At 43.1% G+C, this 72089-nt stretch overlaps 1 protein-coding gene across 3 annotated transcripts; it reads left to right on the top strand.

Moving 5' to 3' along the window:
* The first annotated feature begins 32311 nt into the window (after positions 1-32311).
* Positions 32312-70872, top strand: SERPINE2 (serpin family E member 2). 3 transcript variants are annotated; one of them, XM_054040296.1, is made up of 9 exons: positions 32312-32415; positions 53899-54174; positions 58410-58637; positions 59481-59678; positions 65911-66109; positions 66246-66346; positions 68743-68829; positions 69592-69675; positions 70170-70872. In XM_054040296.1, exons 2-9 carry the CDS (start codon positions 53919-53921, stop codon positions 70205-70207), a joined length of 1191 nt encoding a protein of 396 aa, XP_053896271.1. In that variant the 5' UTR covers positions 32312-32415; positions 53899-53918; the 3' UTR covers positions 70208-70872. The 3 variants fall into 3 exon arrangements, with proteins under 3 accessions (XP_053896271.1, XP_053896270.1, XP_053896273.1); XM_054040295.1 differs by having other exon boundaries at positions 32324-32423; XM_054040298.1 differs by having other exon boundaries at positions 32343-32419.
* Positions 70873-72089: the final 1217 nt, after the last annotated feature.

The raw sequence follows: 72089 nt of genomic DNA, 5'->3' as shown, positions 1-72089 counted from the left end.
GAATGGAATGGATTAGTGTGCTGTTTTTATGGAGCTGAGAATATTTGGTAGTCAGGGCCGGCTCCAGCTTTTCTGCCGTCCCAAGCGGCAAAAAAAAAAAAAGAAGACAAGCAGCGGCACTTCGGCGGCAGCTAAATTGTGCCGCTTCTTTGGCGGCAATTCGGCGGCAGCTCAAAGAGGAAGAGAGGGAATGAGGGACCCGCTGCCGAATTGCAGCCAAAGACCCGGATGTGCCGCCCTGATACCGGACAGAGTGCTGCCCCTTTGAATTGGCCGCCCCAAGCACCTGCTTCCCAGGCTGGTACCTGGAGCCAGCCCTGTTGGTAGTTAGTGGGAAGAAGGGATTGAGTCCTCTAGGTTCTGTGTCTGGTGTTGAATATACTGAAAAGATCAGGGTGGATAAAAGCAGCTGGAGCAAGTACCAGGGAAAAGATTAGGGGTCTCCTTCCAGCTTCCATTTCTCTATCCTGCTCATATGTTTTGCATTCTAAAAGAGTGGTGTTGTTTTTATATTCAGACATACAGTATTTGCTATGGGTTACAGAGTAAACGCTTATTTTTCTGTGAAATGAGGCTTTTCAGACCCCTCCTGGCTCCTCAGTGCTCACTTATGGCTAGATTGTAGCATTACCTGGAGCCCTGAGTAAGGGGCAGCATGTAACTCCTCCACAGAAAGAGTCACAATCTGTTCCCTGGTTCTCCCTTGCTCCTCTCTTGCTTCTGTGAGAGAGTAATCTGATATTGATATAATCTAATCCATGCCAGCAGTAGATTATTTTCCTTTCCACACTGGCTCAGCTGTCGTGGCTGGTGCTAAGGTTCTGTCTGTTCCCTGACCTTACCTCCTATTCCCCACCCACACGTCTAAAGCTGCTTTTCTTTCCTTTATGCACAGGCTGGTGATACAGGAAAGCGGTTCAGGATAGGTCAGAATCTTGCCCTTCTTCATTATTTACATAATACAGTAAATTTATAGAATGCTGTCCAATAGCTGAGCTGCTCCATACAGAATTCCAGGCCCTGAAGAGTTTACATACAGTATACATAGAATTCCATATGATCAGATAGGGGGAATGCTGCATGGAATAATACTCATGCATTTACTCTCACTGCAGCGATGTAGTACTGCTCCTTCTACTATAAACACTGATATCTGTTTCTTTCAAATGCAGCACAGTTCTAGAAATGCAGCTTTATTTACCACGGTCATGGAAAGTACCTGAGGCTGTGAGCAAAGATCACATAACAGCCACATATTTTCTTTCTAATCTTTCTGCTCCTCTCTTTAGAGTTACTGTTAGCAGATTCTTGCTTGCATATCCTTTCTTGGTTTTGATCTCACCTTTTTTCCCCTTTTTTGTTCGGTTTCCATTGTAGTACATCTCTGCCCACAGTGCTGTTTCCTTCCTTCGCAAGCACTTAAGGCTGAAAAATGAGATTGCCCCACAGTCAGGCAGGTCACCGTCAAGTGCCCCTAAATCACAGCTGCTGATGGTGTTTACAGTAGCTAACAATGATAAGATTTTTTACATTAATGATAATGGTGTATCAAGCAGTGAAAGATAAACCTTAAAGCAAGAATATGTTTAACGTTTTCAAAGAGCCTTTTTTTAAATAGTGACATCAAAGATTGCCATTAAAGAGGGAACTTCAAAGTTTTGCAGAACAATCAGATCTGTGGTACATGCATTTTGCTGTCTGCATTTACAGTTACTAATAAAAGCAGAACAATCAGGATAGTCAAAAGCCCTGTTAAGCAGCTAAAACTGGAATAAAGCATTTTCTTAGAGGCTAAAAACCTAAGCAAACATCAAGGCTGCTGTGGAAAATCAAGGGGGTGGGATGGAATTTGACTTCTAACAGACTGAGAAGCTTAGATACCCTGCCTCTTTAAACTAATTCCTGACCTCAACAAGGATGAGAAAGGGAGTCAAGTGCTGATGTGAAAGCTCGCTGCTGGGTCTCCTACACTACTTGCCTTAATTAAATACGTATTTAAATTACTAGGAGCTCAGTAATGAAAGTATCCTATAGCACTATTGTGTATTGTACTCCAGTGCTATAGAAACACCACTGAGAGAAACCCCTGTCCCATAAAATCACATATTCTAGGTAGAGACAGCCCCAGCAAAGACATCCTTTGTGACTCTCCCGTTACAGATTTGTTTGAACTACTTTCTAAAGTCTCTGATGATTGACTGTGAAACAAGGCCCCAGTTGATTAAGGAATCAGACAAACTTGGCAGTAGAATGGAGAGCTTCAGTTTAAATTCAAGCTAGTTTCCGTTTTACTAGTCCTTTCCATGTTTTGCTGCAAAATCCTTCATGGTTTTAACCCATTGCTTTGCTTCGCTAAGTGATTGAGAAGATTTGGGTTTTTGTCAATGACTGTGTGTTTTATTTGTTTGAAACTTCTCATTATAATACTATAATATGCTATTGTGGTGGTGCTATTCCATGGTTCCCCATTCATGCCACTGAAATACACAGTTGTTCCTGTACTGCAGTTGCAATTGTGTCCATTAAAACATTTTGCCAACAGTTACTATAGTTCCCCCCATGCAAGAATACTATAAACATACCAGTAGAATATAATAACAGTTAAAACAGATATCACTATTAGAATATGAAAAAAGGTGAAATCTGAGGTTCTGCCCTGATAACTGTTGGCAAAGACTAACATTTTAACAGTAGCCACTGAGTACAAGAACACAGCTCAAGTAAAAGTCTAGCTAATGTGTAATTGAGTAAGGGCAACCAACACTTTCTATAAACATAATTAAAGAGACATGAGTTGACCTCTAGCATCCTTTCCTGCTGTTCTCAGGCAAAATTCCTATTGACAAAAATGTCCATTTTTCATAGCTCCTCTTGATGCTTCAGGCTGAGCTGTGCTGTGATGGAGGAAAAGGTGCACCCCTGAGGTACAGGTGCCTGGAGGCATTATGCCTGTAGAAAGCATAATTATTCAACTGACATTGGGAGAGCAAAGGGAGAGGTGTCCCTTACTATACCTGCTCAACAGCTATACCCAGAGCTCCCTCAGCCCAGGCATTCTGACATAAAAGCGGAGACAGGGCTGTATCAGGATCTGTGGAACTGGAGGCGGAGGACCCAAGTTCCCTGCAGGGACTGTGATTGAGGAGACACAAGGGAACAAAGGGAATTAGGCTGGAAGCAACAGAGCCACATGGACAGAGCAATGCAGAGGGTTTAATAAAGTACAGTAGCACTTGTTCAACTTAACCTGCATTCAGCTTCACTATTTGTGAGCGAAACATGGTGGCAGCATCTGAGCTGTGAGCTCTCTGAAGTGCAGCAGCTGGCAGCGTGAGCCATGGAACTCCGTCTGATGCCTCTTGGAGCTTGGATGGAGCCCGGTGGAAGGAAGAGTTAGAGTTGTACATAGGCGTGGCCATGCAGGAAGATGACAAGAGCAGGAAAGTAAAATTGTTACTTTACCTTCTTGGGGAGCAAGGCTGAGAGGTCTGCATCACTATGAAGGTCACCTCTGCCTCAAGCCTCAGTCCTAGGAGACCAATAGAATCCCAAAGCAGAAAGAAACTGTGGAGGAGGGACACAGGTTTTTCACTACAGATCAATCAGAAGGGGAGCGGAGGAGTATAGACCTCTAAGTTACTGCCTTACCCACACTGCCTGCTACCTGCAATTTTGGGGACTTGACAGACACCCTGATTCAGAACACGATAGTCTATGGCACCACCACCTGCAGGAGCAACTGTTCTAGGAAAGCGATTTCACATTGGAGAAGATGCGTAGCCATGGGGCATGCAGTGGAAACCTCAAGAAAAAGGATGAAAGCCCTAGGAGGCACCACATCTCCTGAAATACAGGCAGTGAGAGAAAAGAAGAGCATGTGGCCAGGGTTCCCTACCTGGGAGATGCAATTACTGTGGGAGACAGTGTGAGCAGGTAAAGGAGAAGTGCCGCAAGGAATGTAGCAAGTTGAATTATCTTAACAATGTGTACAGGGGACAGCATATCTGAGAGCAGTGATCACTCTCTCCTTGAGCTTGAGAGCATATCTGGCTCATGTTTTCAGGACAGGAGAGCCTGAACAAGGGACAATACCAACCTCCAGGCATGGAACAATGTTAATAGGGAAATGCCCTATGAGATTTCAGCTGAATAGCGGGGCCTCCTGCAATTTGATTCTTGGGGATGAATTGGACTCGAGCCATTACAAAGAGTAATGTAATAACTATAAAAGCATAATGCAGCCTGTAGGTTAATGTGACCTCATAGTGACTAACCCCCCAAAATAACACAGTATCAGCTGAAGTTTGTAGTAGTGGATGGTAAACACTGCAGATTCCTCTTGGGGAATACTGCCATATAAGCCATGGATCTGATCAGGATGCAGTGTCAAAATTTTGTCATTGCCATGCAAGAAGAAAAAGGGGGCATGGACAATGGACAATGGAGACAATTTCTAAAACATACGCCTGTTTACAAAGGCGACAAGTGCCTCAAAGGAAAGCTGCAGCTGGAAGTAGACCTCGCAGTGGAACCTGTGCTTGTGATTACCACGAAGGAAAATCCCTGGGGCACTGCATAATCCAGTACACAAGGAGCTTGAAAGTCTGCAGAGCAGAAATATCATAGCACCTGTAAGATCAGTACAACCTGGGTAAGCAGCATGGAGGTAATAAAGAAGCCATCAGGCAAATTACGCATCTGCCTAACTCCAAACCAACTGAACGGGGCATTGAAAAGATACCACTATCCCTGCCCATAATTGATGACCTCTTGCCAGACCTTTCCAAAGTCAAAATCTTTATGGTCTGTGATCTGAGGAATGGCTTGTGGAACATAAGCCTTGATTGAAGAGTCCAGTATGCTGATAACCTTTGCAACACCATTTGGTTGCTACAGATGGCTACACGTACCGATAGGCGTAAGCCCAACATGAAAGGTATTTCAGAGAAGACTCACCCAACTGCTGGAAGGACTGCCTGGGGTGAAAATAAGTGCAGACGATATCCTCATTGTAGGTTAAGGGAGCAGTGATACAGAAGCTGAATTAGACAATTACAGAAAACAGCAAGCTTTTCTCCAGTGATGAAGGGACAAGAACATAAAACTCAACCCATAAAAAATGTGACTCATCATGAGGTGACATACATTGGACGTCTGCTCACAGCAGACAGACTGAAAGCAGATCTCAACAAGATGAAGGCAGTCAGAGAGATGCCAGTTCCAGTGTATGGTGAAAGGGGTTCAGCACTTCATAGGCATGATACATTTTTTGTCCAAGTTCTGTCCACAGCTAGCTGCAGCAGCAGAACCCATATGTGAGCTCACAAGGTAGGGTGCTAAGTGTAAGTGGGTAGATCCCCAACAGCAAGCATTTGACATGCTGAAACAAATGATAATGGATGCCCCGTCCTGAAGTACTGCTAGCCAGGAGAGCCACTGACACTCCAGTGTGATGCATTAGAGAAAGGACTGGGTTTTGCAGGAACAGCCAGTTGCTTATGCCAGCAGAGCCCTGTCAGAGATTGAACACTAGTACTGTGATATTTGGAATGGAGCAATTCCATCAGAACACCTATGGCTACCCTGTACTAGTGGAAACAGACCACAAGCCCCTGGAGACAATCAGGGCAAAGCCCATTCTTAGTGCTCCAAAGAGATTGCAGTGCATGTTGATGCACCTCCCGCACTACAAGGTGAAGCTCATATATTGTCCAGGATAATTACATAGCCGCATGAGCAAGTTGAGGGAAGGGGGGAGATCAGGACATAGTGCAGCCTGTTAATGAATTCAGTTTCAACAGTGAAGCTGATGGAAATCCAAGAGGCTATGGAAAAGGACATCCAACTACAGGCAGACAAGACAGCGATACTAGCAGTGTGGCCAAGTGAAAAGCCAAGTATCAGTAGAAGCAGAACCATATTTTCAAATTAATGATGAGGTGAATGTGCAGGATGGAATCATATTTCAAGGAGAGAGCTGTTGTCATAGAAAAAATACATGCCTCAAACTGGGCATTGGCAGCTGGATGGACTTGAGTGCATGTGTTTACTGGCCAGGAATGAGTACACAATTCCACTCTTTGATAGAAGGCTGTAACACTTGCAGGTTGTGTGATAACCATTAGCAGAAAGAGACTCTGTTACCATGTGAGCTGCCCACCCAACTATGGGAAAAGGTAGATGTGGACTTATTTACCCTCAAGGAAAAGCAGTACTTGACTACAGTGGACTACTATTCAAATTTTTGGGATGTATGCCATGTCTGATACAAGAAGCAAGTCAGTGATTGGCAAACTGAGGGCCCACTTTACATGATATGGTGTTCCAGATACTGTATTCACCAACAATACACCCTAATTTGCCTAGGAAGAATTCAAGGAATTTGCACACAAATGGGAGTTACACCGCCACACCTTCTCTCCAGCATACCCACAGAGTAATAGTAAGGTAGAATCAGCTATGAAAACAGCTAAGAGACTTTTAAACAAGGATGTTTCTTCTGATTCAAACCCCCTCTGTTGCAGTTTTTCCACACAGGAATATCCCATTACAGGGGTGCCAAAATAGTCCAGCACAGAAACTGGTGGGACAAGGACCAAAAATCTGTTATGAATGAGGGAAGACCTGTTACAGCCAGAAGAATGGAGACACTGAGAGGAAATGGCCAACGATCAGAGAAAGCAGGCAGTAGAGTATGACAGGTCAGCCAAGGACCTATTGGCCCTGGAAACAGATACTCCTGTGAGGATCCAGCCATTAGAGAGACACCAGAGGAGTGCACTAAAGGAGTTGCAAGGGGTACAGTAGCACCCAGGTCATACGAGATGACTACACAAGAGAGACAAGTGATCGAAGGAACAGGAGGGACTTACAAGCCAGCAGACAAAACCCTGAGAAATAAGATTTATCTATGTATAAATTAAATCTACCATTAAACTGGTACAGAAATAAGTGGGAAAAGTGTATAGTCAAAAGCTGTTACACATATCACAAAATCATTCCATAAGAGTGTTCCACCTTTGGATAACACTGTTGGAATTGTGTAAGATACTGTTTCACTAAAATGTGCAGTGGCTCCAAGAAAAAGAATCTAAAAAGACTGTCTGTAAATAAAAAAACTACAGGGACTCAGAGAGCTAAGCTTTGACACTTCAAAGAATGTTGATCTACATATGTGACAATGATACAGTGAACTTACTATTAAATCAGTACAGGCAATTGTCATAATTCCTAATTGTATAAAGACTTGAAAGCAGAGCCACTTACGTACTCTGACATTAGAGCTAATAATTTATTCAAGAGAGTAAGTGCAAGTGGGTGGCAAATGCAGCTTTAATTGTATCTATAGATAAAAGAGAACATTCAGACTTTCAAGTTGTAGTGTCTGAGTCACCCATGATTCTACCTGGGTTTGCCAACAGTAACGAAACCTACACTTAATGCAGAGAGTCAATATTATGTATGAGAAAGAACTGAACACTGACACTGATAGTACACTTACTTGTCATTATAGTCATGGGCCTTCTTGCCCATCTCCAGATGACTGGGGTCAGGCAGGAAAATCCACCATTATAATGATATTAAATATAATACCATCATGCACCTAGTGGCATTGCAAGACTAAATGGAAAAAGAGCTGAAAATGGAAAAATTACTAGTGATAATGAAAGGGCAGAAACCTACAAAGCTCTTGATCAGCCTGTAAGAGATGAACCAAGACTTTATCTGGACCTCAGACAAAGCAAAGCAATAAGCAATTAGTATTTTCATTTGTCTACTGGCAGCTTGGAGTGGTAGAACTACTAGTCCAAATTCAACTGTGACCAGGGCTGCCGAGAGTGGGTTCGGGCCTCGGTGAAAAAATTTTTTCGGTCCCCCCAGTAAGGGCAGACCGGCTAAACAGGGCCGACGAGCTGGGGGGAAGCTGGGCCCGGGCCCCCTTCCGGACCGCCGGGCCCCGGTAATTTGTACCGGCTTTCTCCCCCACTCGTCGGCCCTGACTGTGACTTCAGTGGAGTTCACTAAAGGTTAATTAGGCCCACTGTATTTTCATTTCTCAGTGGAGAAAAGAAAGGTCAAAATATTTTAAATTAAGCTTTCAATCCACCTGGATTTGCCTGGCTATCTCAGGTTGAGAAAATCAAAGCAAAACTATACCACAATGTTGAAAGCTTAGAAAGCGTAGTATATAATACTACATTTGTGATATTTTTGTGTGGGGAGCTAACAAACAAATACATGATGCTAGGTTCAGGAGAATAATAATGAGGGGTTGGAACGGAAACCGGAAATTAAATAGAAATAAAATTTAGTCATACATGTTGGCAATTTTAATAGTCTGCAGGATTAGTTAACTTGGCCTTGTAGCATCTTTAAAGATTTTAAGCTCTCTGTACCTACTTAGGTGGCGATTTGTCTAAATTAGTCATTTATTTAATCAAAAATAAATTGTGCCTCAGTTCCCAATCTTCTGCTTTTATGTTGAATTCCCTCCTCCCACCCCTTGTCTGTATTGTCTCTAAAATGTAAGCTCTACAGGGCAGGGATTGTTTCTTACTGTGTTCGTACAGCACTTAGCATAGTGAAACCTCATTGTCTGGGGAAGTACAATAGTACCACTAATAAGGGTTGTCACTAATACATCCATGGAAACTGAACAGATTGCTAGGTGTCTGAGATTCAGAGAACCTCAGCTGAGTACTCTACAAAGAATAGGGAGGTAGCTGTAACACTCCAGGTATACCAAGGGAAACATCGACTGCCAAAGCCAAAAAAGGAGTTAAAAGCAAAGCAGATGCCTTATCAAGAGCATATTTGCATTTGGAGAAGGTGTGATTAGAGATGTTGTTGTCCTAGTGTATCTCATGAGGCCATACTTGTCAATATCAGAAAACATGCTTAATAGCTTTCAGTTAGACACTGCAAATGCTGTTACGTTGCAAGCATTGCCCACTCAGTTGTGGGTGCTAAAGCTGTTTGCACAAATACAATAATTTAAATGGAGGTGAGACGAAAAGTGGGAAGTATCTGATGACACAAAAATGTTATGGTTTCAGTAGCACTCTAACTGGAGTTACTATGAGGAAATAGCAAGGGGAAAATGGCATGCTGCCATTTGCCACTAGATGAGCTGTGCACATGTGAATTCAAACAACAAACTGTAGCACCAGCATCAACTACATGGTATGGAGTACTATGAGCCAATGCTCCAGGGCAAGCCCACCCCTCTCCTTCTCAAGAAACCAGAGGGTATAGTGACAGTGAATTGGGGAGTGTTGGGCATCACATTGCAGCGATGTAATTGTGGGTGTGGTGAGCAAGAACTGAAAGTAGAGTATCTCCATATATATGTTTTCCCCACTTCAACACCCCAGCAGCAACTAGTATACATAAGACAAAGCCCCAAATATCAGTATTGTCCCTAAAAAATCAGGACATCTGATTACCCTATGGTGATGTATAGCAGTTATTGAATCTAAAAAAAGTGGAGTTGTCCCCTCCTTAGCTGTTACCACAGACTGCAAATCAGTCTTCACAGGTTAAGATACTGTTGTATCTCAGAAAATAAGGACAATAAACCACAGTTTAGCTTGATATTACATCTCTACCCCGATATAACGCGACCCGATATAACATGAATTCGGATATAACGTGGTAAAGCAGCACTCCCGGGGGGCGGGGCTGCGCACTCTGGCAGATCAAAGCAAATTCGATATAACGCGGTTTCACTTATAACACAGTAAGATTTTTGGGCTCCAGAGGACAGCGTTATATCGGGGTAGAGGTGTATTAAATAATTTCCTTCAAGAATGGGATTTAGATCATAAACCATTTAGTACATTCCCTCAATCCAATGGATTTAAAAGCAGTTCAGCAATGATAAAAACAAAAAAAGACCCTTATTTGGTCTTTTACACTGAGAGCAATACATCTAATCACTTGCTTAACCCTTGAAGGGCAGAACACTAAGAACCAAATTATCCACATCATTTTAGCTGTTGCATCACAAAGTGGTGCAAGGAGATGTCAAGCTTAACTAGATGCAAGAGAGATCAAGCTAAAACCTTTTTATGAAACAAGAAAAGCACATCCCACGCCTGAGAGAAGCTGAGTAACAGAATGCAGGAGAGAATGGAAACCTGGAATGGTATTGTAGCTTCATAAAGCACTCAGATCACATCATGTGGAGACAGTAGAAGGCAAAATATATCAGAGCAATAGAAAAAGAACCCAAATACTCCTAAGCTCTAGAGAAGTCACACAGAACATGACTGAAGAGTTAGACACAGAAGAATGTAGCTTGGCATTTAGTCCCACAATAAAAGGGTTTTTTTTAAGTGAAGAGTCCTATTGAGTAGCAAAGAAAGAAAACAGGTTAGATAAGGGACCTACTGTGCGCTGTAACAATTATGAAGGACAGCATGATAAGCAAAATCTCTTAAAATACAGAAAGGAAAATAAAATGTAATTGACACAAAATATAACATAAAAGGCCTTTGAAGAAACAGCAAACAATAATGACAGGAGATGGAATAATAGGAATTTTACTGTAAGAACTAAGGTTAGCTAATTAGTTGGCATGGAGGAACTGAATGGATTTATAACTGTCATAGAGAAGATGGAGCACCAACAGAAATAGACAGTAGATAGCAATGCTAGTCTAGTTTTGAGTTAACTGATCAATTAAACTCTTATCAAGGAAAAGTGGTCAAGGCTATGTCAGGGTTAGCTAACCTATGTAGGGGTAACATCTGCTGGAGTAAAGCTGAAATAGCCACCTTCAGTGCCAGCTATCACTCCTATCCTGGCATAAGGAGTGTGTATGGGTGGGTAGGTGGGGGCAGGATTAGGGGCAGACTAGGGGTATGTAAGGACAAGAGGGGGCATGGTGTAACGGAGCTCCTTTACACCTGGTCCACCACTGGCATAACACCAGTTGTGGACATTAGAGTGTCAGGGGTTCAGGGGACAGCAGCTGGCTTCCTGCAGCCATCACTGGTCACCACATCAGACAGCAGCATGGACCTAATGGAGAATCAAGGCCATAGCATTTATCAAGATATTGGTATTAGTAAATTTGTACTTCAAGGATATTTGATACTGGCTGAGTAACCTGTGTGGTGCTTGGCAAGACATTAACAGCCTGTTTGACCCAAAGAAGAAACTGTTTTAGCAACATAAATGGTCTGGAATCAGAAACACCAACATTTGGTACTCTCTGCATGCCTCTGAAAGGTAGGGTGACCAGACAGCAAATGTGAAAAATCGGGACAGAGGTGGGGGGGTAATAGGAGCCTATATAAGAAAAAGACCCAAAAATCAGGACTGTCCCTATAAAATCGGGACATCTGGTCACCCTACTGAAAGGGCAAATTTATTTTAAAGGATTTAATTTTCTTGGACTGAATATTACTGTTTCTTTAGATCTGATCCTTACAGGGTACATAATTCTTGAGAGCTTCAAAAGTCACTCAGACACAAATAGAACACTTCTCATGGCATAACTATCTAGAGGCAGAGCAGCCCAAATCTGAGGGAAATATTAATTTTTGACTTTTTTCATACCAGAAAAATGCAGGAAATATACCAAACTGCTCCACCTCTGCAACTTCCCAATATTCATCATGAGAAAGGCCCATGTGAGGCTTTTTAGTTAACTCTAAACAAAAGAGATGGTTGGGATATGTAAAAAAGATGGGAGACATGCTAAGCAAGCATTGAATTGGTTACTTTAGGAAGAAAAGAAAGCGAGGAAAGCCAAGGAAGAACTGACAGAAGACAATGACAGAGGATATTGAATGCACTGGCATTACCTGGGAAATACCACAACTAGCAAGTGAACGTACTCAGTGAAGGAACTGGACTACCCAATGTCTGGCACTGGAGGAGCTAAGGTCTAAGGTAAGGTAAACAAGAGATAATCCAAATATATCACAACAATTAGAGAGATGAGTACAAAATATAGCAAACTCTGTCCATCCAAATTTAAGATGCCTTTACGTGTAAAGCTAATTCTGATGGTAATATAACTACCATGTGAAAAGACAGTGGGGTGCAACAGGTTAAATGTTGGTCATATGTGAACATGCAGGTGAACCTGGAAGGATGGCTAATAAGAACGTAGTAACTAGCGCTGGTCAAAAAGTATGTTTTGCAAAAAATTGATACAAAAATCAGATCTGAACATTTTCAGATTTTCCCTGCCCCAGTTTTTTCCTTTTTCCATTTGTCTCTAACTATGACTAAAAATAGAGCAGCTCAGGCAGAACAAAGAATCAAGCCTGAGTTTTTTAAAGGATGTGTTGTATAAGTAAGTGAACAACAATCAGTGGCAAAAAGAGTTTGAAATTTTTATCAATAGTTCATCTTGAATAAACTAGCTTATATGTTGTGCACTTTCCTCTTTAAGGACCTAATTCAAACTCCTTCGAAAGGTTTCCCTTGATCCCTTAAGTAGGATCAGGTCCCAAATGATTCACTGGCATTTTATTTCGCTACACTATCTGGTCCAAATCCAGAGTCCTTGCTCACTGTTTTACTCATTCCTTACTCAGATAAAAATCTCATTGAATTCAAAGGTTTTTTTCCATGGTGTTTCATTTTTCATGTGTTAGAGCACTGTAACATTCAGGAAGATGAATTCCCAGAACAGCACTGTTTTCATTTGTGTGGCTCAGATTTAATATTCAGTAACATTTTTCCTTTATTGCAGATGTCTTGTATGTCTTTAGGGCAGTGAGTCATTTTAGTAGTGGCACTGAACTAGATTTATTCATTTTAAATGGCAAAAAAATACTTTCCCAAATGTGAAAATATCACTGAGAAGAATTAAGACACAATTGGCTTCAACTGGATGGCTGCCCTAACTTAAATCACATGTGAAAAAGCTTTGTTAAACAGTTTTGTTCTGCTTCTCTTTGTCAGCTATTTTCTTTACTTTCTTTGGTTCTTTTCCTTTATTTGCTCCTTTTCTGTCTCTGTTATGGACAGAAGGATGGTCTTGCAGTTAAGGCACTACTCTGGGACTCAGAAGATCTGCAGTCTGTTTCCAGCTCTGCTACAGAGTTCCTGTGTAACCTTGGGCAAGTCATTTAACCTCTCTAGCTCAGTTCCTCATGGTAAAATGGGAATAATATTGCCTTGCCTCACGAGGGTACAGTAAAAATATATCCATTAATGTTTGTGATGTACACAACTATTAAGGTGATGGGGGTCATATAAATAGAGATACTTACTGTTAAGACATTTAAGGTATTTTACATTAATACTAATGTTGCATTTTTTTCAGCTTTCACGCTGTATGTGTAACTCAGAGCATGTGCCACAGGTGTTTCCTTAAGAGCGATGCAGTGATCATTCGAGCATGCTGTCTTCATGCTGTTCCATTGTTGCTTGCAGTGTAGTTGTAGCCATGTTTGTTCTACGATATTAGAGAGGCAAGGTGGGTGAGGGGACCAATTTCTGTTGGTGAAAAAGACAAGCTTTTTACCCAGAGCTCTTCTTCAGGTCTCTTCTTCATGCTGTTCAGGCAGCTCAGTGCCTAAATTTTCATCTCCTAAATCCTAGTGGAGTGTGTTGTCACTAGGCTACCTAGCTTGGGCAGCTTTTCTTCATTTCACCCTCTGGACTGCTTAGAATTACTCTTTCAGCAGTGAAGTTCATGCCTGGTAAGGCACAGCTCCCCAGTGGATATTGCCATCTCCGGGTTCACCAGAAAGTCTGACCCTTTCTCTTCAACATTATTTATCTTTTTGTCACCTCTAGGCTAAACTATTGCAATTCACTTCTGATTGGATTCCCTTGTAAATGATCACAAAGGGTGGAATAGGTGCAGCATGTGGCTGTTTATTTGCTCCTTAGCATGGAGCTGAGAAAATCATAAATGCTCACTTTCTATGGCCTCCACTGGCTGCCAGTAAGCCAAAGGATTCAACTCAAGAATTTACAGATCTATGTATAACCCTTAACATAATCTAGGCCTAACATACTATAATGAATATTTCGCCCTATATAATAACACTTAATAATAGTTTGGTGCTTTGATGATGAAATGGTCTAAGCACTAATTATTTTTTGTAATATTCCTATGATATAGTGTGACAGACCCAGACCAGTGGGGTATAGGAGTCTGGTAGAGGGCAAATATACTGGTCACTGGATGAGTAGTTTTCTGTTCCCTGAGTGACCAGAGCAGGGGCTGTACTAGAGTAATCAGGAACCTGCTAGAACCAGTTAAGGCAGGCAGGCTAATTAGGACACCTGGAGCCAATTAAGACGAAGCTGCTAGAATCAATTAAGGCAGGCTAATCAGGGCACCTGGGTTTTAAAAGGAGCTCAGTTCAGTTTGTGGTGTGAGTGTGAGGAGCTGGGAGCAAGAGGTACAAGAAGCTGAGAGCGAGAGGGTGTGCTGCTGCTGGAGGACAGAAGAGTACAAGCGTTATGAGAAACCAGGAGGAAGATCTTGTGGTGAGAATAAGGAAGGTGTTTGGAGGAGGCCATGGGGAAGTAGCTCAGGGAGTTGTAACTGTCATGCAGCAGTTACAGGAGGCACTATAGACAGTTGCAGTCCTCAGGGCCCTGGGTTGGAACCCGGAGTGGAGGGCGGGCCTGGGTTCCCCCCAAACCTCCCAATTGACCTGGACTGTGGGTTCTTCCAGAGGGGAAGGTCTCTGGGCTGTTCCCCAACCCACATGGTGAATCTCTGAGGCAGGAAAATCCGCCAATAAGCGCAGGACCCACCAAGATAGAGGAGGAACTTTGTCACAATAGGTAAGTAAAAATTAGCTCTGGTTGTACAGATGGGGAAGCTGAAACATAAAGAGACTAGGTGGATTGCATGTAGTCAGCCAAGAATTCTGTGGCAGAGCTGGTAGTATAATACAGGAGTTCTTGATTCCTAGTCCTGTACTCAACCTACTAGAAGAAGAACAGGAGTACTTGTGGCACCTTAGAGACTAACAAATTTATTAGAGCATAATAATAAATGTTATTTATAAACTAATAAATTTGTTAGTCTCTAAGGTGCCACAAGTACTCCTGTTCTTCTTTTTGCGGATACAGACTAACACGGCTGTTACTCTGAAACTTGTCAACCTACTAGGTCACTCTGTCTCTTCCCCTGTGTCTATACAAAGCAGTTGAGATTGGCCAGGCTCCTTTGCTCTCCATCATGTGGTCTGTCTGAAGTGAGCCAGGGACAAGACCTTCTTGCTGTCAGGACTCAAGGCCCAGCTTTTTAAAGCTTATTTAGGCATTGCTCCACCTAGCATTGCAAGGCCTAGGACCCAGATCCTCAAAGGTATTTAGCTGTGTAACTCCATTGATTTTATGAGTATTAGGCACCTAAATACTTTCGAGGATCTGGCCTCAATTACTTAGATGGCTAAGTCCCATTTTCAGGAGTAACTTAGGCATTTAGAAACCTAAATCTCATTGTATGGGATTTAGACCCCTACATTCCAGATCATCAAAGGTATTTAGGCACCTAACTCCCCCAGTTAGACATCTAAATACCATTGGAGGATCTGGGCCTAAGTGCCTGAGTTTCTTTTGATAATGAAACTTAGCCATCTAAGTGCAATGCTGAGCTGCAGCAGCAAATTCACATGGCTATGATGTAGCCATGGTGGTGCATAGAATGGACTTCATCTTGAACAGTCCTCGTAAGTCTCTTTTTCCTTCAGCAAGAGTCAGTGTGGGAGGATTTAGGCTTCTTAAATCCCTTAGAATTGCACCCTCCAACCTCATTTGTGGTCAGCCTTATTCTCTATTTCCTTCAAGCTCAGCTCTGTAAACCTTCTGTAAAAAGGTTACTTCTGTACGTTGGACATGAACATTGCAGTCATCTTGTTCTCAACTTCTGGAAGACTGCAACTTGCTGGGGTCATCTAATTATCTCCTCATTTTGTGACAAAATCTAACCAACAGATGTTAAGAATACACCATAAAACTTTTGACACTGAAAACTGTATCTCTCCTCGGCTGTTGTCATCACCATCACATTGAAAATTTGCACCTTAGTTGTCCTACAGATATCCTGCCATCCAAACAGATACCTCCGAAGATGCTGAAATGCCATTGATGCAAGACCAATCCAGCATGTGACTTCTTTTCTTATAGACGCTCCTGCTGTCAACTGACTCCCCAGATAAATAAAATTATTCATCCATTTAATGTTATTATCTTTATGCAGCACTGGCAGGTCATTTCCATTTTATAGAAAATAAATAGCTTTGGTTTTATCATTGCTGATCTTAAGTCCCACTGATTCTGCATCAGAGGGGTAGCCGTGTTAGTCTGAATCAGTAAAAAAGCAACAGCGGGCCCTGTGGCACCTTTGAGACTAACAGAAGTATTGGGAGCATAAGCTTTCGTGGGTAAGAACCTCACTTCTTCAGATGCAAGTTGCATCTGAAGAAGTGAGGTTCTTACCCATGAAAGCTTATGCTCCCAATACTTCTGTTAGTCTCAAAGGTGCCACAGGGCCCGCTGTTGCTTTTTACTGATTCTGCAGGTTTTTTGCAGCTCTTCCAGCACTAGCTGTAGTTGGTCAGTAAGGCTATATCATCCATGTACTCAGGATCCTCTAAAGATTAATCTTAACTTTCAGACCTACTTTGGCCTCAATCAGCTTTGTCCTAAGATAGTCTATTAGAACATTAAATAGCACAGGTGAGAAAATGCATCCCTAGTATATTCTTGAGTCTTCTGAAAACCAATCTAATGCAACAATGTTGGTTCTCACACAGCTAAATGTACCATGGTACAGTTCCTCTACTAGCTGCACACTAAGTCCTCCAGCACCTTATACTGGGTGGAAGTATCCACATTACTGAGTCAAAAGCATCTGCAGTCTATAAACGCAATGTTAACTTTCTTTTGTCGGTTTACAGTCACATTCTGCAGAGCCTACATAACATGGATTGTAGATCGACCTGTACAGAAACCACACTGGTTGTTTTTCATTTCTGGGTTGAGATAGTATTTCAGTTGGTTCAATAATAAGATCATAAACCCCTTCCCTGAGTCTGACAGCAGTATTATTCCCCTATAATTTGAGCAATCTGATTCTTCTCCTTTTTTTTTTTTTTTAGAAAAAAGGGATGATGCAGCCCCTTTTCCAGCCTTCTGGAATGTGGCTGCTTTCCCAAACTTTTAAGATAGGGTTACCATACATCTGGATTTTCCCGGACATGTCCGGCTTTTTGGGCCTCAAATCCCCGGCCGGGGGGAAATCCCAAAAAGCCAAACTTGTCCCGGAAAATTGGGACATGCCGGGCCGGCAGTGCGGGGCCGGGGGCCGGCGGTGCTGGGCGGGCCGGGGGTGCTCGGCTGGGGGCTGGCCCAGGGCCGGCACCCCAGGGCCCGAGCCAACCCAGGCTGGAGACGCTGGGGGGGCCAGACTGGGCCGCGCCTCCTCCCCTCACCCCCTGCCCCTTACCTGCTTCCTGCTTCAGGCTTCCCGCGAATCAAATGTTCGCGGGAAGCAGGGGAGGGGGCGGAGTTGGGGCATGGGCGGGGCTGGGGGCAGGGGCGGGGCCCTGTGGAGTGTCCTCTTTTTGGACACTCAAAATATGGTAACCCTATTTAAGACAACTCAATGAAGCCAGTGAACTAAATCTGGACCTCCATTCTTTAGCAGTTTTGATGAAATATTGTCAAGACCATTTATCATTTTGTAACTATTTGACCTCAAGCATCATTTCCTGTACTGTCACTGACCAGTTTTCTGCTGGGTTCATTTCTGGATTAAACTGTAGTTTACATCTTGATTGGGGTCTGTTCCATTAATTAATAAAAATGCTCATGCCAACGCTTAAGTTGTGTTTCAATATATTGGCAGTATTTACCATTTTTGTTCTTAACTGGTGGAAGCTGTGAGAATGTATCATAGAACTGAAGGGACCTCGAGAGGTCATCTAGCCCAGTCCCCTGCACTTGTGGTAGGACAAAGTATTTTCTAGACCATTACTGACAGGTGTTGTCTAACCCAGTGATTTTCAAACTGTGAGTTGCAACCTAGTACTGGGTTGAGGAATGTAAGGCACTGGGTCGTGGGCAATGGGAGCTGGGGAGAGGGCGATGCCAGTGGGTGAGAGACGCGCGAAGCCGCTTGTGCACCTCCACCTAGGAGCCGGATCTGCTGCTGGCTGCTTCCAGGGCGCAGCGCGGTCCACAGTGCCAAGACAGGCAGGAAGCCCGCCTTAGCACCTCCACTGTGCCGCTGACTGGAAGCCGCCTGTGGTAAGCCTGTGCCCCAACCCTGCACCTCAATCCCCTGTCCCAGCCCTGAGCCCCCCAAACCCGGAGCCCCTTCCTGCACTCCAAACCCCTCACCCCTGGCTCCAGCCCAGAGCCTGCACCCCCAGCCCAGAGCCCTGACCCCTCCTCCACCCCAACCCCCTGTCCCAGCCCAGAGCCCCCTCCCACACCCGGAACCCCTCATTCCCGCTCCTCACCCCCACAGCTCAATGCTCTGTCCCAGCCCTGAGCCTCTCCCACATCCCACACCCTTCATCTCCAGCTCCACTGGGTCGTGGTCATCAACAATTTTCTTCCGATGAGTCACCAAAAAAAAGTTTTTAAATCATTAGTCTAACCTGTTCTTAAAAATTTCTGATGCTGGAGATTCCACAACCTTCCTAGGCAATTTACTCCAGTGCTTAACCACTCTGACAGTTACGAAGTTTTTCCTAATGTCCAACCTAACCTCCCTTGCTGCAGTTTAAGCCCATTGCTTCTTATCTTATCCTCAGAGGTTAAGAAAAACTATTTTTCTTCGTCCTCCTTGTAACAACCTTTTATGTACTTGAAAACTGTTATCATGTCTCCTTTCAGTCTTCTCTTTTCCAGACTAAACAAACCCAATTTTTTCAATCTTCCCTCATAGGTCATGTTTTCTAGACCTCTAATCATTTTTGTGGCTCTTCTCTAGACTCTCTCCAATTTGTCATCTTCCTTCCTGAAATGTGGTGCCCAGAACTGGACATAATACTCCAGTTGAGGCCTAATCAGCAAAGAGTAGAGTAGAAGAATTACTTCTCATGTCTTGCTTACAATATTCCTGCTAATACATCCCAGAAGGATGTTCGCTTGTTTTGCAGCAGCATTACACTGTTGACTCATATTTAGCTTGTGGTCCACTATGACTCCCAGATCCTTTTCTGCAGCACTCCTTCCTAGGCAGTCATTTCCAGGGACGACGAGAGTGGGGGTGTTGCCAGCACAGGTGTGCTCGAGGACAGCAACAGTGGGTTCGTTGCCCGGTGTGCTTCGCGTCAATAAACACACCAGGTGGAGAAGCAAACAAAGTTTATTTGGGATCCCAAAGCGGTGCAAGGAGACTGGCAAGTCTCAAATCAAGCACATTAACAGGAACAGTTTTTCTTCTTTTATACATTTTGCAATTAAGCCTCACCCCCCACCTTTCCCCTCTAGCCCTCCCTTTCTCCCCCCCATTCCTCCCTCTACCCCTCCCGTCCCTGGTAATAGTTAAGTCATTCTTGGCAGCTATAAGCCTAGCTTGTTAGTAACTTCTTTAAACCGTTATCTTGTCCTTTTTCCCTTCAGCCAGAAACATGCAGGCCTCATTATTACTGCTTGAGCAGGGGGTTGCACACAGATAACTGGTTGCTTACATATTCCAATTGCACCTGGCTTTTGAGGTTGATTAGAGTTTAAACATGGAAGGATAGAGTTTGGTTCACTTAGGCCTAGTGCAGGAAGGCTTCATTGACACTTTGTGGCCTTCCACCCTCCCGAGTTACCTAGGGTTATGCCTAGTGACGTCAACAGGGGGGAAGCCGGTACAAATTACCAGGGCCCGGCGGTCCGGAAGGAGGCCTGGGGCCCAGCTTCCCCCCCCTCTCGTTGGCCCTGTTTATCTGGTCCGCCCTTGCTGGGGGGCCCAAAAAAAATTTTTCACCAGGGGCCGAACCTGCTCTCGGCGGCCCTGGTCATTTCCCATTTTGTATGTGTGCAACTGATTGTTCCTTTCTAAATGGAGTACTTTGCATTTCTCCTTATTGAATTTCATCCTATTTATTCACCAGCACACTCCAGTTTGTCCAGATCAATTTGAATTTTAATCCTATCCTCCAAAGCACTTGCAACCCCTCCCAGATTGGTATTGTCCGCAAACTTTATAAGTGTACTCTGTATGCAATTGTCTAAATTACTGATGAAGATATTTAACAGACCCGGACCCAGAACTGATCCCTGCGGGATCCCACTCGTTATGCCCTTCCAGCATGACTGTGAACCACTAATAACTACTCTCAGAATGGTTTTCCAACCAGTTTTGCACCCACCTTATAGTAGCTCCATCTATGTGGCATTTCCCTAGTTTGTTTATGAGAAGGTCATTTAAGACAGTATCAAAAGCTTTACTAAAGTCTAGATATACCACATCTATCGCTTTCTCCCATGCACAAAGCTTGTTACCCTGTCAAAGAAAGCTATCAGGTTGGTTTGACATAATTTCTTTTTGACAAATCCATGCTGACTGTTACTTATCACCTTATTACCTTCTAGATGTCTGCAAATTGATTGCTTAATTATTTGTTCCATTACCTTTCCAGGTACAGAAGTTAAGCTGACTGGTGTGACGGGGTCAGGCCAGACAGCTACAGGAGAGTGCTGTTAAACCGATAAGAACAGATTTTAAAATTTTATTAAAGCTAATGTAAAAAAAAATTATATAATACATAGGTTGGGAAAAAAGTGTCTGTACATCTGGGTATAGTGCTTAGATTATCCACAAATATAAAGTTATTTTTTAAAATTCATATTATACATAGAGTACATAATCAGAAATTACCCAAATTTAGGTGAATAGATTTAACAATACAGTTTAGATATTAGAATCCGAATAATTGGGTACATCGCTCACGAAAAATTGTAAGGAGATTTGGTTGTAGAAAGCAAAATATATCAATGAGAGGAGATTGTCCCGCAGTAATTGAAAATTAGGTTGCTTGTCCATTTAGATAATACAATCCATGAGGAAAGTATTTCAGTTACTTTCCTGACTGCACTTCTCATCGGCACTTCAGCTCATCCCTCCTGGTATTGCCGATGTCCAGTGATGTATTCTATGTAGATGTCCCTCGACCACCTGATGGCATCTGACACTATGAGTTGCTGCATCAGCCGAGCCTAGCGTTGACTGATTCCACATTCTCTCAGCACTCGCTCATTACTGGGGTCCCATGTGCCCAAGGCTCTGACGATCAGTGCATGTGTCTGGACCTTACTCTCAAGATTTCGTCCAGAGGGGCATATTTCTCCACCTTTCGAGCTCGGGCATTGTGGAAGGCCGGGGTCCTGTTCTTGAATGGCACTGTGATGTCCGCCATGATGATCTTCTTCCTGTCCCCGTTGGTGATGACAATGTCCGGTCGCAGTTGGCTGTTGGTTCCAGGGATGGCGGAGTTTACGGCAACCTTTCCCATGGGTGGCGGGATGGCTTTGGCCAGGAGATCTTGGATGGCATTGTGTCGCAGCTGCCAAGCTCTCAAATGGGGCTTGCAGCTACACAGGATGTGGGGTAGCATCTCATTGGTGTAGCCACACTTCCTGCATTGGGAGGAGGGATAGCTCAGTGATTTGAGCATTGGCCTGCTAAACCCAGGGTTGTGAGTTCAGTCCTTAAGGGGTCCACTTAGGCATCTGGGGCAAAATCAGTACTTGGTCCTGCTAGTGAAGGCAGGGGACTGGACTCACTAACCTTTCAGGGTCCCTTCCAGTTCTATGAGATAGGTATATCTCCATATATCATCATTATTGCTTGTCTCGATTCCCAGGGCGGATGGCTCTGTTCAGTGGGACACAGTTGAGCCGGACCCTGTGGATGAACCTCCAGTCGGCAAATCGGGTGAAGCTGCCCCCAGGGAGGAAGTGGTTGCTGGCATCCCACTTGCACGTCACCTCGAACACTTCGCCCTGGTCTGGTTTCCATTTCAGATTTTCCACATATTGGCAGTGGATGGCATCCTTCAGGGTCCTCTCCTCTCTAGCTCTTGGAGTGATGATAGTGCGATCTGTAGTCTTCACCTCTGGCACCAGGACTCCCAGCTCCTAGCATTCCTCTCACCACATCCATTGGCAGCCAATACACTTCTCCAGTCATCACGTAGTATTGCGGGCACAAGTCCAGAGCAAAGCAAAGTCTCCCCCATCTCTTCCAAATTCACCTTCCAGCGAGCCACTCAGGTAGGTGGCGACATCTTGTTGGAAGAGGTCCTGGCGATTCGCTTCTTGACAGCATCCTGCAGAGCACTCTCTCTCGATGTTCCTCACCTTGGTGTCTGGGCACGTCAGAAGTTGGAAGACGTGAGTGATCACAGCAATGTCACACAGATCACCCATTCGAGGGATGTTGGCACCACCCTGCGTGTGCAAGAGTACACCGGTTCATTGCTGGCCCTCTGGGGAAGAAACATCCACTTCTTTACCAGCTGCCAGCTGGTGCTGTCTGCCTAGTTCAGAGGTACCTTCGCCCTCAGCAGATTCCCTCAGGATGAATGAGATACGGGGGATCAGGAAGGTGTTCAAGGCTTTGATCTTCTGCCATGGTGCCAGTAGGGAGGAGTCGATCCTGGCCACATCTCATAGGATCTCTGTGATGGTATCCTCAGGTGTCTGCTGGATGCGGAAACCCGTCGGTGTGCCGAGATGTTAGTATGCCTGTCCGTCCTCGAGGAAGATCCAGGGTTCATCCTGGATCTGAAAAGACGTCACCTGGACCGAATCCCTTCTACTGCCATCAATATGAAGGGATGCACACTTCTTGGCACTGAAGCGGAGTCCCATCCATTTGGCAGCCTGGCTGGTGATGTCAAGCATTTGTTGGAGACTCTCAGGGTTGTCTGCAATCAGGACCAGATTGTCTGTGTAGGCCGGGATATTCTCTCTGTGGTCATATAGATTGAAACCGCCTAGACCGCTAGAGATTGCTTGAATGAGCGGCTCCATGGCTAAGTTGAAAACGATGGGGCTCAGGGGGCAGCCTTGCTTCATGCCACTATGGATAGGAATTTCAGGTGTCTCTCCTTCCATGGAGCCTACATACAATTCCCAGACCAGTTGGAGAAAATTTTCAGTCATCCTGAACTCTTGCAGCATGGCAAAAATGTGCTGGTGGGGCATCGATCCAAAAGCATTAGCCAGGTCGAGCCATGCTATGGCACATTGCCTCCATGCCCTCCTGACTGTGTGGGTGGCAGACTGAAGGACAAAGTTGTGTTCGTAACAGCCTTCACACAACATGAAGCCTTTCTAGATGGAGCTGATGGCTCCTCTGTTCACCGACCAGTTAAGTGAAGTTAAGAGGGAAGGTACTGTACATCTGGGGTCAGGCTTGAGTTATGACTTTCAAGTACATCCACTCTGCATCGTGCCTCTTTTTTTCTCTCCCATAATCTGTTGGTACCATTTGGAATCCAACATTGTTTTTTCATTCTCCTTAGTCTCAGTTGTTCTCCTAAGGTCCGAGAAGAGTGCTGGAAGGCAGATATATTAGTCCCAGGATAAACAGGTCCCTTTTCTCTTGGTAGCTGAACAGGGGTTACTCTAGGTTAATTAGGACATCTGGGGCCAATCAAGGGCCTGCCAGAATCTGTTAAAAGTCTCCCCTCTGGGCAGATAGGGGCGTGCGATAAGATCTGAGGGAGGAAGGCCAGCTACTGGAGAGCTGGGCAGTGCAGACACTGACAAGCATTAGGAGAGAAGCCACACAGGTACAGAGGTGAAGGGCAGGAGAATCCCTGCCCAACAGGGTGGATGGCCCTTCTGGGCCCCATAGGTCTGAGGGAAGAGACCCTGCCAGAGGGGAGAGACTGAACCAGGTGTCTGGTCTGTTGCCACCATGCCCGGAAGGGCTACCAGAGACTGAGAGGCTCCCCTCCCCTCTCCCCATCAGGGAGGCCGGGAGGAACTCTGCACCAACAAGGTGTGGACAGTAAACGCAGAGGCATGGGGAAAATTCTGAGGGAAAAGAGAATACCCCAGCCTGCTGCTAAATGGAAGCACAGGAGCCACTGAGGTGGAGAGGAAGCTTTGTCACACTGATCTATAATTCCCCGGGTTGTCCTCATTTCCCTTTTTATAGATTGGTACTATATTTGCCCTTTTTCCAGTCTTCTGGAATCTCTTCTGTCTTCCATGACTTTTCAAAGATAATCGCCAATGGCTTAGATATCTCTTCAGTCAGCTCCTTGAGTATTCTAGGATGCATTTCATCAGGCCCTGGTGATTTGAAGACACCTAATTTGTCCAAGTAATTTTTAATTTGTTCTTTCCCCATTTTAGCCTCTTCTGATGCTACCTCATTTTCACTGGAATTCACTGTTAGATGTCCAATCACCACCAACCTTCTTAGTGAAAACCGAAACAAAGAAGTCATAAAGCACCTGTGCTATTTCCACATTTTCTGATATTATTTCCCCACCCTCATTGAGTAATGGTCCTACCCTGTCCTTTGTCTTCCTCTTGCTTCTAATGTATTTGTAGAATGTTTTCTTGTTATCCTTTACATCTCTAGCTAGTTTGATATCGTTTTGTGCCTTGGCCTTTCTAATTTTGTCCCTACATACTTGTGTTGTTTGTTTATTTTCATCCTTTGTAATTTGACCGAGTTTCCACTTTTTGTAGGACTCTTTTTTTTTTTTTTTTTTTTAGATCATTGAAGATATCTTAGTTAAGCCAGAGTGGTTTCTTGCCATACTTCGTAGCTTTCCTATGCAGTGGGATAGTTTGCTCTTGTGCGCTTAATAATGTCTCTCTGAAAAACTGCCAACTGTCTTCTATTGTTTTTCCCCTTACACTTACTTCCCATGGGATCTTACCTACCAACTCCCTGAGTTTGCTAAAGTATGCCTTCTTGAAATCCATTGTTTTTATTTTGCTGTTCTTCCTCCTACCATTCCTTAGAATCATGAACTCTATTATTTCATGTCTCAAATATACATTTCTGGTCATGTCTTTCATAGGCTTCCTTAATGCAATGAGCCATACTATTCTACCGTTGATTACAATCGTTCTGACAGCCCCTCTTGACTGCTTGTTCAAGACATTTTTTTCCTCTATTGCCCATTTCCTCCTCTCTTCACTGACTTGACTCTGACTTGCAAGTGCATCCATTCTGTATTGTGCCCCTTTTTTTTCTCTCCCATAATCTGATGGTACCATTTGGAATCCAACACTGTTTTTTCATTCTCCTTTGTCTCAGTTGTTCTCTATCAACTCTGTGATAGAATCCAGAAACAAACTCCTTTCTACAATAGACAGCTGGTCATCTAATGTGGAATATTTGTTGCAAATCACTACCACATAACTATTATAGATTGCTGTTGAAGTATTTTGATGCAATAAATACCCATCTCTGGAATTAAGGTGGAAGTGGCCTATTCTCAACAGTTGACAAGAAGGGGTGAATACCAAGGGAGGGAAAATTACTTTTGTAGTGCTACCGAGGCCAGTAGGCCACTTCCACTTTAATTGAATTGGCTTGTTAGCACTAACCCCCCCCCACTTGGTAAGGCAACTTCCATCTTTTCATGTGCTATAATATATATTCCACTTACTGTATTTTTCACTCCATGCATCTGATGAAGTGGGTTTTAGCCCACGAAAGCTTTTGCCCAAATAAATTTGTTAGTTTCTAAGATGCCACAAGGACTCCTCAGTCTGTATCAGCAAAAACAACAACACGGCTACCACTCTGAAACCTGTCACACAAGATGGACAGTTTCAGGTTTGAAGCAGCGCCTATATCTGATTGAGCCATAAAAATCTTCTGAAAAGGGACTAAGCTTCTTTTAAATGTACCCTCACCTCAATTATATACACATATTCTGCTAATAACCCATTAATGGATCTCAACCTATTTCGGGAAACCACTGTTTAGTAACGGATCTCCTGTTATGCACTGATCCTTGGCTATGCCAAACACAGATGAGACAATTAGCCTTCAAAAAACCTAGGGGATATTGCTCACTCCAGCTTTGTATTGAGTATGAACCCTAAAAAAGCAAAGATTCTTATCTCTGTTAACATAATTCTTATTGCTGTGTTCAGGTGTCCCACACTGGTGTTTTCATTTACAGGACTATTATAACCCATATCACTAATACATTCTAGTTAGATTGCTTCAGATGAATAAGAACTTAGCTGATAAGTGATGTTATCTGATTCCTGTCAATGAGTAAAAGCATAGCAGCTAACAGTCCACTGTGCTTACAGATTAAGAGACAGAGTGGGAAACCTTTAAATCTTATTCTCATCCAAAACTCAGCCAAATGGTTTGGGGTCAAATCCTGGTCTCATGTACTCCAGTGTAAATCAGAGAAACTCCATTCAAGTTAAGGTACCCCATGAGTGATGGATTTGGCCTCAGATCGGATTACTTGGTGTTAGGTTTTATTTATGTTTAAATAGCTGCTGTGTGTATACATATATAGTATATTTTGTCAGTAGTCTGGAATATGTTATTCTCAACCAGTGGTTCATGTCTCTGGGGAGTCATGTAGGCAATTAGGGGGTTGCGAGGTACTGAAAATTTTATTACAGTCTAAAGGAAAGAAAATCTCACTCCCCCACTTCCTGCACACATTCTCTTCAAATTCAAGTATTCTCTATCAATGTCTCAAAATGCACATAAATAAATTAGAGAGGCTTCTCATTATAATCACTGATACTTTTTGACTTTTACTTTTATAGAAAATGCAAGGGGGTTGAAACATTTTTGACTTTGAATAAAGAATTGGCACCTGAAAAGGTTCAGCAACACTGATTTAAACCTTTTATCCTCAGCAGATGGCAGCATTCATAGGTACCAAAAAGTAAGCATTCTCCAAAATTAGGTAGTGGACAGACACTGTCTGTCAAAACTACACCCTATCTGATCAGTTTTAGACTTACTTGTATTTAAATCAGTTTTCCCATATTACTTTGATTTTTTTCTGTTTTGAATTTGATAACATGTCAGATATTTCCATCATGACAAGATATTTTGCTATAAGTGAAATAGAAATTGCTGACATTTTTCTGTAGCCTTATTAGTGTCTGTATGTGACTTTAACCTGTCCCTTCAAAATAGCTTTGTCTGATGAGACCTAATCAAGTATAGCCTTGTAACATATTAGATATGAGTATGAAGTTTTCTTTTATATACATATGTGCACCAAAATTTAATATAAACATAAGTACCTTCATATGAATGAATTCAAATAGTAACAAGCCATATATTCAATTCAGACCTATGTACAGATTCAGGGTGAAATCCCCTCATCCATACTAAGGCAAAACTTCTGTTGAAGTCACTGGAGTCTTTTGACTAAGTAAGGACCTCAGGATTGGGCTCATTAATTTTAGCCTACATACAAAATCAGTTAGTGCTAATACACAATAACTAACAGGCGTGATGCATGATGTTTTCTTTAGATACCTGCACGTGTTAATAATTTACTTTACTCGACAAGAGGTACAAGTACAATTATAAAAGGCCATTAATTAATTAGAAAAATAGTGATTACTTATCTGGGCTAGAGGTGGCTGCCCTCTTCTACATGATCTTATACTGACAGTGCACCATGGCAACCAGAAAATGGAAGGAAGAAGGCTGCTTTCTGGCAGCATAATTCCAAGGCTTTGCTTACAGTGAGCTGGGAGCTGTGCTACCCAAACTGGGTTTTAAATACAACTGAAAACCATCTCAAGCTAATTTGGTGGAAACACTCTTGGTCATGTCAACATCTGTGTTTAAACTAGAAACAGACCTAGAGTGAAAAATTTGGATTCAGATCCAAACTTTGCCGATATTTAAACCTGGTTTGTCTTCAGAGAGTATGGGGTACTTGCTAGGGATCCACAGCTGGCCAGTCACTTAGTTCTGGTTCCCCCTCCTCCTTATTCCCAAAAGCTAAAACACATTAAAGTGTTACTGAAAATACATTCCTCATATTAGTGTTCTACATAGTTTTCACAGGGATGTTCTGTAATCATGAAAGGAAGGTGAAAGGGTCTGCATGATCACTCATAGAAGGAGCAGAATGCATCCATGAGACTATCTCTATATTAAAATGTGGTCCATATGAAGAAAGAGTTTGAGAATGTCAAACTACTTGAAATGCAAGGGTTTTTGCATTTTCCTCTAAATGGGTCCATTTTTGCAGAAAATGTCACTAAAGTATGCACAGTTTGGAGGAGTGAAGAGCATTTCTGAGTGAAAATAAGCAAAAATGGGCTATGTTGGTGGTATTTGTATTGAAAACTTGCAAAAATACTCATTTGGGTTGATACTGCTAATAAAGCAAAACATTATGGAACATTCTGTCCCCAAATCCCAGTCCATACTGCCTTTCCACTGGTTGCCCCCTCAGTTGTTCAGAGAGGAGCATTTCAGAGAGGAGAGAGGAGATTCTCCACAGTGCACACTGGTACAGAGATTCTGAGCTGCTCCAGACTGTGGAACAGTCCATAAGCAGCCCTAAGGGGGCTGCGATAAATTAAAGCATCCTCTGGCGGTCCTAGTTTATGCTGGGTTGTATATTGCCTTCCAGAGCAATACAGAAACCCAAGGGCATAAGGATGGTTTAAAGCACCTTTGTTCCTCTCCTGCTGGGCTACATCTCCTTTGCTGTGCCTGTAAAATGAAAAACATTTTAACTTTCAAACAGCTCTAATGTGTAACCATGACTGCTGCACTCCACCAGACTCATACGATGCCTATTTGTTTAGCTTGCAAATGACCCAAGTGGTATTAACAGGGCTGTCAGGATCTTCAGGGCTGTCAGCCAATGTTAAGATTAATGTACATTTCCCAGTATAATACTTCCTCCTTGTCACAGTGCCATAGATGCCATCAAAATGTAAGGGAAGGGCCAAAGCCCCCTCAAACCAGGAAATTAGCCAGATCCAGGCAGTAACAGTAGCACCTGTGACAGAGAACACATGAGACTGAACACACACACCCAGGGTGAGTGTCTTAGCCTGACAAAGCGTATGTGTGAGACAAGGTGACTGAGGTAATATCTTTTATTGGACCAACTTCTGTTGGTGAGAGAGACAAGCTTTGGAGCTTACACAGAGCTCTTCTTCAGGTCTATTTTCAAACTCTGTGCAAACTCAAAAGCTTGTCTCTCTCACCAACTGAAGTTGGTCCAATAAAAAAATATTACCTCACCCACTGTCTCTCTAATAACCTGGGACTGACATGACTACAGCAACTCTACATACAAAGTGTATGTGTGTTTGCTTTATTCACTGCTGGACGAAAAGTTTTGGGAGGGGAAATGATAATATTACCTGCAAATAAAGTAAGGGAGTCAATAAGACAAGAGGGGAACAGTTGGGAACAAGCCAGGACCGAGGAGGATTCTCTGAGGCTAGAGATGGGGGAATTTAGGACAGGAGTGGAGTGACTGCACACAGGCGTGAGGGGAAGAAGTCTATAGGGTTTCCAGTGCCAGGGCGAGGGGAGTGAGGCACTTGCCTCAGGCGCATAAAGCTGAGGGGCGCACAAAGCGGCGGAGAAAAAAAAAAGCCATTGGCCTGGAGATATTTATAACCCGGGTGATCACCCCCCCCCCCCAGCCCCACCTGCTGCCCCCGCGCCTCACCGGATTGTCCCCTGGCCGCGACTTGTCCCCCCCCCCCGCCTTCCCTAGCTGGAGAGCAAAAAGTCGCTGTCTCTCCCCTACAGCTCCATGCTGCCTCCCTGCAGCAACTGCTGCTGCAGGGTCCTAGTGCCCCCATCTTGACTGCCAGGGCAGACTGACTCTGAGCCTGCCATTCCCCCTCAGACCCTTTCATTTTCCAATGGGACCCTCCACCAGCACAGGGGGACCCCCCGCCCGCAGTCACTGCTCCTGCCCCATGCTGGGCAAGGAGTCAGCCTCATCCCCAGTGAGGCTACAGTCAGGGGCAACAGCAGGGGAGGAGGCGCATGCAGCACCCTCTGGCACCCACCACGGGGGAGGTAAGGGAGATTCCTGGACCTGAGAGGGGCCCTAGGAGCACATGCAGTGACAGTGGTGGGGGTGACTGTGCTGCTGGGGGGGGCAGGAAAGGGGGACTCCTCCTCTAGAGGTCACTGCTGCCGGCAGGGAAAGGGCTAGGGGGAGTCCTCCTCTCTGGCCGCTATCCTGGAGCAGCCTGCCTGTATCCCAAACTCATCCCCAGTCCTGCCCCACCCCAGACCCCACACCCCCAGTCAGAACTTTCACCCCCCCACACCGCATCCTCAACTCTCTGCCCGAGCCCTGAGCCCCTCCAGCACCCCAAACACCTTATCCCCAGTTGCAAACAGAGCCCTCACCCCCCACACTCCTACTCTTGCCTTGAGCCCCTCCTACACCTCAAACCTCCCATTCCCAGCCCCAGACAGAGCCCTCACCCCTACTCTCACCCTGAGCCCCTCCCACGCTCCAAACCCCTCATCTGCAGCCACAACTCACAGCCCTCACCCCTGCACCCCTATCCCTCTGCACCCCTCCCATCCCCAAACTCCCTCCCAGAACCTGCACCCTTTCCCATCCCCAAACTCCCTCCCAAAGCCTGCACTCCAATCCCCTGCCCCAGCCTAGGGCCTGCACCCCAGAGCTCCTCCCTCACCCAAACTCCCTCCCAGAGCTTGGGCAGGTGGGGGGGGCAGAGTTTGGATGGGGGCGGGTTCTGGGCACCACCAAAATTTCTACAAACCTGCCACCCCTGATCCTGCCCTGCAAACCTGAACTCCCAGCATTCTCAGGACACATGCTGATATCCAGCACCTCCCTCCCCTGTGAGTCCCTCTCTGGATTGGAACTGGACTGGAACCAAAGACCATCTTGGAAGCAACATTACTAGCCCAAGCACTCAAAAATCATGAGTTAGACCCCCCAAAATCACAGGCTCTACCGCCGCTGCTTCATTCATTCTTCAGCGGCAGGCCCTTCCCTCCGAGAGGGACTGAGGGACCTGCCACCGAATTGCCACCAAAGAGCCGGCCCTGAGGGAGGGTGCAATTTTATATTCTTGCCTCAGGTGCAAAAATACCTAGTTATGGCTCTGAGGGTTTCTCAACCAGGCAAAAGGGGAGAGTATTTTGGGTTGGGGTTCTCCCATGTAGGTGGAGTGGTGAGTCTGAGATAAAGGTGGGTAACCTCTCACACAAGCAAGAAGGTGAAGAATGGAGAGGAGTTTGGAAAAGGTGGGTGGTTGCTTTCTCTGTCTGGTAAGGGTGGGGTATAGCAATGTCATGGGTAGGGAAGGAGAACAGATTGGGGGCACTAATGAAGATTTTACCTCCTAAAGTTTCTTCATTTTATTAGAGTCTATTTTCAAACTTTTCCTAGCAACTGTAATGTAAGGGATTTTTTGAGTTTTAGTTTACAGAGCTCCCATATTGCCCATGTGCTTCAATCCCTCTGCTCTTTCTTGCTAGGGTTACCAGATGTCCCCTTTTTATAGGGACAGTCCCGATTTTGGGGTCTTTTTCTTATATAGGCAGCTATTACCCCGCACCCTGTCACGATTTTTCACACTTGCTGTCTGATCACCCTACTTCTTGCTCTACTGTAGAACTACAAACATGGGGGAACGGGTAGAGTTTGGAAAAGGGTTGGGCAAGGATATAGGGTTTTATATTCTGAAACCTGCTGCTCTTGGGTGGGTGTGGGTGCTTGCTTGCTGACTCCGCATCATGTTTCTGTTTGGAAGATGTGAGCAGGGACCTTCACATTGGGTGTATGGATACCAAGTCCTTCCTCCAGGACAGACTGCAGCCCAGGAGCAGTGGTCAGGTGAGGTCAGACTGCAGCCTCCCCAGACCAGCAGGGATGGTCCCTGCTCCAGCTACCTCAAGCAAGGATTGAAGGTGATGGTGTGTGTGTGTGTGGGGGGGGAGGAAGTTGCGGATTATCTTAATATGGCACTGGGAGAGGGGGGAGTTTGGGGCAAGCCACAAGGGGGCAGGCTGTTTCTGGGTGGCAAGGGAAGGTAGGGGAGGGAGTGGAATATGTTTATTGGAAGGGTTGGGGGGTCTCAGAAGTGATGTTTGCGAAGAGAACAGGAGTCAGGATCTGTCTCGGAAAGGACGAGCCTGGCTCAGACGGGGTGAGGGTAATATGAGGGCCAGGTGTGGACCAGTGGAGACTGGGGGCGCGGTTTCCCTCAGAAGGGGCGGGGCTTGGGTAGGCGGAAGCGTTTCGGTTGGGGCGGGGGTGTCCGGGAAAGGGGCGGGGTCTCGGTGGGGGTGGGGTCTGGCCGAGAGGGCAGGATTGGGGCGGGGCTCTGCTCGCGCCGCCCGCTCCCACCGGGCGGGCGGGGATAAATCCCAAGCGCGGCAGCGGCGGTGCTCAGTTGCTGAGGGGATTTAAAGGGAGCGGAGCCGTCGCGCCGGAGCCTGGTCTGCGCACACCGGGCACTCGCAGCAAGGCGAGTAGGTGAGCGTCCCGCTCGGGGAGCCCCACCCCGGCCCTGGGGCAGCCGAGGCACCACCCCCGCGTGAGTGCGTGGGCTCCGGACAGTGCCCGCTGCTAGCCTCGGGGCGGGCGCGGTCCTGCGCGGAGAGGCGGTTTTCTCGGTGCCCCGGGGTCGCGCTGAGCATGCTGCGGGGATCGTTACCCGCCTCCTGGCAGCCGGCGCCCCCTGTCCCCCGATTCCTGGGGTCCTGCGTCCCCTGAGCCCGGTGCGCGGTCCTGTTCTCCCCTGCCGGATCCCCATGGCCCCGGGAGGGGCTGCCCATCGCCTGCCTCTGGTGGGGGAACCTCTCTCCCCCTTCCCCCACTTCCTATCCCCCGTCACCGCCCCCTGCTGGTGCAAGGTGGCTGGCTCTACGCTAGCGCCAGTGGGAGCCTTAGTGTAGACGAGATGCTTACAGTTGCCAGTGCTTTTTGTCACCTCTGGTCTCACATGGGGGTGCTGGCACAGTTTTTATAGCGGGGGTGTTGAGAGCCACCATTGAACCAACTGTAAACCCTGTTATTGATGGAACCCACTGCACCCCTAGTTCCAGCACCTATGGCCTCACAGTGACATAGGGGTAAAAGCACCAGCAGCCGCATGGGAGCTTTGTCTACTTTACACCCACTGTGGCCACTGTCAGTGTTGAAAACAGTGGAAAATTGCTTGTAAAGAGTCTCTGGTAAACCCTGCTGAACATCTGTGTTGGTGCTAATATCAGAATAGTGACAGTAAGGAGGCCCATAAAAGACTATGGGCTTGATTCTGTTCTCCCTGACTCCCAGTGGAACCCCACTAAAACCAATGGGGTTATATTGGTCTTAAACAGATGTAAGGATGAAGAGAATAGGACCCCTTTAGGAAAGGGCAAGAGAGGGAGCTATTGGATAAACACTTAGTACAAGCCACAATACAAAGCTGCATTGTAAGATTTGTACTGTGTCTTCAGAACACTATCATTGCCATTAAAGAAGCATTACAAAGTTAAAATAGAAAAATGAGAGCAGAGTACACCTCTGAGGTACAAGCAGGAGGGAAACATTTTTTTCTGATTATACTTGGAAATAGATGAGAATCTGAGCTGGAGATATGTGGGAAACTGTTCTAGTCTATCCGGATAACACTCTAATAAAATGATGTTTCAGTTAACCTATGGGTATACTGTATATGCCAAATGATACACTGGATAAAAACTGAATGCTCCCAAATGTGAGATTATTCTTTGGTACACTTTTAAAAAATCATTTTTGTCTAAAATATTTATCTGCATCTTCAATAACAATAATAATTTAAAAGCTTTTTTCTTTAAAAAAAGAATTTAAAATTGAATCCATACAGCTAAAGTGTTGGGCAGCCACCTCTCTGATGGAGGCCAATAACCAACTGGTGCACAGGGGAAATCTTGGGCCAATAGCACAAAGACAAATCCTTAATCTTATGCAAAATGCCATGTGATCTTTATCCATGCAACAGACAAGACCTTTTATGTGTGTGGTTTTTGTTTTTAAAGATTTCTGACCACCTCTTCTGTATAGAGCTGTCCAAATTCTCCAGAGAAATTTTTGTTCAATTAATGTTTTGGGGAATAGGTGGAACGTCTTCTATTTGGCATATTTATTGATAAATATAAATAGTTTTGATGACTCCCACCCACACCAACTAACGAACTAAACTATATAGGAACAAATATTAACAAATGGGCTTTTAACAAAAGATTGAAGTCTGACTTACACTTTGAAAATATAAAGCACTATGCAAGTTCTAAGTATGTAGTTCAACTGAATAGATTATCCTGGTCTCCAAAGTCTCTTCCGCTGTTTTTAGTGCCACCCACTTGCATACATTGTTACATGTTAAGAAAACTGTAGCATGACTTGGGGTACTTCTTAATGCTTTATTTTTTTAAAAGTAGATGGTGTCTGCTTAGCTTTTGAACCAAACTTCCAGGAATGAAATGCCCTAAAATTAAATCACAAGGCCTAATGCTCTACACTTTCATGTGAGTTTAGTGCCTGATCTCACTCCCTGAACCAGAAGAGGCTACTTGTCCAACCCAGTGATGGACGGATTGGTCCGGATGGGCAGGGATGGTGTCCTTAGCCTCTGTTTACCAGAAGCTGGTAATGAGCAACAGGGAATGGATCATTTGTTGATTACCTGTTCTGTTCATTCCCTCTGGGGCACCTGGCATTGGCCACTATCGGAAGACAGGATACTGGGCTAGATGGACCTTTTGTCTGACCCAGTATGGCCGTTCTTATGGTCTGACTTGCTCAATAGCAACTCCTTCAGCCAATTAAAGAACAGGGTCTACTAGCAGTGAAGGAAGTCCCTTTCAGACCTAGAGATTTAATCATAATCTCAGACATGGGCTGGGGTGTTTTGTGTTTTGTTTCGCTAATGAATATTTTGTCAGATATTGTTTCTTTAGTTTTAGTATCATAAGCAGTCATTCAATCACTGACTGTCTTCTACTGTGAGAAAGAGAACACTGGTGGAGAAACTGCAGCACAACCATGAAAGTTACTCTTCTCGAGTAACTTTTCTTTTCCCAAAGGTGGCAATATATTTATGTACAGAGTTAACTTAAGCAGGTGATGAGCAGGTGGGGGTGAAATTTGGGACGGAAGAAGACAAGAATTTATCTTGGCTGGAATTGGGTAAATGATGCGTGTTTTTTTTAAATTAAGTACAAAAGAGAGACCCCGAGTGTATATCAAATTGTAGTTAACTAGTACCTTTGTTTTACATCTTTAGAGCCTTGCAAACATGGAGATATCCGCAGACAATGTTTGCGGATCGGATGCGGATACAAATCTTGTATCCACACAGGGCTCTACTTATCTTGATAGATATGGATTATCCTCAACACTTTCATTTTGGTGGAAGTTATGGATGCTTGATATGTTTCAGGATCAGGCCCTTTGGCTTTTGTTCACAGTAGCCAGTAATGTCTTGAGTAGCAAGTGTGTAAATGCAGAAGGAGCTGTTTTATGTAACTCAATAAGTTAGCAAGCCTAATGGTATCTCTGACATGGTTTTGGAAATAATTTGAGATGATACTCTCAACTTGTTAAAATGGGCCACTTTCAAGTTTGAGGCCCCAAGATGTAATCTCCTCGTAACCGTATGTTTATTGTCATACTGTTCTTTTACCCCTTAAACAGACTTTGTATTCCTGGGCTGCTCTTCAAAAATAAATCCAAGCAATTAATTCCCCTTGTAATCTTGGAGAAAGTAGGTTGATAGCAAAGAAAAACAATGTTCTTATGAGTATTTCTCCGACCCCTCCAAAAAGCTTTCCTGTGAATTTTGTGTAGTGACTACTCACAAGCAGTAAGCAGATGTATATAGCAACACTGTGTGTGATTTGGGGAATGAGAGAATTTGGTGCATATACTGGTGATCAAAATACAGCTGCATACCTGTGGAACTACCAAATGTACTCTGAAGACACAGAAAATAAGGAACAGCCCAAACCGGAGATCAAGATGATTAAATAAATGAATTCCTGCGTGTGTAAAACTTGCAAGTTCCAAGATTTAGCATTTCTGATGGCAAGATAGTGAGAAATAGGGAAAGCAGGTGTTCGGTACATAAGTAAACTTGGGTGTAAAACGAGCATCTGCTAATAATAAGAGCAGTTGAGATCTTCACAATGGACAGGTTAAAACTGCCGTTTTAAGATGTTACACAAGCTGCCCCCACCAAAATCTATTTTGTTTTTTTTTTCTGTTGGATCCATTACTAAGGTATTCAAGAGCTTTAAAATTGACTTTTCTCACTCAGACTGGTGGAGATTACAGTAATCTGTATGGGTGGTTGCTTTCATGTTACACCACATACCTCAGCTAGGTGATGAGGTAAATTCATGCCAGTACAACAAAAGATAATTACATAAGGCTTCAAAATAATGGTCAATCTCACGTAAGGGCATATGCAGAAATATTGCTGTTCCTACTGTTTGTCAGTAACAACAGGTAAAATAGGTAAAGTCTCAACAATCTACAAAGGTTTTAGCATACATCTAAAGTCCTGAGATATGGTCATGATCAGCAGTTCAACAACTGTTGTAGAACAGGTATATCATGCTTTGCATCTGGTATGTGTATTTGTGGAGAGGGGGAGCCATGTAGAACATACAGTCAGACATAATGCAGACACCAACTAGAATGTGGAAAAGTAATTTATTTGATAAGTCTGTAAACTGGCCATGGATAAAGTAAATATGAACCAGATTCCGTTATTTTTTGATGACTTGGATGTCTTGCCTAGCAAGAGACAAGGTGCACGAGGTAATATTTTTTTATTGGACCAACTTCTGAACAGTCCAGTGAAGGTATTACTTCACCCACCTTGTGTCTCTGATATCTTGGGACCAACATGGCTACAACAACATATACAGAGGCTTGCGTTCGGGGCTGGCTTAGGTTAGATTTGAACTTGTGTAACTAGAGGTGAAAGGCTCTCAGTATCTTAACAGTTCCATGAGCCATCCAATCTTTTTAACACTGATAAAATAGTATAAAGCAATTGGATAAAAAGAGTCTTTTTCTTCTAGGGAATCTTATTTAGGGTTGTCTAGACAGCTTTGATTGCTTAATCACAAACATGCATAACATAGGCCCTTTTAGTATTCATTGGGGGAAAACCAAAGGCAACCATCAAAGAATTTTCTGTTAACTTGGTATACTAAACTGAGTAAGTAATAGTAGAATTCAATATCAAAGGTCACATATCCTGGGAAAGAAGAGGATAAAACAGATTAATCATCTCTGTAAGTAGTCTTTAAAGGGTTGCTGTTTTTTGCATTGCATTAGATGTCCCTCACCCCAAACAGTCATAAAACTTTAATTTGAAATAACTTCACAGCAGACATTGCCAGGATACCTACTTTAAAATGACATGTAGATTAGACAGCCTATGTTGACCATAAACCAATTCTGAACAAGTTGAAAAATCTGTAAAATTATTCTACATTTTGCTTTTTTTCTTTTGGCTTTGAGATGGAATGTAACATGGAAGAGTCAACCCTTTTTATGTATTTATTTATTGAAAGCTCTAACATTACAAGATGAGGAGAGAATCTTATTACAGAAATAACTTTCTTGATATTTCCATAAGATAAGTTTGAATGTTTTCAGTGTGTGAAACCTAGCTGGATATATTCAGGTTCCCTTGCCTGTTCAAGCACACCCTCTACAGGTTGAAACTGTTACAAAAATTTTAAAAATCTACTACTAACTTGATTACACACTGAGCTCTGTTGAAAGGCTAACTGAAATGTGGCTTTTTGGGAGGGGGTGGGTGGAAAAGGTAAAGCTGTAAATCTCCTGGGTTCTTGAACACAGTCTGTGTCGATTACACACTAAAATTATTGCTGAGATTTGTATATTAGGACTCAGACCTGAAAACACACATGTGAGGAGTCTATTGAATTTTAATAAATTAAGATACATAGATGTTTTCAGGATTGGGACTATTAACTATATCCACATGTTGATTCAATATAAAATATATTTGCCACATGAATTCATCTCTAGTGTGTATGTATGTGCTGGTGTATATATAGGCAAATTTTCATAACCTCAAATTAAGTATGTTGTATAAGAATGGATTACTGTATCGAATAGTAATTCACAGTACTAAAATGCTACATATGTAATAAAGACTATACAGTATATTCTTTAGATATGTTGAAAATATCTTGCTGGACAAATATGGGAAATCTTCTAATCTTATTTTGTATATTCTGATTTCTCCAGTTTTTGTGCAAATTATATACAGTAATGCTCATCCCACTAATTACATATTACACACACAAACTGTTAACAGAACACCATAATTTCAAAATCAAGAATTCAAAAATTAGGAAATGCCAGAAGTAAGATTGCCCATGCATATGCTTCCACATTCATATGCATTATGACACAATCTTTAATTACCTGATCACATTATTTTTTTTCTACAGCGGGAGTAGGAACTTGAATTTTTTGGCCCTGAGGATATGGAGAGCCCCTGCTATCAAGCATTGGGGCGCCAGAGCATTTAAAAGAAAAGGTTTTTTTGTTTTGTTTTTGTTTGTTTCTTTAAATAACATGGGCCAAACAATGTATTTTTGCTTAGCCTCATTCTTGGAAGTGGCTGAAATAATAATAGTAATTAATAATAAATAAATCCACCTCAGGAAGACTCTGGCATTGAAAATTTCAGCTCCAGCTATTAAAGTTAGCAAAGTTTATAAGCAACTGAAAACAGGGGCCTTACAGTGGGAAATATTGGGTAATCTTAATCATTCTTGAAAGAATTAATTTGTACTACATGAGTTGTGGTGTGGTATAAAGAAAGAAATATGCTTTTTGTTGCAAATGAAGTTAGTAGCCTTGTAACCAAGGCAGTAATGTCATAATACAAATAAGTGCCATGCTAGCATTTCTGTATGAATGCATGCCTGTCCTGCCCTATATTCAGTTATGGATGTTTCAGTAGGGTTACCATATGTCCGGATTTTCCCGGACATGTCCGGCTTTTTGGGCTCCAAATCCCTGTCCGGGGGGAAATCCCAAAAAGCCGGACATGTCCGGGAAAATCGGACATGCGGTGCTGGGCCGGCGGAGCGGGGCCGGACCTGGCCGGGGGCGGGGCTCGGGGGCCCCGCGGGGCTCGGGCGCCGGGCCCTCGGGGGCCGGGCCGGCCGGGCTGGGGACCGGCGGGGCCGGGGGTGGGCCGCGCCTCCTCCCCCCACACCCCCCTTTACCTGCTTCAGGCTTCCCGCGACTCAAATGTTTGCGGGAAGCAGGGGAGGGGGCGGAGACGGGGCCCTGTGGAGTGTCCTCCTTTCGGAGGCACTAAATATGGTAACCCTATGTTTCAGATGACATTTTCACATAATACAAAAGCAGATTTTTACTTTACAAAGCAGAGGTATAAAAAGTCTTAGTGTACATAGAAAACACTCCTAAATAAAAATCTTGTTTTTGTTATGCTTGCAAGTACCTACAGTGGAAGGTCTAGGACAACGCATTGATGCATCTGATATGGATTAAGAACCTTCTTATGGTTCTGAACAAGACAAACTTTCATGCTTATACTTCAGGACCTTTTAGAAGCCTGTGATACAGCTGGCCATATGGTGCTGCTGATTGCATGCACGACAGTGCTTCTCTCACAACTGCAGCTCAAAGTTGGTTTTGATTATTTCTTAGACAGTTTACAACGTTGTGATGAGTAGTTCCTTGCCAAAAGACTTTGAGTGAAGTCTCACATGACTTATACCCATCTCCTGCTCTCCTTAATTTTTGACTGCTTAGAGCAGTTGAGATATCATGTATTCCAGTGCCACCAATATATTGGAGGAGCCTAGCTTTTCAGACACCATGTGTTCCTGAGTATTTGTGCAGTCCTTGGCACAACTGGGTAAACAATACCGATTGGTCCTTTATACAATAATGGTTGGATCTATTACACAGCACAAATAGCTTGCCTTTTCTTTTCAGCAGCCACAATCAGTGCTGTGGCCCAGCTGTCGGGGGGGGGGGGGGGGGGGGGGGGGGAAATCACCTAGAGTGAAAACTATTTGCCTTTCTGTAACCAGTTTAGTTCATATGTCTCAAAGGTTTTAGAACCAGAGCAAAATAGCTGCCTCAGACCTGAACTCCTGCTTTGAGGAACTAGAAGGAACGTCAGCCTTGTCCCCTGAGGGAAGTATACAGTTTGGGGGTCTGATTGGCCTTGTTGCTTTTCCTGTATATACACAATGGTGCCATGAGAGATTTAACTAGTCAGAGGAGCACCTAGCCACTATGGTCATGCTTTTTTACTATTGCTAGATTAGATTACTGCATTTTTGAACACAAATATGTAGAAACTTCAATTTGAATAATGGTACTTTCTGAGTAAGAGTGGGGTTTTCTTTTTTTTTTTTTTTTTTTTCCCCCCAAGAGTTCATCACATGAATTCTGTGCCCATTCTGGGACTTCCCTATTTTATTGTGGATGTACTTGGTTCCCTTGCTTTAAATACTCCAGTAGTTCTCAAACTTCATTGCACTGCCGCCCCCCCCCCCCCCCCCCCCCCGACAACAAACCTCAGGAGGGGAATCGAAGCCAGAGCCTGCCCAAACCCCGCTAGCTCAGGTGGAGAGGCCAAAACTGAAGCCCAAGGACTTCAGCCCAGGGTGGGGGGCCTGAAGCCTGAGCCCCGCCGCCCAGGACAGTGGGGCTTGCTTGGACTTTGTCCCTGGGCCCCAATAAGTCTAATGCCAGCCCTGATGACCCCATTAAAGTGGTGCTGTGACCCATTTTGGGGCCCCTTCCCACAGTTTGGGAACCACTGAAATACTCTATCTGAATGGGAAGAGAGGGCAGAGCATTCTTAGCAGAGGGCACTTTCCTAAAGAATTCCATTGTAATGGTTGCAAGCCTGACCAGGAGCATGGTGCAGGGCCCACCTTTTTGCAAAACCTTTTACATCCCTGTAATAAAGAATGGCCTCTATAATCCCTCAGGGATAGGTGAGGAGGAATCTCCAGTAGTACCTGAATTGAGGAATGGAGGAGAGAAAGGGTCTTAAGAAATAATTCAATGCATTCTTAATCTTGTGTGTCCTACCTACAAATTATAGTAGTGTTTCCAAGAATGGACTCTTTTTTTGGTACATTTAATATTCTTCCTGCTCACAATAATAAACTAACCACCAAAACCAACTTGCTTGTGGCAAGTTATTTTACTTTTTATTTTCATGAGCAAGTAAGGTACCATTCAGTTTTTGTCACTGGAAGAATGGGTGAGTTTAATTGTACCTGGGTTAATAAATTTTTATGCTGATTTTTTGCAAGACTATGTAGAATTTCAGTAACGGGGTTGGTGGAGACAGCCCCATTATTGGATGTCTTGCTTTTTATCACTTAAAAAGCAGATTAATCAGGACTGAACATTGTGGTACATTGGAGTAAAAATAAACTCTCCAAAAGGAGAGGCATGCAGTCAAGATAATCAAATCATGACTCCAAAGTTAACCTTGTATGACCACTTTCATTTATAAATCTGATCATCTATTGACTATTCTGTGTTTTTTTTAAAAAAAAAAACAAGAAATCCTCCCCACCCCCCGTGTGACAATCACTGTGTGTAGTCTGTGTCCAGAGGGATCCTTATTAAGGAAAGTTTGCATGTAACCAGAAAAGGTAGTTTCCAAAATGTGTTCCACTTCTTAAAATTTGCTTCCACATTTTAAAATTTGCTTTTTTTTTTTTTTTTTTGGACTGTTCATAATTCAGATTAGAAATAACTTGTTTCTACATGACACAGGGTCGTTGAGGTAATACCTTTCATTGGGCCAGCTTCCATTGGTGAGAGACACACAAGGGTCCAATAAAAGATATTACCTCATCTACCTTATGCTAATATCCGGGACCAACATGGCTACAACACTGGTTTCTGAAGGAACATTCTCTAAAAACTAGTCACAGGATGATTTAACATGTTGGCATGCATCAGTATGTAGTTACTAGAAGCCATTTATGCTTGTATTAGAACTTGTGACTGGTTTAAATGTTACAAGTTAATCCAGTTAGATTAAGCTTTTTATTTTTTATTTTTTTTTAAATCCTAGCTTATTTAACTGCAAGGATCTCCACAATATTACTAAGTCAACCCGCTGTCTTAGGAAAGAAAGATACTAGCATTTTTTAGTTCTTACTGGAGGAATCCTCACTCCTTGTTTTGTCTTTTTTGGTTTTGTTTTGTTTTAATATAGCGTGAGGGCAGGTCTATACAACAACCTTAAGTAAACCTATGTTAGGTTGACTTACAGCCACCTCAGTAATTACTGTGGTGGCTGATGTCCACATTACCCTCCTTCTGTCAGTGATGCATGTCCTCACCAGGAGTGCTTCCACCGACTGATGGGAGCAGTGTGGGGGGCTGAGAGCCAGAGCTTGCAGCTCCCTCTCGGGAGCTCAGCTGCTGCCCAGTGCTTCTCACGTCAGGTGGGGAGATCCGGGCCTGGAGTCCAGTCAGCAGCTGTGCTCCTGGTGAGGAGCCAGGACCCTGGTGGGCAGCAGGACTGCCAGCGCAGAGCCCGGGGGCAGCCCCAGCCAGCAGCCTGGGTAGCAGCTCAGCTTGGAGTGGAGACCCGGCAGCAGCCCACCTGTGGAGGTGGCTTTCTTGTCAATTTCAGGGCTCCAGCCAACAGCCGATGTAAGGAACGCAATATTTGCACTGACACTGTGTCTCCCTAACTACACCAACGTAAGCCCTATGCTTCTCATGGAGGTGGAGTTACTCTGTCGGTGTTGTAGGGCACTTAGGGTAAGGTCTACACTACGGGGGGGGGAGGGGGCTCGAGCTAAGATACGCAACTTCAGTTACGTGAATAACGTAGCTGAAGTTGCGTATGTTAAGTCGACTTACCTGGCTGTGAGGACGGCAGCGAGTCGACCGCTGCCGCTCCGCTTCCACCTCTTGCCGTGGTGGATTTCCGGAGTCGACGGCAGAGCGATCAGGGATCGGTTTTATCGCGTCTTCACTAGACATGATAATTCGATCCCCAATAGATCGATTGCTACCTGCCAATCTGGCAGGTAGTGAAGACGTGCCCTTACATTGGTGGAAGCAAGGCTATAGTCTAGATACTGACATAATTAGATCGACATAAGCTGCCTTATGTTGTCCTAATTCTCTAGTGTAGACAAAGCCCCATATATCATCAAGACTGAAACCTGGCCCCACTTGCTCTCAGCATCAGCATCTTCTTGGAATCCCATCAGAGGCAACAGACTGGATAGTTGTGAATTTCTCCTTCGCTAACAGAATCTCCCTCTCCCACACACCTCAATGTGGGTGTGAAATGTGGTAAAGAGAGGTTAGAGAAGATTATCCCCAAAATCTTCATCACTGGCTGTGACACTTACATGAACTTTGTGATTTCCTTCCACACCCCCTCTTCTCCCCCCCCCCCCCCCCAAATGTCCTAGAGATTAAGGGGAAAAGATGGAAAATAACAGTTTATTATTTTTGTGATCACTGTGTCAGACTTCCTGACTGAATGAGGTTATGATGCTTCAGTAGTTTGTTCCGTCGTGTATATAGTTGGGCTCTGTTGACTTTCAAGGGAATGGTGTGGCTGCCAGATTTTTTGATCCTGGCCTGTGCCTGGTCACTACCATGACTATAATCTGGTAAGAGTCAAAATATAGTTAGATTTCAAATGAATAATTTTTCATCAAATCACAAGTATTTCCTAGTGAGCATTCATGTGGTTGCTTCTGGGGTAGGTTAGCCTGACAGACCAATTTACTTTTGAGTCTTTGTTAGGTGGTGCAGAGAGTTGAAATGGGGGTCTTCAGTTCTCGCTGGATTTTGAACCAAGTAACACCTTTTTGGGGGTCTAATTAAAGGGGATCTGCAGAGAAGTGAGGGGAGGTGAGAGAAGACTTGTGCCTCTGGTTTATTATGATGCATATGAAGTCTTGCAAGATGTGAGGTTTTTGTTTACGCTGGAAATTCAGGTCTTGCCTTTCCTAGAGGCTATGGAAAACTGGTAGGATTAAGTCATCAGTGATAACCTACAAGATAGCCTGATTAATTAAAATGGGGCTGTTTACAAGTGCTTTGTGTGGTGCTTTTTAAAATTTTTGTTAACGCAAATATCTTGGAAACATTTGTAAAAAGAGGTGTCTTTTCCCTAATCTTTTCAGCAATCCCTAATTGCTGGAGACTGGACACTAAATGGGGAGGGCTCTGAGTTACTACAGAGAATTCTTTTCCAGGTATTTGCCTGGTGGGTCTTGCCCCCATGCTCAGGGTCTAACTGATCACATTTTGGGGATCAGGATGGAATTTTTCCCCCAGGTCAAATTGGCTAAGATCCTAGGGGGGGGGGGGGTGTTGGTTTTCCTCTGTAGCATAGGGCATGTGCACGTTTAAACTAGTGTAAATGGTGAATTCTCTGTAACTTGAAGTCTTAAAACTATGCTTTGACAACTTCAGTAACTCAGCCAGAGGTTGGTCTATTTCAGGAGTGGGTGAGATTCTGTGGCCTGCAATGTGAAGGTGGACAGAGTAGATGATCATATTGGTTTCTTTTGACCTTAAAATCTATGGGTCTGTGAGTGGGTTTATTCAAATAAGGGCTCATAAGCAACATTGCACATCTGAGTAGTTTCAGCAAAACCAGCATGGACTAGATTTGACTTCCTGGTTCTTCATATTTCTAATGGAGGTTTAAAGGAATATTTCAGGCTGTCTTTGTACATCATAAACAAAGAGCACAAGCACAATTTTTTTGTTTGTTTTCCTTGGCATGTCATCTTAAAACACTGAGCTCTCTAGAAGATAGTTAGTTAATCCCTGTGCACATCATGCCAGCGCTGTTTGAGAAAGTTGTAAATCCCATACGGTTGTGTTGGTGGAGTTGATTATATTAGTGAAGATGACAATATAGTTCAGTTGCTGCCAGCATCCCACTAGAGTCCAATGTTTGAGGCTTCTCTGAGTGTAAAAGTCCTGCTAGTAGTGAAGTTAGTCTGCATTTCCTCTGGTGTTACTGAGAGCAGAATTTGACACTTGAGTTGTCTGTCAATTCAATATTACAGAAAGTTTTACAGAACATTAATCTGCTAGACTTTCATCTCTGAAGATAAATATTTGAATCCTGGGTTACATCCCAAACAAAGATGAATTATATTCTCAACTCTCAGATAAGGGCTCTAAAAATCCACCAGTGAGAGTTTTGTATGTTGAGTGGTATGATCATAAAGTTGTATAGGTGCAAGTCACCTTTCACTTTGGCAGATCTGCTGTAGCAAGTGAAACAGAAATAAATGGTCAGAACACCCTTCTTGACATACCTGAATGTACAGCGGCTTCTCTTGATCAAGACTCGAAAGGGCATGCCATGTTGTAGCTGCAAATCATTTGTCCTGTTTATCATAGGTCTCAGACACAGATGAGTTCGTACAAAGCTACGGTCAGATCTGCTTGTGCATTAGATCCTGACTAACCAACGCTTTTGCTTATCATTCACAGAATATGCAAGAGTTGTGTTGTCACTGTTATTTAGTGATGGAATACAACTTGTACTATAGTAATGGGAGTCTCACAATCTCTTAATGTATTTATCCTCACAACTCCCCCATGAGGCAGGTAACGTTGTTATCCTCATACTGCCCTGTCTATCCGTATCCATCTGTTGTCGCTTGTCTTATACTTAGGTTGTAAGCTCCTTGGGGCAGGGGCCATCTTCTTTTTCTTTGTACAACGCCTAGCACTGTGGGATCCTGGTCCATGACTGTGCCTCCTAGCATACGGTAACACGATACTATTCTTAGTTACTGCATAGTATGTCATGTGGTTTGCTGCACAATAAAAAGTCTGAAGAAGAAATTGTTCAAAGAAAATATATTGATCTGCATGTACTAAACCAATTTATGCAGCCAGCAAGATATTATCCCTGTTAAGATTAATATAGTAGTAAGTGCCATAACTATTTTAAAACATTTTAAAAGCTAGCAATCAACTTTTCTTAGCAACATTTTACACATACTAAATCTTCCAGCTGCTGAGTAGTAAACAGCATAATTTAAGAGATGCAGCAAGACAAATCTACTGCACCTGACTCAGCATTTTTTTTTTTTCAAATCAGGCAAATCTGAAAAGTTAGTGATTGTCATTTGTTAAGCAACAATTTGTTAGGCAACAATAATGTCCTTGGGTGGCATACAAGACCCTGTTTTCTCATTCCCTGTCCCAGAGTACTGAATATCTAAAAGACAAAAGGGAGGAAATAACACTGAGAGGACACTGGGAAGTCCCAAAGGAGGATAAATGTTGTCTTATACCTTTGAGGGTTTGGTTGGATTTGCCCACATTTGGTGAGCATTGTGAAAGAAATGAATTTTGAATGCGTAGAGCTGATGAACCATGGTGATAGATGGCATGCCTAGAGACGGAACAGAAATAGAGAAGGAGACTAATGGAGCATGAGACTGGCAACTTTAGTGGGCAAGGAGATGAGATAAGAGCCTGAGAATTTTATGCAATTGAAGAGTTGTGAACAGCTTTTAACTAGCGTGAAGAAGAGCTTGCCAACAGGATATAACTGCTACTAGCAGTCGTGGCAACATATTCCTGATGGATTCATCCTGCTCTGCCTTGCTTCACTATGTAGCTAGATTCTGGTCTTACTGCTTTGAAGGAAAAGTTGTTCAGAACAACTTGTTCTGTGCAGGACAGCCAGTCTCAACCAAGATTTACAAGTTTGGTTGAGCATTTTTCCTGCAGGACTGGACAGAGGGTTAGCAGCAAAAGTAAAACGTCTGTCTTTAGCTTCAGGCATTCGAGCTTTGTAAAAATATCAACGTGAAATAAAATATCTGGTATCCTGGCAAAAGTTTGTAGTACAACTGTCATAAGAATTTAAATTGTAAGGTAGCAGAATGGTTGGCACTCTGATAAGAAATAAGTAGCATTGTGCTTCAGATTCCCTAAAGAATTTGTTTTTGGGCCTGATCTTGTAATCTTTATTCAAGCAAAACTCCCATAGGCTTTAACTCTGTAGCTTTTCTTGGAAGGATCCAGTCATCCTGTCAGTAGTTCATGTGGATTTAAATGGAGAGTTGGAATTGTTTTCCCTTGTGTTTATAAATTACTACATCATGGCAAGGATACATTAGGATAGAAAAGTCATTCTCTAATGATCTGACCCTTTAATAGTTGCACTTTATGGTTCTTTCAGGAGGATATATTTAGCTTTAAATGGTAGATTTTAACTCTGGGTTTATTTCATCTTAACACAACTGATATATTATGTTTGCCATCCACTGTTTACCTATGTCCAGATGATCTGTAGCTGCAATAAAGGCATTGACTAATAAAAAGAAAGAAATAAGGGAGCCCTAATTTGCTTGTGCATTACTGTTGCCTACCTGGTCCAAAAATACTTGGCTGTCAGACTTGTTCCTTGCTGCTGTGGGGATGGTTTGCAGCCTCAGAATCATCATGTGACTCTTCAAAGGGTTGGCATGAGAGACTCAACTGGCCTAGAATGTCCTGCCATCAGAAGAACCTATTGTTGGTCTTGCTCTTACAGCAAGGGTAGTCAATTATTTTTTGTCAAGGTCCAGACTCTAGAGAAAATAATAATAATAAAAATAACAATAAGTAAATAAGATTTTGGGGTCCGTTCAAAAGTGTCTGGTGGTGCGGATTTTGCTTGTGGTCTACCTGTTGGCTACCCTGTCTTACGCTCTTCTTGATTCTTGGCCATTTTAGCACTTTCTGAATAGGGAAGCTCTGACTAAACTAAAGCGAATTAAGTTAAGAAATATTTGGGGACTGGAGAGAGCTCTGAATTTGTGCTGTCCACTGTATAAGGATGAGTGAATTTGACATATTCTCAGGAGATTGAGATAGATTGGTGGCTCCAAAACATTACAATTCCTTTGAACTCTTGTGCCCAAGTGTGTAGTGGGGGAAGGGAAATATGTCAGTATAGAAATTAACATTGACATTTAATGTGAGTGAGAGAGAAGGAACAAGCTCATGTGCACACAACAAGTGTGGTATTGAATTGGGATGTGAAAACTCGAAAGAGTTATGTCCTGTATCTTTTTAATCAGCTGAAGAGCATACATACCACATCATTGCTCTTTACATTTAAAAATTAACTGTACAGTACCTTAACTTCCAACTAGAGTTAAATGTGGGTGGTACTTTGAATTTGTCTGCACTAATTAAGTAAATCAACATGCCGTCGATCATTCTAAATGTTGTTGGTATTCAATAAGGCATTAACATAAAGATGTTCTCTGTAGCATTCCCATGGACAGATGCACCCCCTCATAAAATCACTAGCTTATGGCATTTTAATTGTCTCTTGGTTGAGAATTGTAGCACAGAGACGAAGATCAGGACCAGCTGTGGCCCCAAAAGACCAGGCCAACCCTCCAAATCAGACCCAACCCACATCCCTCCCCAGTCTGAAACCCCTGAACTGAACCAGACCCACATCCCTCCCCAGACCAAACTGGACCCGTCCCGCATTCCTCCTCAGTTTGAATCCTACGAACTGGACCAGACCCACATCCCTCCCCAGACCAAGCCCAAACTGAACCAAACCAAACCCAAATCCCTCTCCAGACAAAACTGGACCAGACCCATATCCCTCCCTAGACCAGGGGTGCTGGTGGGGGAAATGGAGCAGAGGGCACTGAGTCTCCCCCAGGGGTGCTGGTGGGGGGATGGGGCAGGGGACAAACTTGTTTTTCACATGCTCATTACTTTGCAAAACTTTCACTTAGTCAGTAGGCACCTGCTAAGCCCAGCCATTTCAGTGCATGTTTCTCTGTCTGTCTTAACAAGGGAGGTTAGGCAGGGATGGTGTTACTTCTGGGGGAGTTTACATGAGAGAGACTGTAAATTATTCACTGAATCACAAAAGCAAAAAACAAATCTGACTTGACTCTGAGAACATGGAAAATCAATACAGTATTAAGGTCTCTCTTCTGTATTTGCTGCAAGCTGCTACGTTCATGCTTAAAAACACTATGGAAGAAAAATATTGGTATCATCTTAGACCTGTGTGAGCTATTTATAACAGTTTATCTGAGCTAGTCCATTTTTCGGTTCACAAGCAAATTCTAGCTTTTTTCCATATTTGTGCATTTCTAATTGAATAGTCTATATGAACATATTTTCACATATGGATGTGAACTGTACTTGTGCCATATCTGCCAAGACTAGTCATTTTTGTCACATGGTATTGTTTCTGTTCCCTGATTGGATGAATGCAGAAAACAGGGATTTCATTACACCCATCCTGGTTTCTTGCTTCTCTCAGGGCTGGTCTACACTGGGGGGTGGGGGTAGGTCAATGTAAGATATACAACTTCAGCTACAGGAATAGCATAGCTGAAGTCGACGTATCTTATTTTGACTTACCTCGGGTCCTCATGGTGCGGGATCGACAGCCGCGGCTTCCTCGTCAACTCCGCGACCACTACTCACCCTGGTTGAGTTCCGGAGTCGACAGGAGCAGGTTCGAGGTTCGATTACTACCTGCCGATTCGGCGGGTAGTCTGGACGTACCCTTAGAGAGAGGGTCAGGGCAGTTTGTGGAGCTGGAAGGAACTAGGCTGACAAGATTAGGGAATTTTTAGAATATTTTTAATTCTTTCTTTACCAAGCCCCTTGAGTCAGGCCTTGCCTGACATATAATTGTTAAATAAATAAATAAAATTACCTGTTGTATAATTAGTTCTGGGATCCAATTTAAGACTAATTCCATATTGGCATTTAAATGCATGGTCCCAAGCCATGCAGATTGCAGCAATATCCTTATCTGGTTTATTTAATTGCCTCTGATTAGAGTTTTTGCGTAGTCCTGCAAAGGGTAAAATCCGATGTCCTGTTAATATTGTTTAAATGTGTTAATACAAAAGTTTTGGTTTAGGGTTTTGGCAATACTATTCAGTGACAATGTATTGTTCAGACACTTGATCTTGTTCCATTCACATCACTGTTTCACCTATCTACCAAGTGCATTTACTGAGTTCCTGTTTTTTGTCATGTGCCTATTCAGCACAGTCAAAAAGACGCACGTAGGCCAGGAGGCAACCTTAACATGGGCATTATCAGCATAGTTTCATTGTCATAACCTGGCTTGCCTACAAATGGCAGGACATAGTGACTTACCTCAAAGAAACAACACCTTCACCACCACTCCTCCACCCTCTTACTCTGGACAAACGTTGAAAAGGAAGAAGTCTTACTTCCTCATCTCGCCAAAACAAAATTTGACACTAAGGTTTGTTTACAAATATATTAGTACAAATAAACCCTACTAGTTAAACGAAATTAATAGTCAACATAACATTGAAATTCAGCTTCTAGTTCATCTGAATAATTTTTCCTATAATTGGTTCAGCTCTAGCCTATATCATGGTTCTCAGGGGAGGAAGACAAAGGGAAAAAAATCTTACCTGTACAGGTCAAGGAAACTGTACTAGATTATGGCTATCAACTGTGTTGTAACTAACGTGGTTGTATTGTGATGTGGATAGATAGGATCTCAGTTACCTCTGTAGTTCCCCTTAAAAACTCTGTCAACTGCTACTGTTCAAATCCAGTTTAGTCTGCAGTATGCTCAGAGCTCCAACTCGCCTTTTTGCAAACTAATAGTTGCTTATACAGCAATCCTTTTAAGAATGGTTAAAAATTTTCAACAAAAAAAGTTAAATTTAAGTTTAAAGGGCCACCACTTTAGGTTGATGGGCAAGAAGTTTAAAATGAACATAGGCAAACAGTTTTCCAAATCCTAAAATAAAAAGCTATCTCCTCTCAAACTAAGGACTGTAACATGCATGCATACAGTAGATATTGAATCTGAATTCCTCTTCTAGGTAACTTAATAAACCAAGACCCAGGAAGTTCTCTCTGGATACATCTACACTAATACAATTGTGCCGGGGGACTAGGTTGGGTCATGACTCTTCTTGGGTGCATTTAAATTATGCCTTGGTTCCGTCTACAGTACAGGAGCAAACCATGATTGAATTATGTCCCTTGAACTATGATATAGCTTTGACAAATACAATATTTCTGGTTTTTCTATTTCCAAGATTTTAGCGGAGTTCAAGTACACTGATAATTCATTGTTCATTGTTGCTTTGCACCTTGTGTGATCATTTACACTCATGCCAGATGGGTGCAAACTTACCATTCTGAGCTTGTAGAGTTTTACACCCACTTTGTAATCCCTTTGCCCTAATGTAAATGACTATACAAATTTCAATACAACGCTGATTTGGGACATTGCCAGAATTGCACTGAAAGTCAGTGTGTATATGAATGACTTGTACAATTAGTGCTTTCTGGAAACTGCAAATGCAACAGAGGTCTGGATCTTCAAAGGGAGAAGGAGTGAAACCATTCCTAGAGCTTGTGCATGTAATATACAAATTATCTGAGGTTTAATTGACTGTATATAAAAACTTATTAGATAATGATTTTTATAACTTGTCTTCAGTAAACCAGGTAACTAGTGACTTTTGTATGTTCAAGGGCTACTGCTTTGGAGCCTTCTAAGTAGTTTTTGGAATACATACTAGTTTGTATTCGTGCAAATAATAAACAAGCCTCCTACTGTGAGGGAAAAGAAGGTTTTACAGTTTGAACTACTAAGACCTCAAAAGAGAGTAAGGGTGATGTAGTAGAGCATTATTAACGTCCGAAAAATCTGAGCCTTTCAAAAATGCAAGTAGGATGATTCATTTCAAATATACAAGAGGAAAAAAGGTGATCAGTTACTCCATAAATTATGCTGGACCAAGTTATCACTATCAAGTTGTAGTCAATGATGCATCTATTTTATAACCTCTGTGCTCCACTCCTACAAATAAAGCTTCGTAGGAGAGCAATGTTGTCTCATGGATAGAGCTCTGGGTTGGAACTCAGACCTGCTTTTTATTCCTGGCTTGCCATTGGCCTGCTTGGTGACCTTGGAGCACTTGCCCTCTTTGTGCCTCCATTTCTAGGGTTACCATTCGTCCGGATTTACCCGGACATGTCCTCCTTTTTGTGCTAAAAATAGCGTCCGGGGGGAATTTGTAAATCACTCAAAATGTCCGGGATTTCCCCCCCCCCAGGCAGAGCAGAGCGAGCGGCTGGGAGGGCTGCAGGAAAGTCACAGGCTGGACTCTGGAGCAGCTGTAGAGGAGCTCCTCCTCCCCCGCTCCCTCCCTCCCTGCATTCTGAGCCGGCAGCTCCTCCTCCCCTGCAGCCCAGCGCCTGGCTCCGGCAGCACTGTGCAGGGGCAGGGACCGGGTTGTGTGTTGTGCTGGGGAGCGCAGCCACGTGTCCGGCTCGCACAGAGCCCAACACCATGTTCTGAGCAGCAGGGTAAGGGGGCCAGGGGGCAGGAGAAGGGGCAGGGAGGTTCTGGAGGGGGCAGTCAAGAGACGGGGGGGTGGGAGTTCGGGGGGGGGGCTTTTTGGGGGGAGTGGAGAAAGTTTTGGGCAGTCAGGGTACAGGTAGGGGGTAGGGTCCTGGGAGGTAGTTGGGGGGGGGTCTTAGGAGGGGCAGTTAGGGGACAAGGAACAGGGAGTCTTAGGTAGGGGGTGGGGTTCTGGAGGGCAGTTAGGGGCAGGGCTCCCAGGAGGGGGCAGTCAGGGGACAAGGAACGGGGGGAGGGTTGGGGGTTCTGGGGGGGGCGGGAAGTGGGAGGGGCAGGGGCGGGGCCAGGGCAGGACAGGGGTGGGGCTAGGGCGGGACTCCTCCCGTCCTCTTTTTTGCTTGCTGAAATATGGTAACCCTATCCATTTCTCTGTCTGTAAAATGGGATTGATGATACTGGTATCCTTTTGTAAACCATTTTGAGATCTACAAATAAAAACAACTCTATAAAATCTAGGTAATATTTAATACAGAACCATTGAAATGCAGTTATGCTTTACTATAAGCTGTAACTGGGTGACTCTTGGTAGAAAATCATATTTGGAAAAACTAAAAACCCAATTCCAGCTTTTGAGAAGTTAGCAAATATTACTAATCTCTTTTTTCTCTGTGAAAAATGCCAATTATGCCTAAACCAATACAAATTTAAAGTAACTTGGACTACTGTATTTCATAGTTAACTATAGGTGTGAAATCTGTTTTCAAATCACTCCTCCTCCTCCTCCTCCTCATGTGTGCATACATGCATCTCTGCTTTTGATGGATAATTGACTGTTGTGTGTACAAGTGCATCAACTATCCTTGTGAAGATGTTATGGTGTACTCTGGGCTGGCTCCAGGCACCAGCGTAGCAAGCAGGTGCCTGGGGTGGCCAATGAAGGGGGGGGGAGGGGCACGTCCGGTCGTTCGGCGGCGGGGCTGTCACTCCCTCTCGGAGCAAAGGACCTGCTGCCGAATTGCCGCCGTAGAATGAAATGGCGGTAGAGCTGCCACCGATTGCGATCGCGGGTTTTTGTTTTTGTTTTGTTTTTGTGTTTTTGCTGCTTGGGGCAGCAAAAAACGCTAGAGCCGGCCCTGGGTGTACTTGCCTTAATCAGAAGTACTGAACTCTAAATCCAATTGTATGAGTGTTGTGATAGTTTGATGTCTTAAAACCGGGTTCAGAGTCAGTTAAGAGGCAAATAACTGAACTTGGACTTAGTCTAAGTCTTAGTGGAGTTTTACCTACATCATAAAATAACCATATATTCAGCACAATTGTCATTCTCTCTGCTTCTGGCAGGAATGGTAGGGGTACTGAACTTGAGGTTTGAGGCTTATTGGCAAAGCTATGGGAAGTTTTCACAAAACATCCACTACATATGCCTGACTTTCTCTAATGTTAGAGAGACAGTTACAACTTCACTGCATTTAGATAATGTTAACGTGTAAGTGTAGCAGAGAATTTTTATGCTCATGAAAGTGGTCTAACTTTTTTTGGTTTATTATTTTTTGTCTCCTTTAGGTTATTTTTGTTTAGAAATCATGAACTGGCACTTCCTTCTCCTTTTTACCGCCGTGACTTTAACATCCGTGTGGTCCCAGTTCAATCCTTTATCTCTTGAGGAACTAGGCTCTGACATTGGAATCCAAGTTTTCAATCAGATAGTCAAAGCTAGACCTCAGGAGAATATTGTGGTTTCTCCACATGGGATTGCATCTGTACTGGGAATACTTCAGCTGGGTGCTGATGGCAAGACAAAGAAGCAGCTGACAACTGTGATGAGATACAGCGTAAATGGTCAGTTTTTATCTGTTATTATGAATCACTTAATAAAAAACCTGAATAAACTTTTAAGGCTGGAAGGACAATATATTTTAATGGGAGGTTTTTCAAATTGTGCTACATTGTTTACTAAAACTGGCTTGTGATGCAAAGTATGGTCAGCACTAAGAGAAGGCCATACGTCATAAAAATGTCCCCTACAATATAGGCTACCAGATAAACATGGACCCAGTTTAGCTAGAAAATTCAAATTTCATCCCTTCTCACTGACATTGGTGCCATTCTTTGAGGTGACCTATAAACTATTTATGTGGAGGGTGTAGAAAGATATAGGGATAATTTGGGTCTCTCGATCTCAGAAAATCAGTTTCTGCCATTCCAAGCACTCCTCCAACAACAATACAATCTACTTGGTCCAGCTACATGGCATTACCTGCAGCTTAAGCATCTCTTGAAAGACACATTTGATCCTGATGTGCTTGGGAGCACCAGAGACTCCAGAATTGGTGATGTGTAGAGAGCTCTCTAGGTTCACCTAAACATTTGTAGCCTGTTATGACTTCCTGACCCAAAAGATCCTCCCGAATTTAGATTGCCTGTACCATGACTGGAACTAAGATTGGTGTGTATTATTGACCCCTGACCACTGGGGAAGTGACTGGCAAACCATTTAAAAATTCTACTATTGATCTACGATTACGACTGATCCAGCAGAAAATTATTTCTTCTTAGAGTGCTTGCTCATGTCGATTCCATTCTAGGTGTGTGCGTGCCCACAAGCACAGTTGTCAGAGACTTTTGCCTTAGCAGTATCCATAGGGCCGGCTGTGGTGCCCCCTTGCGTGCCACGCCCATGCATCGGTATATTAGGCAGCGCCAACCCTATGACCTCTTAGTTCCTTCTTACTGCCTGTGAGGTTGGAGTGCCTCGTCTTGCCATTCTCAAGAGCGTTAGCAGTTCTTCATAGACCTTTGTTCTATCTAATCTGTACATCAGTGGTCACCAACTGGTCGATCCTAGAGGATCTCCCAGATGGCCAGATTCCTCAAGGGCCTTGAGCACCTCTACCTGCATGTCAAGGACCCTGTTCCTCTGTGGGACTTGAACCTGGTGCTGTCGCGGCTTACGGGTCCTCCTTTTGAGCCATTGGCTTCCTGTTCTCTCCATCTCCTGTCCTGGAAGGTTGCATTCCTGGTCAGTGACTTCAGCCCATCAAGTCTTGGAGATTCAGGTGCTCACCTCGGAACCACCCTATATGTCCTTCTACAAGGACAAGATCCAGTTAAGACCGCATCCGGCTTTTCTGCCCAAGGTGGTCTCAGTTTCATTCAAGCCAGGACATTTACTTACCGGTCTTCTTTTCAAAGCCACATAAGTCTGAGGAGGAGCGTAGACTGTATGCCTTGGACGTTAGGAGGGCTCTAGCCTTCTACATCAACAGGACCAAGCCATTCCGTAAGTCTACCCAGTTGTTCGTCGCAGTGGCTGACAGGATGAAAGGACACCCTGTATCCCACCCAAAGAATTTCTTCTTGGATCACCGCCTGCATTCGCTTCTGCTATGATCAAGTGAAGGTGCCGCCCCTGGCGATTGTCACTACCCACTTGACCAGGGCAGGCCTCTTCGGCAGCTTTTCTGGCCCAGGTGCCTATCCAGAACATCTGCAGGGCGGCCACCTGGTCATCTATCCATATGTTTACTTCCCACTATGCACTTAACCAGCAAGCCCGGGATGATGCTGGCTTCAATAGGGCAGTACTGCAAGTCGTGAAACTGTGAACTCCGAGCCCACCTCCATAGATACTGCTTTTGAGCCACCTAGAATGGAATGGACATGAGCAAGCACTCGAAGGAAAAAAAAAAAACTGGTACCTATCTTTGGTAACTATTGTTCTTCAAGATGTGTTCTTCGTGTCCATTCCATTACCTGCCCTCCTACCCCTCTGTCAGAGTTACTGGCAAGAAGGAACCGAGAGGGTGTAGGGTCGGCATGAGGTAATCTCTGCAGCACAAAGTTGAGGTCCAGTGCCAGCATAGTATGGGTAGATTGCAATGTCTCTATTCCTGTTGTACTAAAACAGCCTTTAATTCAAGATTTCAGAAATTATTGGGCAATAAAATATTTTTATATTTAGTTTCTTATAGGCCTCTGACCCCATTTAGTCGGAGGGCTCTCTTTTTTGGATCTTTTGATGCGTTTTTGGCTTTGCTTCAGTTTCCTCTGTCAAGATCCCAGACTCTCTAGCCTTTCCCGGGCCTTTTTTCTATTCAAACACCCCTTTTTCAGTCTCTGTTCCTGACGTTGGCATGAATCCCTATTATTCCTCTACCAGTGCCTTTCCTCTAGAGAGTAGGGTGAGAGTACTTGCTGCTTCTTAGCATGCCAGCGAGGCTTAACAACAGCACAGAATGCTGGCACTTACAGAATCTTAAAGGAACTGTGTTTATGAAATGTGAAACCTTCCAAAAGGTGAGTACATTTTCAGACCTATAAAGAATGAGCGATGTTGATGTTTCCTGTAACACACTGTCCCATCCTTAATTGCTTTGCTGTGCAGTTTTCTGTTTAGGGTGCAGCTAAATGATTTATTGTTGCTTAGTAAAATATCCAAATGTTGAAGATTCAAATCCTTTTATGGGATAATCTTGACTTTAAAAGCATCTGAGTTTTCTAAACATAGCTATCTGCAAGAATTTTGAAGCATTGAAACTAAGTGAATTTATTTGGTTTGAACTAGTTAGTCTAACAATCCTAGACACATGAGACAGGTTCTCAAACTTTTCTGTAGTGACCCATATCTTAATATCAAGTTTCTCATGGACCACCACCTTTTTTTATGTTTGCATGGACCTCCTCTTCTCTTGTTCATGATTGCCTAATAACCCTGTGACAGCTACAAAAGTTGCTTATTTGGAAAGGTAACTCTAGGGAAATATTTAAAGCTATCCTTTAATGCAATTTAGCAGCTGGAAGCAAGGAGGAGAGCCAGTACCATGTGAGCAGCCAGCTCTCCCTAGACCACCAACAAATGTTCAGTGGACGACTAGTGGGCCACAGACTAGCTTGAAAACATCTGTTATGGTATGCTCACCAAAAGAATATGCCCATAATATTGAAGACGGTGAACACACGGACATCATGTGATCTATCTTACTAAAGGATTCACAGTAATTTAACCAGGAGGCCCAACTATTGAGGACTTCTCCTACATGGAGCCGAAATGGTCGTTTTTGAATCTTTTGCTTTCTTTTTTTCCCTTCTCAGCTCCTTTTTTGTCTTGTTTAGAAGCATTAATGACAGGGAGAACCGAGGTGTGACCAATGTAGTAGTTTTCCTGTGCTGCTCTAAGGGCATAGCTACCCTTTCATATACTAGACTTTTATGGAGCATATTGCAACCTATTAATAGTTGATACCCTTGGATAAATACTCTACTTCCAATTAGATGCTGGAGTCTAATACTGAATTTCCTTACTAATGTAGCCTAGTCTTCAGATTTAATTTTAGTTTGTTCCAGAAACTTTCCAAAGGTGTCTCTCTCTTTTTTGGTTAGCACAGTTTCCAGAAAACTTTTTTATATCCCATCCTATTCCTTACTGAATGGAATGGAGGGATCAAAAATGACAACCTTAGTTTTTCAGTTTATGGTCTTAGTCCCTCCTTCCCCCATGACTTCTGCCTCTTGGGAACTACCCTTATTCCTGTGCCTACAGTCTTTCTACTCTGAGTGGCCAGAATGAATATCCTTATTCAGTTGTAGCTGCTGGGAAGATGAGGACTCACACCCACAAAATAACATTGTAGTATCGTGTTAAGTTGCAGTGCTGTAAACATGTCAACGTAGGGTCAGGATATTACAGCCTAATTTATGTTGTGGCTCTCTAGTATAACTGATGACAGTTTATCTAGATTGTTTGTTTATTCTAGAATAGGTACAAACATTTTAACTATATTGTCCATGCCAGAAAGTTATTGATCAATATACTACACCAGGACTTGGATGTACAGTACAAGGATTAGACAAAGAGCCAAATTCTTCACTGTAAAGTAGTGTCCTTCAGATGAGTCAGAGATCCTGTTGCTCAGATGAGTGTTGAAGAATGTCTGTCAATGCCATTGGTATTCTTTCTTTACCCCCATCACGTTTGTGTGTGTGTTTGGATGTCAGTAATTATTGATACAAGTTAACTCCTTTAAAACTTCTTTCATTTTCCTTTCTAAATAAAATTTGCTGTTATTTCTAACTAGGAGTTGGTAAAGTATTAAAGAAGATAAACAAGGCCATAGTCTCAAAGAAGAATAAAGACATTGTGACAGTTGCTAATGCAGTGTTTGCAAAGAGTGGCTTTAAAATGGAAGTGCCTTTTGTTACAAGAAACAAAGAGGTGTTTCAGTGCAGTGTCAAGACTGTGGATTTCGAGGACCAAAATGCAGCATGCAATTCCATTAACCAGTGGGTGAAAAATGAAACAAGGGGTAGGTATTGTTGATTTTTGTGTGTAACTGAGTTAAACACTTATAGACACTAAAGTTGAGAAAGGGGTGTAAAGTTTTTAAAAAGTGGTGGGAAGACACTGCATCTCATCTTAAAAAATATATACATCCACACAAGGGATAAATTCACTTGGGTGCACCTTGTCTAACTACTTGGAGATGCATGGTATCTATTGTCCTTTAAGAGACACTTCCGTGAAGCTAATTCCAGTGATGTTATTTTCATAAACAAAGAAAAACTGCAAAACCAAACACTCCCACTATTCAAAATTATCCACATATTGCTGAGGCCAGAGTTCAGGTTTTGCATTACAGCATAATTAGCTTGTATTGCATCTTGGTATCTGTTGGGAGATGAAAGTGACATCCTGGCGATGCTCGCAGTGTCATTGATTGTGGTGAAGGCAATGTATGGGTGGCAACAAGTGCTGGAGATTTTTCCTTTTAACTTTTCATTTCCAGGCTGTGGCTGATTCAGCCTTAATTGTTTACTAAACTAAACACCACAAATGTTGCTAAATAAGGCCCTGCCTGAGCACAACTCTTAGATGGGTGCTAGTGTTCCCTCACCAGTGAAGACTAAGGTCCTAATACAGCTGCCACTGTACTCAGTAAAATGACTCCACTGATGTCAGCGGGCCTTGAAATGAGCAGAGCCATAATTCTTCAGGCTGGAGTTAGCAGCCATCTTTGCTCCAATTCAGAATGAATGCTACCTAGTGAATTACAAAGTACATTGGCTCTTCTGTTTCATCATGACCAGCTGGCTTACATTGCAACAGAAAAAGCTCAATTTCCCCCCTTCCTTTTTTATTTTATTTTCAGGTATGATTGATAATCTCTTATCTCCAGACATTATTGATGGTGATTTGACCAGGCTAGTGCTGGTAAATGCAGTGTATTTCAAGGGTTTATGGAAATCACGTTTTCAACCTGAAAATACGAAGAAACGCACATTTAATGGAGCTGATGGGAAGACTTACCAAGTACCTATGCTGGCCCAGTTGTCTCTGTTCCGCTGTGGTAAGCTCAAGAGCTAGTTTCTTGTAAATGAAACGCAAAACTTTTTGCACTGTACTCCTTTCAAAATGTAGGCAAAGAAGGTTAATGTGTGTGTTTTGGGGGGGGGGGGATACATAGCATTCCTGTTTATGGGTAGATATTTGTGTTGACAGGTACTGTTAAGTGGGAAAACTTTTCAAACTCGTATCTAATCTGGATGAAACATTGAGAACTGTGAATAGTCAGCACCTCTGGAAATCGGGTGACTTTTATTTAGGAGCATTGTTTTAGATGCTCCTGTTCAAAACCTTTGGCCAAATAGATAAGAAGAAATAAAATGTGTTCTGTCCTTAATCAAAAACCTATCCAAAGCAGAAAAACTTAGAATTACTTTGTTTTTATATTGTATTTTACCCATATATTGTGGGAAGGAATATGCTTTAAAAATCAGCAAATAAAAATTAAAATACAGAGTTTTTTCTTTAATAGCAGGCCATAAGAAGTGTACACAAAGTATGCTTAAATTCACTTTAGATTCTGAAGTAGTAGACTGCTGGAAACAGTTTTGCAGACAATAACCATTGAACCAAGGGACTGAGTAGCTCAGGGTTAGTATACTAGTTGTTTACCTCAGGAGGCCAGCATTTAAATTCTAAATTGAGTTGCAAGTGAAAAGGCGTTCACTGGGTTCAGCCTAACTTCTGTTTGTGCCTGTCACAAAACCAGAACAGCAGCCCACATGACTGGCAGCCTCTACTCAAGAGTTCAGTACTGAAATGGGTTTTGCTGGTCAGGCTCACAATGCATTGGCAGCATTTTTATAAGAGTGTGTGCATGTTTTCTGCCTCTGTTCTAAGATTAGACAAGTACTATTTGTAACTTGCTTTCATATGCACTAAACATGGTTACAAGGAATACATTTAGAAATAAATCTGAAAAAAATGATGTTACTGGTAAAGGAATGTACCACCAGCTAGCCAAGAAGGCAAACATAAATTTATTGCCTCCATTTTTTCTGTTGTAAGTGATCAGTATTAAAAATGTGCTAGTTTAGCCAACATAGGAGCTTACAAATCGATCACTCTGTGGTTTAAAAAATATGAAACTATTTTGTACCTTGGCCATGTCCTGAAAATCTTTACACATTAAAGCAAAAATTAAATGTTTTAGACAGATAAAACTTGAGGGGTGTGAATGAAAATCACGTATTGAAATATTTAGGATCTATACTTCAGCAAAGGACCACACATCATGGTCAGGTCTTGCTTACCATTCTTATATTGCCCTAAAATTCATAGGGTCTGAATCTGGTGTAAATAGGGAGTAACTCTTTTATTACATTGTCATAACTGTGATTAGAACCAAGGCCATTATTTTCAAGGCCTTTAGATGGAAAGTATTAAGTTTCCTGTTGTGGAATTGAAACTCCTATTTCAGGTTAGGTATCTTAATACAGTTGAATGCACAGGTTCTCAGATTTCTTAGTAGTGTGAGAAGCATGTTAGAGCAAAAACATCTTGTAGACACCTCCACTCCCATTTGTAGCTCTGAAGATCACAGCATTCTATGGCAACTACAGCAACTGTTTGCATGGAAACTTAGTATGTGAAAGTAAAGTGTGTGTTGCTGTTTTTAAATGTAATTTAGCCATTGTGAATGAGGGGACCTGGCAACATGTAATCACCAGGCTGTCTGCGCAGCACTAGTTTGAGAACTGCAAGCCTAATGTAAAGGAGCTAATCAGACAGAAAACATTTTCTTTAGTTGAACTGGAAAAGGAGGTGAGCTGGAAAAAGAGGTAAGCTAACAGCTCCCTTCAACCATCTCTGTAATGAGCTGATTTCAGGCAAGCAGTCTTAAGGCTGCAGGGCTCTGCTAACAAGGTTAATTTTCTGGTACAGAAATCCCTCATCAATTTGGGCTGGCAGATGTGGATTTTGATGCAGAGTGGGAAGTGTAGTGAAATGTTGCTGCTGTGTAGTGACTCTGTCCCAAATATCAATCTCTGGCACTTGTGATCTGTGCAGATAGATCAGCTCTTCTCATCTGAGAGACTCCTTTTAAGTCTGGTTTAATCATAGAATATCAGGGTTGGAAGGGACCTCAGGAGGTCATCTAATCCAACCCCCTGCTCAAAGCAGGACCAATCCCCAGACAAATTTTTACCCCAGTTCCCTAAATGGCCCCCTCAGGGATTGAATTCACAACCCTGGGTTTAGCAGGCCAATGCTCAAATTAATGCAACTTGTTCTTTTGGCACTTGTCTAAAAAGCCATGATATTAACTGAAAAAAGGGTGGAGTGGGAAGAGGGACCCTATTCAATTAGGGTAGCCAGCTGCCTGGTTTTTGACTGGAAAGTCCAGTTGAAAAAGGGACTTGACTGGGTGTCCAGTCAGCAATACTGCCCAGCCATCCAAAGTCCGGTTACAGAGGGTGGGGGAGGCACTGGGTCATTACCTGTGCCAACCCCTGCTCAGCTGGGGCTGCCTTCTACCTTAGGGTTACCATACGTCCGGATTTTCCTGGACATGTCCGGCTTTTTGGGCCTCAAATCCCCATCCAGGAGGAAATCCCAAAAAGCCGGACAGGTCCGGGAAAACAGGGAGGGAGGGAGGGGCCAGCAGGACCCGGGCCCGAGCCGAGCCAGGCGGGAGACGCTGGGGCCAGAGCTGGAGGGAGCTGCTCGGCCGGGGGGGCCTGGACTGGGCTGCATCTCCTCGCGCCCCCCTGCCCCAGCCCCAGCTTGCCTGCTGCCTGCCTGCTTCAGGCTTCCAGCGAATCAAATGTCGTGGGAAGCAGCGGAATTGGGGCGGGGCCGGGGCCTCGTGGAGTGTCCTCTTTTTGGACACTTAAAATATGGTAATGCTATCCTACCTGCATTGGATGGCTGCAGTTCCCAGCCCCGGCTCTGCGAGTCCCTCTTGATCTAGGGAGAGGGAGCAGGAGGTAAAAGGGGGGAAAGCAGCAAATGATGGGGAGATGTGGGAAGAAGAGTGAATGCGGGGGAGCCTTGGGGAGAAGAGGTGGGGCGGGGGAGGTTCTGCCACTCCTACTGGTGTGTCTGGTTTTTAAATATTACCAAGTTAGCAGCCCTATAAAGGGACTGTCCACTCAAGACAATGTTAAAACAGAATCTAAATGCCTAGAGCATAACACTGAGGGAAGAGTTTCCTTCATAGTCTTACAAATAAGTGCTTTTCAGCTAGATATATAGGCAGTATGCTGTCCACCCAGCTGATGATAGTAAGAATTCTAGTTCATAAGGGATTCCCCGTCACAAAAAATAATCTCTTTGATTAGGAAACAAACCTATTAGAGTCTATCAGCCTCCGCTGTGTCTCCAGAAAAGTAAAGAAAATAATTAGCTTTCAAAATAAAATGCTAGTAATTAGACATAAGAAAGACTCTCCGATTGCTAATGGATCTTCAAGTTGCAATGCAATCCTGTGACATGGGACATTGGTAGATAAACTGCTAGCTGAAATTCTCCATGACTGACACCTGGGATGTTTGTTAGAGCACCAATTAGTGCCTTGATAGTTAAAGGGGGCTTTTGAGAATTTTAGCATGAGCTGAGCTGGCTGGAGGCCTATAATGGTGTGTAGTGCTTTACCAGCAATAGGAGCTATCTGTGCAAATCTCTTTACTCTTGAATAAATTCCAGGGTGTCTTTTTATTGCTTCCTTTTTGTGAGAAGAGACATTATTGTCAAACAAGCTTGTGATTAACTTAATTTGTTAACTTCTTCCTTTTTTCTGTTAACAATAAAATAAATAAGGAAGACTTTAGTCCATTTCCCAGAGAAATGGTGTCCTGGAACATATAAAATGGCTTTCAGCTCCCTTCGCCTTTTTGACCACTTATTTTCTTTTCTTTCTGTCTCCATATATAATTTTTATTGATCAAGATCCATTAAAGTAGCTAGATTTTTTTTTTCTACTTTCTTTTCCAACTGGTAAACAAGCCTGTTGTGCTTTTCATTAGCCCTGTTAGTCTTTTTCCATAGTACTTTCAGTTTCATGTCCTCCTATCCCATAACAGAACAAGCAAGAAGATAGTCTGGTAGGGTTACCATCTTTTAATTTTTAAAAAGGAGGACACTCCATGGGGGCCCCGCCCCGCCCCAACTCTGCCTCCTCCCCTGAACGCTCCACCCCCTACTCCTCCGCCTTCCCCCCCCCCCCCCCTGCGAATCAAATGTTCATGGGAAGCCTGAAACAGGGAGGCAGCAGGTAAGCTGGGGCTGGGGCGGGGTGCAGCACGGCCCAGTCCGGCCCCCCTGGCTGAGTGGCTCCCTCCGGCGGCCGGCCGGCCCAGGCCAAGAGGCTCTGGCCCCAGCATCTCTCGCCCGGCCCCGCGCCCCCGGCTCCTGCCGAGCACCGCCGGCCCCAGCCCCAGCAACCCCGGCCGAGCACCGCCGAGCCCTCCCTCCCTATTTTCCCGGACATGTCCGGCTTTTGGGGATTTCCCCCCGGACTGGGATTTGAGCCTCAAAAAGCCGGACGTGTCCGGGAAAATCCGGACGTATGGTAACCCTATAGTCTGGTTTTGTTTTTGTTTCCAAGTGGTATGCTACTGATGTAATTATGGTCTTTAACTAGAATAGTTATGGTCCCTGGTTGATTACCAGCAGCAGTTTGAATACTAGCATAATTTAAATAAAATAAAATAAATAAATAATTTGGATGTAGGTGTTTATGCTGGAAAGTTTTATTCAGTATGGCTGAAATCTATTTTATAGGATGCACCACGGTCACTTGCAGCAGAAGTTTCTACCATTGGATTTATGTCTAGCCACAATAAACTGCTGCTAAAGTAGCATCACATTGGACAAAAAAATCCAATGATCCTTTGAATGTTCTCATACTGAAAACTGTCTTTTAAAACACTGATAGGATTTTGCATCTTTTAAAAATAATGGAAAGACCCCTATTGACTTTAGTGGCCTTTGGATGAGACCCCATGTTTCTTTACCCACTGAATATGGTCCTGCACATTACAGATAGCAAATGGCCTGCTACAATCTGTTGTTCATCATGTGCTTACAAACTGCTGGCAGTCCTTTCCAGGGCAGGATCTAAGTTCTTAAGCTCTTCTATTTTGCTGCCCTCTGTTCTTATAGTTGCCTGTCTCCTTTACTTGCCTGTCTCCTTTACTTGCCTGTCTCCTTTACTTGCCTGTCTCCTTTACTTGCCTGTCTCCTTTACTTACTGTTTCCAGGGGAGTCTCCTTGGTGAACTGTAGCAGTAGGCTCTTTTACTCAGTTTAGAAGCAGCACAAGATTCAATGGAGTTTAAAGGCAGATGGTGTGGCAGTTTGCAGAGACTGTTAAAGACCATTTCTGATCCCCAGTGTACCATAGTCCTTAAAGGAAAAGAGTCTGTTTTACAAAAGGAATCTCTTGCTCTCTTTTGGACGGTCTTTTATTTCCATCATGTCTCCCACCCCCTACTGTTTCAATAGATGCTGATGACACTCTGAAGCAGTCTGCAGCATGGCTATTTTATATTTTCAAAGGAACTCCAACAACCCACCAAGTAATATTCATGTAACTTGTAGAAACAAATCTGAGATGCCATAGAGTAGATTTTTTTTTTTTTTTTTTTTTTTTTGGCGCTATCTGCATTGCATTATCAAAATCTAACATATAGACTCCTGCTCAGGGCCGGCTCCAGGCACCAGCCGACCAAGCACGTGCTTGGGGCAGCATCTTGGGGCAGGGCGGCGCTCAATTTTTTATTTTTATTTATTTATTTACTTTATTGTATTCGGCGGCGTTCGGAGGGGCGGCGTGGTGCTCGGTGGGGAAGTGGGGGCTTCGGGCGGCGTGGTGCTCGGAGGGGAAGTGGGCGGGCTTCGGGCGGCGTGGTGCTCGGAGGGGAAGTGGGGGTTTGCGGGGCGGGGGCTGGCGCGGCGCTTGGAGGGGGGGGCTTCGGGTTGCATGGTGCTGGGGGCGGGGATTTCGGTGGCACTTGCGGGGGGGGGAGGGTGAGGGAGTTACGGCGGGGCGGCGCTCTTCTTTTTTGCCTGCGGCGGCAAAAAAGTTAGAGCCGGCCCTGCTCCTGCTTGTTATGTAAGTGAACTCTACTGGAAGATGGCAACCCAACTGTGATATCGAGACTTTACAGTTACAATAGTATAGCTTTGCCAATAGGTTTAACATTTTTACTCACTACTGCTTCTAATATCAGAGGTTGAAGGCTTTTAACTGTTTGAGAATTATGGCTTCTCTTTCTCTCTCCCTCTCCTTAGGCACAACAAGTACCCCAAATGACTTGTGGTATAACATAATTGAATTGCCTTACCATGGCGAAAGCATCAGTATGTTGATTGCTCTGCCTACAGAAAGCACTACCCCTCTCTCTGCCATCATTCCTCACATCAGCACAAAAACAATACAGAGCTGGATGACAACCATGATACAAAAGAGAGTGCAAGTTATTTTACCCAAGTGAGTACTAATATCGTCCAGTCTCTTCTCCCCCTCAACCCCCAAAATAAGGAATTCTTCTATAGTCCTTCTCAGCACTTAAAGCAACTTTTAGTCATAATTCTGATGTTTTTTCTATTTTATATGCTTCAATCAGGTTCACAGCAGTAGCAGAAACAGATTTAAAGGAGCCTCTGAAAGTACTTGGCATTACAGATATGTTTGAACAGTCAAAGGCAAACTTTGCAAAAATAACAAGTAGGTGATCTTGTTTAAATTCTTCTTCTGGTTTTTGTTGCTCATTTTCTAGAACTACTGTTTTACAATTGCAATTATTAAAACAACCTGCTGCTTTGAAACTATTCCATCAAAAGGCAAACTTCTAAATTAACCACAAAGTTAACCATATGGTTAACCAATAAAATGTAATGAGGCATTTTCACAGTAACAGTCTTACATATTCTTCAATATTTTTCCTTTTGGCTTACAAAAAAAAATCATGTTGGATGTATAATGGAAGATGTAATTGAGGCACTTTTTCTTTTACAATTTATATGTTTTATAAACTTTACATCAATGGATTTGAGAGAGAGGAAGGATGTCTACCAAATTGATGGTAACGCTGAGTAAAAATGGAACGGTCATTGAACTGCATAATTGATCCATAAACGTTTTCCTCTTTCTGACAATGGAGCACTGACTTCTAAAAGAAAACTGGATGTCTTGTGTCTATGAATTTTATGTCCCCATCAGACTTCTGATTAGTTACTCCAAAAAAAAAAAAAAAAACATCCAAAACAAAAAGACCTCGCTTGTTAACACAACTCATTTATATCTCATATACACTTCTCCACTTGAAATAAGAGATTAAGTTCCTTTTTAGGGCTATCAAATGATTAAAAAAATGAGTCGTGATTAATTGCAGTTTTAATCACACTGTTTAAACATTAACAGAATACCAATTGAAATTTATTATAAATATTTTTGGATGTTTTTGTTACAACACAGAATACAAAGTGTAGAGTGCTCACTTTACATTATTATTTTTATTACAAATATTTGCACTGTAATAAAAGTGCAATCTACAAGTCGAAGCATGAAAGGGCATACAAATGTATAGCATATCTGGCACATAAATACCTTGTAATGCTGGCAACAACAGTGCCATGTGACTGCGTGGTCTCACTTTCAGGTGACTTAAATCAGTAGAATGATTTGAAAATGTAGAAACAAATATTTATAATGTATATTGGTATTGTTTAGCAGTGCAAGTAAAACTGATTAATCACGATTAATTTTTTTAATCAGGTTAATCTGTTTTGAGTTAATCACATGAGTTTACTGAGATTGTCAGCCCTTGTTCCTTTATTTTATTGGAAGCAAGGTGTTCTACTTTAACAGTTTTTAAGACACTCAGGATGAATTTAAATTGCATTCCTGGTTACGTGTTGCTATAATTTCTGTATTTAAGAAAAAATTACTCTCAGATTACAAATTTTCAGTTTTACCTTTAAAACCACCAAATAAGCATAGAATTTAAGGATATCAGTAGTTTTTTAAAATGATTTGTATTGCATCTTCTTTGGGGTGAAATATGTCCCCTAGTCACCTAGACATTTTCTGTCCCGTTTATTTTATTACTGTCATCATAAACATAATGCACTTAAGCAGTGAGTGAATTGTGCCACTGATTCCTGCATCATTAAATAAAGCCAGGGCAATAGATTCTGATTTTGGACATTGTCCATCACCATGTGTTTGTTTTTAATATATACACATGCATGTGCAAACACTGAAATGGCATGTATACACAAATGCCATAGCTGACTTGTTTAGTGTGTTAGGATGCTAATATGAATTTTTTCTGTGCTTTGGCCAACGTTTGTGTTAACTAATAGCAACATTGTGCCTGTGTTAATACTTCTCAATTTAACTGATATACTATGGTGCTATAAGAAACAGTCATGCAGAAGTCCAGCTAATCCATTCTTTACATGCAGCATATTGTTTGCTTTCTCTGCTTGGTGTCATCAGATTCACTGCTTCTGTAGTGGTCAGATCCAGCAACTGCATCTTAACAACAATAGAACAAAGTCCTCTTGCTTCCACAGTGATTTCAATCTTTGCTAGGTTTGTCAGCTGTCTGGTTTTTGACCAGAACACCCAGTCAAAAAGGGACCCTGGCTGCTCCGGTCAGCACTGCTGACTGGGCTAATAAAAGTCCAGTGGGCGGTGCAGCGGGGCCAAGGTGTAGTTCTGTGCAGCTCCCGGAAGCAACAGCATGTCACCACTCCAGCCCCTACATGTAGGGGCAGCCAGGAGGCTCAGCATGCTGTGTCCCCACACTAAGCACCAGCTCTGCAGCTCCTATTGGCCAGGAACTGCGGTCAATGGGGGCAGCGCCTGCAGACAGGGCAGTGCACAGAGCTGCCTAGCTGCGCCTCCACGTAGGAGCTGGAGGGCAGACATGCTGCTGCTTCCAGGAGCTGATTGAGGTAAGTGCTGCTAGGAGCCTGTACCCCTGACCCTCCTACTCACACCCCTGTTCCTCCTCCCACCCTCTGACCGCCTCGGTCCCAGTCAACTTTACGTACGGTATAACAAATGTATAACTGCATGTTGACACAAGTGCTGTTCTTGTTTTGGTCACACAGGAACGGAAAGCCTTCATGTATCTCATATTTTACAAAAAGCAAAAATTGAAGTTAGTGAAGATGGAACCAAAGCTTCTGCAGCAACAAGTAAGTAGTGTGTTTTTTCTCTCTCTCCCCCTCCCTCCCTCCCTGGTTTAATTTAATCCTTAATTAAAAGTAACTTTACTAAAACAAATTAATTTGATTTTATCAGAAATAGGAAATCTTTTGTGAGCGCTTAAATTGAGATCACGTCAGCAGAAGTGCATACTCAGAAAGGACAGTAAAAAAATCAAATGGATTTTACCATTGAGTTTTGGGGGTGGGGGGTTAAGTGAATTTTGGGTCAATACAGAATTAGTTAAACGTAGCCTTCCACAAATTGTAAACACATCTCTTTACTCCACTGGCTACCTATAGAACAGCATCAAGTTTAAAATCTAGTGGCCAAATCCTTGGCTCCTAATACGCCTCCTTGTGCTGTTCCAGAGGCACGCATTTATGCAACACTGCTCTAAGATGGCGGCTGGGTTTTCCTATAGGGGAACAATCTTGAATTTTGATGTTCATTATTAGTTCATCCCTTTTTTTTATGGATTGTGTGGTTCTGGTGAGCAATATAAGAAGGCTAACTTTGCAATAGATAGCATTGGATAAAATGGCCTCATGTGGCTGACCCAGGCTGCCACTGGTAATATAAAACAATTGATAAACTGGTGCATGTTGGTGAAATGGAGTGCCTAAAGGAGCAAACAAATATCTAATGGAAATCTGTTTGATACTTTATATTTGCACTGTTTATAGTGTGATCATGTTTGACTTGTTTAATTTTCCATCCTATTTTTCCTCTTCTTTCACTTTCTTTGGAAGCTGCAATTTTAATAGCCAGGTCCTCCCCTCCTTGGTTTATAGTAGACAGACCATTTGTATTTTTCATCCGGCACAATCCTACAGGTAAGCAATGTTTGTATTATTTTGCATGTAAGTAGAGTTCATACAGTATAATGGCTATGTGCAAACTGTAATTTCTAGGTGGGAAAGCTTGAAGCTGTCCAGTAGGTGTTGCTAAAACAAATACAAAATACAGTATGCTTCTGTATTGTGCTTTTAACTCCGTTTAAAATAAACCAGAAGAACTGGAAAACCTACTCCACAGGAGATCAGACTAGACTAGATGATTATGATGGTCCCTTCTGACCTTAAAGTGTATGGGAGGGTCCTTGGGAGACTCTATATTCGTATGCACTCCAAACTCACCTAAAAACAAATAGTTTGTTAATCTACAATTCCCCTAACCAAAACAAAGCAAGCTCATGGAATGTGAAACAACCTTCTTACCTAGATTTTATTTGAACACATTCTGTAAATGTTGTATTTTTCAGTGAATGCTCTACAATACTTACAAATTGGATATATGTAGTAATATTGGTCTTTATTTTATCCCTCAGGTGCAGTCTTGTTTATGGGACAAATAAACAAACCTTGAGTATGGAAAAGGTTTTCTTTAAGAAGCAAAGTAGAGACTCATTTGATACATCCTTGCTAGTTCCGTTAAATATTTTTGTACACTACTCTTTCACTTCACTCAAGAACTAGTTTTTAGCCAGCTGTGACTAGATTTTGAAAAAGGAGTCAATGTAGTTCTGGTTTTATGGGAAAATACAAATTGAAAACTACGATACCTTTTCAAAATGTCTAAAAGATTCTTTGAAACTACTGAATGGTTGCCTATGCTAACAAACTTACTGAGCTTTTTCTGTCCTAAGAATTGTATGCATAGCTTTTGTGGGAGGGTTTTAACAAGAGCATGACTAAACAAACCATTTCTGCTAGCATTGATTTTTTTTCTGTGGAAAATGTCTTTGGGTTTGTAGATGTCCCTTCAATACTATTTTTGCCCCTGAATGGCTTGATGATTGGGTATCTTTTGTGGAACTAGATGAAAAGCTCTAGCAGTTTATTTTATATAATGCATGTACCACTGAGGTAAAGTTTTAAAGAACTAATGTCTTGATAGATAACACAGTTGCATTGACGTCCTATTTTACTGTAATGTAAACTTGTCATTGCTAGTATTCACTTTGTATTGGATTTAAATTTTATATTTGTTTTTTGTACAAAGGAAAAAATAAAGTGCATTATGAACAGTCAGATTCCAAGGTATCACAGCGATGTGCTGGTCAGTATTTGTGGGCAGGACTCCTGGGAGCCACTTGTTAAAATTCTACCACCAACTGAAAGGACAGTTTTCTTGATTCTTTTTTTTTTTTTTTCCTCCTCCTAGCCTGATGGAGCTAAGTGTCTCTGCAATCTGCTAAACCAGTCCTGCTGTGGATGACTTATCCCTAAGGCTTCAAAAATGTTTGAAGAGCAAATATTTTGTCTTTGCAGTGCCCCAAATTGCACCTAGTGGCAGGTGTTTTCAAAAATGCACCTGAGGAGGAGATCTCAGTCCCCCCCCCCCCCCCCCCCCGTCCTTTCCCACACTTCAAAGGATGCAAGTTAACCAGTATTATTATCAACACCCGGAGGATATCGTTTAGGAACAGAGTGTATCAGCAAAGTTTTCTAAGGAAGAGCACTTGATGGGTTTGCTTATCACTGAGTTGCCTTCCTACTTGTTTGAGAGCATTTTTGTGTAATTAGTCGGGGGTGGGGCTGGAGGTATGGAAAGAGCAGATTCTTGAGTCCCTCATATCACCTTTCTGAGCAAATGTATCTCTGTGACATGGGGTCTGCTCTGGTGCAAGGCAACAGAGACTTAGTGTGGATAAAATGCTCCCATTCTCTCTGAGTCCTACATACATTGTGCATTGGCATAACTGTCTGTCTGCATAAGATGCAGAGTGATGGAGAATTGAGCCCATTGTGTTTATCACAAGCCTAAGAGCATTTAAAATGTATGTGAACTAGTATGTTAACTTAACAGTAGAAGAAAATGACAGTTCTACATAACAAGCACATCTGCATCTGTCCAGGATTTAAATTATCACCAGTATGAGATAATCAGGACTGGTTCTCATTAAAATAAGCTGTCAACATTGATACCCTCTTATTTGCAATAGCAGGAATAAAGGAAATCTGATCATTTATGTCTAGAAAATGGTGGTGATTTTCAGGAGATCTTATGCGGAGGAGTCATACCTATGTAGGGAAGTAGCACTACATGCTCTGATGCTGTGTTGCAGACAATGGATAATAAAGCTTGTAACTTCTGAGAGCCCCCTTAAAGAAGAACACAAGAAATTTAATAAAGCACTGCTGGCATAGTCAGTAGCATTTGTAACCCTTCTGCCAACATGCGCCATGTTCTCTCCCACACCAAGATATGTTCAGCACAGGAGGTAAGAAGGGGCCATCAGAGAACC

The sequence above is a fragment of the Malaclemys terrapin genome, chromosome 9, assembly GCF_027887155.1.
Source record: "Malaclemys terrapin pileata isolate rMalTer1 chromosome 9, rMalTer1.hap1, whole genome shotgun sequence".
Classification (NCBI taxonomy): domain Eukaryota; kingdom Metazoa; phylum Chordata; order Testudines; family Emydidae; genus Malaclemys; species Malaclemys terrapin.
This window is presented reverse-complemented; position numbering and strand designations above follow the sequence as displayed.

What these genes read in the sequence shown, in the direction of transcription:
- SERPINE2 (XM_054040296.1), top strand. Translation starts at nt 53,919, where the DNA reads ATGAACTGGCACTTCCTTCTCCTTTTTACCGCCGTGACTTTAACATCC. An exon ending in GTTGTCTCTGTTCCGCTGTG is followed by an intron (nt 59,679 to 65,910) that starts GTAAGCTCAAGA and finishes CCCTCTCCTTAG; the next exon opens with GCACAACAAGTACCCCAAAT. An exon ending in GTGCAAGTTATTTTACCCAA is followed by an intron (nt 66,110 to 66,245) that starts GTGAGTACTAAT and finishes TGCTTCAATCAG; the next exon opens with GTTCACAGCAGTAGCAGAAA.